The sequence below is a fragment of the Prorops nasuta genome, unplaced genomic scaffold, assembly GCF_024137725.1.
Source record: "Prorops nasuta isolate Cenicafe-Biocafe unplaced genomic scaffold, Cenicafe_Pnas_1.2 PNAS00017, whole genome shotgun sequence".
Lineage (NCBI taxonomy): Eukaryota > Metazoa > Arthropoda > Insecta > Hymenoptera > Bethylidae > Prorops > Prorops nasuta.
In genome coordinates, this window is record NW_027116814.1 from 1244806 (window position 1) to 1316894 (window position 72089).

General features: G+C 35.9%; 5 protein-coding genes across 5 annotated transcripts; 2 read left to right on the top strand and 3 right to left on the bottom strand.

Moving 5' to 3' along the window:
• Positions 1 to 39841: 39841 nt before the first annotated feature.
• Positions 39842 to 41216, top strand: LOC136779483 (putative nuclease HARBI1). The gene is made up of 3 exons (XM_066737107.1): positions 39842 to 40044; positions 40140 to 40426; positions 40636 to 41216. The coding sequence occupies exons 1-3, from the start codon at positions 39842 to 39844 to the stop codon at positions 41214 to 41216; spliced, it is 1071 nt and encodes a 356-aa protein (XP_066593204.1).
• A 3641-nt stretch (positions 41217 to 44857) lies between these two features.
• On the bottom strand, positions 44858 to 48535 carry LOC136779484 (uncharacterized). The gene has a single exon (XM_066737108.1). It carries the CDS (start codon positions 48533 to 48535, stop codon positions 44858 to 44860), a length of 3678 nt encoding a protein of 1225 aa, XP_066593205.1.
• A 168-nt stretch (positions 48536 to 48703) lies between these two features.
• LOC136779486 (uncharacterized) lies at positions 48704 to 49975 on the bottom strand. The gene has a single exon (XM_066737109.1). It carries the CDS (start codon positions 49973 to 49975, stop codon positions 48704 to 48706), a length of 1272 nt encoding a protein of 423 aa, XP_066593206.1.
• Positions 49976 to 54066: 4091 nt separating this feature from the next.
• On the top strand, positions 54067 to 54987 carry LOC136779487 (putative nuclease HARBI1). The gene is made up of 3 exons (XM_066737110.1): positions 54067 to 54089; positions 54150 to 54417; positions 54466 to 54987. The coding sequence occupies exons 1-3, from the start codon at positions 54067 to 54069 to the stop codon at positions 54985 to 54987; spliced, it is 813 nt and encodes a 270-aa protein (XP_066593207.1).
• An 8652-nt stretch (positions 54988 to 63639) lies between these two features.
• Positions 63640 to 64407, bottom strand: LOC136779488 (coiled-coil domain-containing protein 1-like). The gene has a single exon (XM_066737111.1). The coding sequence runs from the start codon at positions 64405 to 64407 to the stop codon at positions 63640 to 63642; it is 768 nt and encodes a 255-aa protein (XP_066593208.1).
• Positions 64408 to 72089: the final 7682 nt, after the last annotated feature.

Below are 72089 nucleotides of genomic sequence, written 5' to 3' on the forward strand. Positions count from 1 at the left end.
TTAGTTTATTCACTATCTCCTTGATTTCTTGATCTTCCTCTTGATGCTTCCTAATTTTCTCTAATAATCCACATCGCTCTTCTCGTATGCATAACACTGTCACTGGATTTCTGCTGAGAGCGTCGACATGTTTCATCGCGGATCCCGTACGATGTTCAATGGTATATTGATATTCTTCTAACTGCAAGGCCCAATGTGATACTCGTAAACACATGTTTTTCTTTTTTACGGTTGAAACAAATGCTTGGCAGTCTGTCACGATCTTGAAGGGAATACCCAAGAGATACACTCTAAATTTCTTGAGAGCTCTAATTATTGCCAGTACTTCAAGTTCGTAACTTGAATATCTTTGCTCCACTGGTGTCGTTTTCCAGCTCGCGTAGTATACGGGGTGCAACAGCCCGTCTTCTTCGCTCTTCTGGAGGAGGATGGCGCCCAACCCTTCGATGCATGCATCGGTATGAATTTCTGTTTCAGCATTTGGTTTATATAATTTAATTGTAGACTTTTTAATCAGTGCTGTCTTCAGTGTCTCGTAAGCCGCTTGTTGGGTCGCCCCAAACTCAAATTTCGTGTCCTTTTAATAGCTGCGAGAGCGGCCTGGCGATAATTGCAAACTTCGGGATAAATTTCCTGAAGTAGCTGGTCAGTCCAAGGAAGCTTTGGACTTTCTTCAATGTCGACGGCACGGGAAAATCCAACACTGCCTTAATCTTTGCTTCCGATGGTCTTATGCTCCCGGCTTCTATAACGTATCCTAGGTAGTCCACTTTGCTAACAAGGAAATCACACTTCTTCCAGTTGAAGTCCATCCCGTATTCCATCGCTCTCACCAACACAACTTTCAGTTTGGCCACGTTTTCTGTTTCCGTTCTACTAGGTATAATTAAGTCGTCTAAGTAGGCAAGGACTGTGCCTTCACTAATCAAGTCTCGGAACACTGCTCGCACATGCCGCTGAAATACAGAGGGCGAATTGCACAGTCCGAAAGGAACTTTCAAAAATTCGAATTGCCCGTCGGGCACCACGAACGACGTGTATTTGACGCTCTGCTCGTCGACTGCCACATGGAAAAATCCATTCCTCAGGTCCAGCGTTGTGAAGACGAGAGCATCCTGAAGTCGAGCCAGCTGATCCTCAATTAAAGGAAGTGGATATCTGTCACGTATTATTTTGCGATTAAGCATTCGGTAATCGACACATAGTCTAGGTTCTCCACTTTTCTTCTTCACCAGCACTACAGGGCTTGCGTACTCTGATGCACTTGGGCGGACTATTCCTTCTTTTGTCTACTCGGCTATTATATCGTTAACCACTTTTTTTTGGACTGCTGACAATCGTCGGGGCTGCTGAAAGACTGGTGTGTTGTCTTTTAATAAGATTCGCATTTTTACACCCGTGTCCCTCGTTTTCTCCGGCGAATAATCTTCCAAAATTCGTCTCAATTCCGTTTTTACCTTTCGATCACTGATGTGAGATATACAAACGTCATAATTATTTATCGCGTTAACGCTTACTATTCCCATCCATATCGAATCGGTAGTTGTTGGCACCGGTTCCTCTTCATCGGTCAACTCCAGTTCAATTCTACTCAAAAATGCTTCCCTTCGTTTCAGTCTGACCTCCGCATAGTCGGATAATTCACTACCTATGATCATATCGTGATTCATAAAGCGGTCTGGAATTACGTCGAAACTGAAATCGAATCGGATAGCATCGATCGTTACGCTGATCTCGAATCTTCCCAGGGTCTGCACCGTGAAATCCCCCACTACGCCAAATTGTCGCGGGATATTGTCCAGTTCTGGAGCACCCAATCGTTCATATAGGCTACGCCGTATTAGATGTAAATCACTTGCCGAATCTATCACTGCTACCACCGACTTTCCAAGGATTTCCACAGTCTTGTATGTCTTTTTGTCTCGGCCGTCTATCGCGTTGACAGTAAGTAGTTGCTCCCTCTGTCCCTCACTACGACACTCCGAAGCAATATGACCGAACCTGCAGCACTTAAAACACTTTTTCCCTTTTGCTTTAGAGGGGCACTCTTTACTGCGGTGATTTTTGTCGCCACAATTAAAACATCGGTCTGTTTTATCAATGATTTGTGTTGGAGCTTGCTTCTTCGATTTACCACTGTTTTGTCCGTGATTTGGCGATTGTCTTCGTTTGCAATTTTTTCTTTGCATTTCGTAAAGTCGGAAACGTTTTCTCAACTCTTTAACTGTTTCCGCTCCATACAGAACCGATTTGTTTACTTCCAAGTCTTCAATACCGTCAATGATGTATTGTATCCGAGCCTCAATTTCAATATCCGCGTGACTTGCTATTTCGAGCATTCGGTACACATATGCCTCGTATGATTCGTTGTTTTGTTTCCGAGCAATACTGAGTTTCTTGTGTACTTCATTGCTATTTATCGTCCTTGCGAACTCCTTGGTGATAGTCCGCTTAAATCCCGCCCACGTCTTAATGCTTCTCATTTCAAATCTCACGAACAGTTTCGCGGAGCCTATCATTAGTCTCTGAGCGTAAACAATTTTTTCTATTTCGTTCCAATCACATATGTCGGCAACGTTCTCGAAGTTTTGAAACCAGCTATATACGTTGTCACAACCGTCTCCACTAAATTTTTCCAGATTATCTTCCACGTCAGTAGAGTAGCTAGGATGGTTCTGGGACCGCGTGGCGAGGGGGTCGGGGTCCCGCGGGGGCAAGGGAAGTAGGGGAATTGCCCCCTCTCCTCGTGCGCGGTTGTGCGCATGCGCATCGTCCTCCCCCGACGTTAAACTCGTAGGGTACACACGTGACCTCCCCCCCTCTAATGTTAAGCAGTGGACGCCTGAGAGAGAGAGAGAGAGAGAGAGAGAGAGAGAGAGATTCCAGCAGAATAAACTCGTAGGGTACACACGTGGTCCCCCTTACGTTTATCCGTACAAGAGAGAGAGCCCCCCATCCCCCTTACGTTAAGCCATACAAGAGAGAGAGTAGTGCGATGATCGCTTTGGAGAAAGAGAGAGAGAGAGAGAGAGAGAGAGAGAATACTCGTAGAGAGCGATCCAGTGATCGCTCCCCCATATTTTTTTTTTTTTTTTTTTCGTAAGTTAGAAAAAAGGGAATCTTTTTTTTTTTTTTTTTTTTTTAATTATAATTTATTGAAGTATTAAAAAGGTTTTATTTACAATGCTTTTTTTTTTTTAGAAATTTTTTTTACATTCAATTGCATGATGTATATATTTATGACAAATGCTACACCACTCTGGTAGTGAACAATTGATGCGTAGGTGACCATATTTTGTACAATTTGTACACCAGTAATGTGGTGTGAGATCTATCTGAGGCTCCATTTGCGTAGCCTCAGTTCTTGTAGCAATGGACTCCGTTTGTGTGGCCATATTTTTCACCTGGGACATATTTGAGAAACATTTTGTTATTTTTTTTTTTTTTTGATATTGTAATAACTATTTTAACAAAGCAAATATACTTACAAAAATCACAAACTCTTCTTCTTCTTCTTCTTCTTCTTCCTCTTCTTCCACCATCTCCTCTTCTTCCACCATCTCCTCTTCTTCCTCCCTCTCCTCTAAAGCAATGGCTGGTAAAAAATAAAAGAAAAAAATTTTTTTTTTCGTAATTCTTCGTTTTGAATAATAATACAAAAAAAAAAAATTGGTCAAATAGTGGGATTGTTAACAGTTTTCAAATATATGTGTCGTAAAATTCTTTTATGATTCTATTTATTGAAATAAACAATCTGTATGGATGGGTAGGGTTTTTTTTCTTTAAAAGAAATTAAAATAAGTACTTACAGTTCATGTGCATATTATGATGAAGCATTGCTTCATATTCTTCAAAATAACGATTATGAGAATCGTTAATTCTTTTGATGTAATCAGACATCGATTCTGCTTGATTTTTATCCTCCTCCTCCTCTACTAGATTTATTGTCACTAAACAACGTTCACTTTCCATTTCTTTAATTTTCTACTTTACTATCCGCACTGATGAACGTTCGAGGACTGAATGCAGCCTCTGAAGAAATCCCGTCGAGAGAGAGAGAGAGAGAGTCTTTATCGTTTGTTTTCAATATGAAATTACATTAGAAGTCCATTCTTTCTTTCTTAAAGGATACACTATACCCTCCCCGTATATAGAGATATCCATAGATATTTTTCCCTATTGTGTTATACTGTGATAAACCTACAGGTCAATCACAATGGAAATTTATCGCAAATAAAAAAAAAAAAAATTACCCCTTCCATTATTTCTTTCTTAATTAAGAAGGATACACTATACCCTCTGAATAATCCCCGTATAGTGATATCCATAGATATTTTTTCCTATTGTGTTATACTGTGATAAACCTATAGATCAATCACAATGGAAATTCATCGCAAGTAAAAAAGAAAAAAAATAAACAAAAATTACCCCTTCCAAACATTGCATACGCTTAATATATGACAATATCGTTCATATAAAAAGTCAGTCTGTTAAACGAGAGCTGCATAGTCGTACCACGCGTGCTTAAACTATTAAGAAAAAATAAGTTTGTGTGTGTGTTTGAACGCATTAAAAAGAAACTTGTTTGTTACATAAAAAAGGTAAGGATATTTTTTTTTTCATTCGATTAGTACATGCATTATTTAATTGAGTTTTTAACTTTAATGAGACTAATCATTTTTTTTTTTTTTTTTTTTTTTTTTTTCATAGAGATAAAAATGAATTTCAATAAAATCAATGAATTGGGAAGCGTCATTCCAAAAAATTTTGTGAAATTAAATAGCTTGACGGAAAATCAAGAGTACGATATTTCCGAAGTGGACAAAATTATGACAAAATATGGAATGAAAATCATTGTAAAGCTGTCAACAACCGATTGGGTATTCTTGCCAGGGAGAATGGCAAAATTGGCGGAAGATACGGAGCAGTTGCAGCACCTACAAAAGGCTGCAGCATCCAATAATTTAATAATGTTATATAAAGGAGGAAAATATCACAACGTGGAATTTAAGTCTAAAGTTTGATAGGTATTTTGTATCAAAAAATAATGAATAAATTTGTTGTTTATTATATATTTATTTAATAAAAATTGTTTTCTTATTTTTTTTAACTTACATTTCTAACAATATTCGTAAGAGGATTATATTGTACAATTTTATCGTGTATGATTAAACAGTAGGCTGTAGTATTATCCGGAATGATTTCCATACACTCGATCTCGAGTTTAACGTCGACCGTGCCGGTTTTTATGGACTCGTTCTGATGCGAGCAGTCGATGACGAAGAGCGGCCCGTACGTCAAAAAGTCCGTATAGTCGAGCATGGGTCTCCCGAGTTTCTCACCAGCGTAATAGGAGGTGAAAAACTTTACATACATGTCGTAGAGGACGGAGTAGCGGGATTCCGTGAAATCAGTGTCGAGACGATCGTACGGATAGGATTCGGAATTCAGATAGAGTTTGACATCGAGGACTTTGCAATGATTAAATCTCAGCACATCCTCGTGCTGATTACTCTTCTTGTTCGTTCTGAACGCCAGAATGACGTATCGCGGCTTCTCCAATTGCGTGGACGCTTTCACGGACCACGTGTGTCGCTGCGACTTGGGCAGAAGGGGATACTCGTAAAGTTCCCAGGCGCGAAAAGCGAGTGACAGACTCTTGTCCTGCTCGACGATACCGAGAAATTGGAGTTTCGTAATTTCGTTCAGAGTCACATGGGGTATTCTCCATTGCACTCGTAGCAGCTTGATCGACGAATTGGTGATTTTCACCGATGAGTAAATGGCGTTTGTATCGTCGCGGGCGCGAATGAAAACGAGCTCGTGACGCGCGTTAACGACGATTCGCCGATAATCCTCGCAGAATCCCAGCAGCATTTTCAGGGGCACGCAAAAGCTGAAATTCTTAACAGCCTCCTTTTTGAGCCGGTCTCTGGCCGTAGCGACGAACCATCCGGAATGACGTAGACTGGCGCTCTCCTCGGTGCTCAGGGAAACGAGATTCTTCAGAGTGCTGGTAATACCGACGGTTCTGCATCGGTCGATCTCGATACCGTTCAATTCATAACGAATCTCGTCGAAGAGGAAGGCCGCGGAATTGCAGTCGAGCGTAACTGTATCGTCGTTGGTGGCGCTCGCGTCACGCGTACCCTCCACCAGCAGGCCCTCGACGTAGAGATAACTCTCGCACGGCAGGAGTATCAAATCTTGCTGCTGTATGGGAATGCGAATCTCGTCGCTGTTCGCCAACGAGGCGTTCGCATACGGATTGTAGGCATGCATCTCCATTTTCGTGATGCGATTGTCGTAGGTCAGCCGTGCGGTGACGTTCAAGGGATCTGCCATTGTTCCACTATGTACTACCTTCGCCCAATCTCTTCACGGTGAATCCCAATGATTGTAAAAATTCGATATTTCTTCTCGTTAGCAGGAAGCTCCTCTTGTCGCGATTTTCACTCCGAGCCGGTGTATTCGACTCCACGTAGGACGAACGACTAGCGAACGTTTCATCCAGTTTCACCGCTTTATAATCCTCGCTACTACTACTTTTGTAAATTAACATTTCTTAATGTGTAATCTTATGGTAATTTCTTCACGTCCAAAGTCTACGAGACGATCGTCCTGATCGAGGATACGTAACGTGAGACGGTCGATTACTCTGACGATGACCGGTAGATAAATGACGGTTTTCGGTGCCTCCGAGATTTTATAGCCCGGTGGTACGCTGGGAAAGAACTCGTGAATAATGTGTCGTGGTCTACCGTTGGTGTACGCACCACCCGCAATGTTGCACTCGATGCGTAGAATATTTGTTTTCACAATGTCCACGGTATCGTCGGATTCAGCCTGAACGTTCGGCTCGATCACGCGATTCGACGAGAAGCCCAGTAGCGAGCCAATGTTATTCGGTTTTCCAAAGTCAATCGAATATTTGCAGAATATTTCACTCTTCAGTGTATTGTTATTCGCTCGTAGAAGAATGACGCTGTCAATGTCGTCTTTAATTTCGTGTCTCGCAGAAATTTCAGACTGGAAAAATTCATTTATGGCACTCAACTCGTAACAGCCTCTGGGTATCGTCAGCACCTTATCGTTATCGTAGTAAAACTTATTATTCGTCTCGTCCACATTGGCTATCGAGTTGAACGTTTGCATGTCCACGAGACCGATCTCGTAGCGATCGTCTTGCAGATTGATGGGGGGAAAGAAATCTGAATTTAATACTGATTTACGATCCGATAATGTCACGGTGAAAGACATTTTTGTTTCAAAGTATCTGTTCTCGCAGGAATTTCACGCACAACTGACCGCAATTGCTTTTATCGTACGATTGATATCGATCATGATTGTAGTAGATTGTAACGTTAGGGCCAAAGTAACGCACACATTCTTTCGGCGGTTTCAAATTTCCGAAGGAATCAAAGTATAGGACGATGTCGTTACGCTTGACGTAGGCTACCCAGTGGGTACCAGGACCGCATTGATCGTCGAGATTCACGATCGCGCACTCGTTGCACCGCGGCCCGTCTAGCGGCAGAGATGTGCGCATAAAGACTCCACGGAAGTATGGTATGCGTCGGCAGATGCGTGTCAATTGTACGTTACTAGTAGGACCTGAATCCGGGAAAGCATCGCCACGACGAAATTTTCCCTCATTCATTTTCTTCCTCGACCGTTTTTTTGTCGTTTTTTTTTTGTTTTTTTTTTGTTTTTTTTTTGTTTTTTTTTTCCACGGATACCCTCTCCGACGACTCGCTTGTACGGTTTCAGATAAAGACCTCGACCTCTCTCGCGCGACGCTTCCATCGCGCGATTGTGACGTTGCATTTCCCGCAATCCTTCTCTCTCAGCTTTTGCACGGTTTACAGCACTCGCTATACCCGATGCCCCACCTGCAAGTGCTCCGACTGCACCTAGTAGTGGAAGTATAGGTATTATACCACCCCGTTTCCTCGGCACTCGAATTCTTCTCTTCCTCGTAATACCAATTTTTTTCTTGTTGTTCTTTTTTTTAGCCGCTACTGCTTTCTTCATCGCAACAATATTATGTAATCCCAAGCCAAGTTTACGCTTAGCATTCATCGATGTCCATACGGCTGCGGCGACCGCGCGTTCACCCAAGGTCGCGTCTCTTGCGGTAATACGTTCACGCGCTCTCCTCGCTAGCACTTTATCTGCCTGATGACGCTCCGGTAGATCCTCGTTGTGCCAATATGCTAAGTCGTGATCGAGGCAGGCCTCGTCCAGCGGATTTATACCACGATCGCCGCGCTCCAATCTTTCGCGAAGTCGAGTGCCGGGCCCGCAATAATTGTAACCGGGCACGTGCAGCTCAAATGGCAATTTTTTCAAGACTTTATTGAAGAACGATCCAGACATTTAAAGCAACTGCTTCTCTTGCTGACAAACGTAACAGTCTTTTATCCGTCTCGGTGGTCCGTCGTGGTGAGTGGTATCAGGTAGATTGTAGTGTTGCAAACAATATTGATATTGCTGCACATCCGAGTCCGCGCGAATGTGCCGAGGTAATCTTTCCCACACACTCGCGATACTGTCTGGAAAGTACTCGAGCAATACGATCTTCGGTATGTGTTCGAGCTGATGATTCGTCAAGTTCTGCAGGGAATCGACGACGACTAGCATGAACGACATCGTAATGGCAACTGACCGAATAGTTCCGTGAATCGCGAAATATAAATGAACGATACGGCTGTTCCCGAAGGTTAATAGCGAGGATGCATTTCGTGAAGCACGTGCCGACTATTCGCGTGACAAATTTGGATGCTCACAATGCTACCGCGCAAATAAGAAAACGTCACGGATCGCTATTACCATCTACGATACGCTGCATAGTTTGCGGTCCGTCGAATTGCGGTAAGACAAACGTGCTGCTGAGCCTCATAGAGAGTCCGCACGGTGTGAGATTCGAGAACCTGTACGTCTACTCGAAGTCGCTGCAGCAACCGAAGTATCGATATCTGGAGCAGCTTCTGCAGGAAACGGAGGAAATTGGTTACTTTCAATTTTCCAACAATTGCGAGGTTGTGAACGTCGCGGATGCAAAGCCGAATTCCATTTTCATATTCGACGATGTGGCCAACGACAAGCAGGACAATATAAGGGACTACTTTTGCATGGGTAGACATTCCAACATCGATTGTTTCTACCTCTGTCAGACTTATGCGAAAATACCGAAGCATCTGATACGAGATAACGCAAACTTGCTAATAATATTTAAGCAGGATGGAACTAATCTGAAGCATATTTTCAACGATCATGTCAACAGTGATATGTCGTATGAGAAATTTCTCACATTGTGTTCGACCTGTTGGAGTCGCGATTACGGTTTCTTGGTAATAGACAAGGATAGCCCTCTGAGGAACGGCCGTTATCGCAAAGGTTTCAACGAGTACGCCACGATCGAGTGAACAGGCCGGTAAGGTTTCGGCCTTGTGAATGTCATGCCGGTAAGGTTTCACGATCACGGCCTTGAGTGTCAGTTTGATACTGGAGCGCAGGCTGTTCGGATCGTCAGGTCGGTTAAAACCCGTGTCAGTTCGGGGAAAGCTGTTGTATACAGCATCGCAACAGTTCGGTTAAAAACCGTTCAATTCGGGGGATAGCTGTTTTATACAGCATCGCGATGGATGAAAAATCGCTTCTGAAGAGGATCGCCAAGACGAGCGAGGTCATTCGCGACAAGCATCGTGCCTTGAAATCGGAGAAGGCGATAATGGAGAGCAGTTTGAATGAGACATTCAAGCCGATAGTCGAACCATTGAAGAAACTCGTTTCGCAAACGGAGGATAACACAAATAGTTCATTTGTCAAATACAACGATAAATTGAAGAGGGGAGCCTACTTCACATCGACACCGCATAAACGAGCAAAGAATCTTAGTAGTAGTAATATTAGTGAAACTATTACGAATCCATTGGATTTCATGACCGACGACGACGACGACGACGACGAGTCTTCTATAACCGATCAACCATCGCCCGATTCAAAAAAAAGTTTGCTAGAAAAATTAAATGTTGATGAAAAACAGGAACCAGGCTTGTTTCAACATGTCTTTCAACATATTAAATTACATCCGATCCCTGGCAAGTATATTAAATTACTTCTGACTGATAGGGAGAACTTGATTGATCATGCTTTTGGACCTCGTTATGAAGATGATCAACTGACGCTTGGTAAATGTAAATTTGAAATAAGTCATGAGGGAGATATTATTCTCGATAAGAAGTTATACACCGGTACAAGAGGTACTTATGAACTAATTTTCATGAGAGAACCCAATCGAGCCATTATAGAACCCGACGATTTGGAACGATACAAGAGTATTCTCAATCAAACTAAAGCGCATAAACTGTTAAACGATAGTCTAAAACAAATCAAAGGTAATAGAGGTGCAAAATATACAGAAATTATGAAACCATTGCTATTGGGAAAACCTATTTTACCGCCTTATCGGTTACCATCAACATCACGCGCAAGAAAATCGTCAACTTCTGACGCGTCAACATCGGGCGCAAGTAAACCGTCTAGCGCAAGTAAACCGTCGGGCGCAAGTAAACCGTCAGGCGCAGCATCAACAGCATCGAAAAAAAGGGGTAAAGGACTAATGCGTGTCACCGAGGGACCAATCAACTACGTACATTGGAACGATCCGAATGAATTGATCGAACGTTTGAGACTTTTGATCGCGTCGGTGGCTGCCGGTAATACGAGTCATCACAACGAGATACAGTCGATAATCGAGGAGTTGCGCGAGGAGGATCTCATCGTATAAAGAAAGTTGCACGTTACACTCTTACCTCAGTGTAATATCAACGTCTTTCGGTAGTACGAGGTAAAAAAAAAAATTAAATGTCTGATTCCTGCTGTTGTGAAATTTGCATTTGTTTAACATACATCGTAGAATGTTTACTCTCGACATTACGAGCCATCAAAAAGAGGAATAATAGCGAGGAAAAAGAGACTGATTTTTGAAATACAAAGTAGTGCATTTGAAATGTCGATAAATAAATTTGGAATTGGACTGGATGGTGAGAGTAGGAAACACGAACCCAATTTAGAGCATTTACTGCTTGAATTCAAGCAATATCTGACAATGGCATTGAATACACATAATGAACAATTTGAGAAAAAGATGGACCAAATTTTTCAAACAATTTGCGAAAAATTGGATGATAAAGTGAGTAAAAGAGATCTGGAAAGAGCAATACTTAGCAACACTTTTCATTAGGAATTTCGAAAAAAAAAAAAAAAAAAAAAATGAGCAAAGAAAAGATACAGTTGGTGGAGGAGCTCCACGCACCGGCGAGGATAAATTTTCCACGCAGAAGAGTCATCGTGCGCGGCTTCGACGATCTCTGGCAGGCCGATCTTGTTGATATGCGCAATTACGTCGATGCGGGTCACCAGTACATTCTCACTGTAATCGATACCCTCTCGAAATACGCTTGGGCGGTGGCATTGAAGACCAAGAGCGGCGGAGAAGTGACGACGGCAATGACGAGAATCCTACTGAAGAACGGCGGTAGATGTCCGAAAAATTTACAGACCGACAACGGCAAGGAGTTTTACAACAGTGACTTTCGGGCGTTGATGAGGAAACGCGGGATAAATCACTACTCGACCTACAGCGTGATGAAAGCGTCGATAGTCGAGCGCTGGAATCGTACGTTGAAGACGGAAATGTGGAAACGATTTACGCTGAACGGCAATTACAAGTGGCGCGCTATGCTGCAAGAGTTGGTGGATGCGTACAATGCGCGAAAGCATCGTACCACGGGAATGCGTCCCGTGGATGTGAAACCCGAGCATGCAGATAAGCTACTCAAGACAGTATACAGTCACATCAAGGTCGCAGGTCGTGCCAAGTTCAAAGTCGGCGATTTCGTACGAATCAGTAAATACAAGCAGATGTTCGCCAAAGGCTACACGCCAAATTGGACGACCGAAATATTCGAGGTGGCGAAAGTGCAGAGTACCAATCCCGCTACGTATCTCCTCAAGGATTCCAGGGGCACGCAACTGTTGGGTGGATTTTACGAATACGAGCTTTCGAAAACCATCAATCCCGATGTGTATCTGGTGGAGAGAGTATTGCGCAGAAAGGGCGACAAAGTGTTCGTTAAGTGGCTGGGATTCGACAGTACGCACAATTCCTGGATAAATAAGAGCAATGTTTTATAAAAACTTTTATTAAGATGTATCAAAATATGGAATAAATAAAAACAATAAATAAATAAATAAAGCGAATAAATAAAAACAATAAATACATAAATAACTAAATAAAGCGAATAAAAAAAAAAAAAAAAAAAAAAAAAATTATTCTTTCAGACTATAATGTCCCCAGGGTAGAGTCGCCGCGGTGCCGGGTGTAACGAAACGCTTGTTGTCGTACGGACTGAGGGCAACCTTCCGCTGACTGATCGAGAAAACCTGGTGCAGCCTCGATCGAATCAAATTTTGACTGCGAGACTGTACGGTGAAATTGTCCAAACAATCCTTGTAGTCGTCAAATGTTATATTTCTATCGATAACGTAACCTTTGACACCTTTGGCTTTTTTGGTAATTTTCGCACAGTCCTGCACCTTGAAAGTATACATTTTTGCCCTCAGTCCTACGAAATCGGTCATGATAAGACCATTGTTCTCGTCCTTCATCAGACCAGGTATCTTTTTGTTGACGCGTGGCAAGTCATACCGATTATCGTCAGGATAATCGCTGGTGTCGAATCGCGCGAGATCGCGTTTCATGACCGAGTAAACGTCGTCGCACTCGACACTGTATATCAGACTGTCCGTGTCGGTATACATCGCTCTACATTTACTACCGAATGTAGGAAGCATATAGTCATAGTGGAATTCATACAAGCAAATTTTTGAAATATCTAAAATACTCATTCCCACGTAAATGGGTTTATCAAATTTCGCGGATAATTTCGATAATTGAATCGCGACCAAATTCTCGTTGAAAATCGCGAGACTGTGAAAATTCGGTTTGGAAATCAGGCTTTCCGCCCCGTATCTTCCCTCCCACTTGGTTGCGAGCCTCACGTCAACTCTATTCCTCACGTTCTCCATTGTTTTACCGAAAACCGCGTTGTTCATCAGCTTGAAGAGATTCTTCTCAAATTCATTGGTGGACGCGGTGCGCAAACGCGTGTTCAGCTCGATGTAATCGCGAAGCCAGGTGGACTGCTGAAACTTTAAACCGCGATGTATACGCTTCAGTAAGAGTCCATTACGCATACATTGTTGCAGAGCGCGATAATGTATTACGTAACGGGTCTTATCGTTTAAAGTGGCCAGCAGCTTCTCCTGGCTCGCGCCCGGCGGCTTCTCGCGCACCATGCAGAACGGTAGGTCCGCGTGTTTGTCGTGAAGCTCGCGCGGATACTCCAAATCGACCTCCAAAATATAACCCTCGGAATGATCCGAGGGTATAGCGGAGACATCGAGATTGGCAGCGTCCTCGATCCATTGGAATCCATGGGTGGGCAGCGGCTGACACATTGCCCACCCATACAGATTGTTTACGTCGTAATACATGAGATATTTCGACGGTTCCGCCGGATCGTAGTCCCGCATGTACCGATTGTTGGCCCTCTCGTAACGATGGGAGCACTGACTCAAACCACCGCGTATACCGCGCTCCACGAACAGTAACATATCCACGTCCGTGAAAAGCTCCAGCCTGATTCCCGTATGCTTCAACATTGCGTCCCAGGTGAAGCCCGGTAGCGTATAATAATGGGCTGGATCCAACTCATAATTTAGCATGCAACTATCGCGAAAACTTTCGAAAACATCGGCCAACAATAGGACATCGGTCTTCAGGTACAGGTCACTGTACTCCCCAAGTGTGCGCATGTGGAATTTGGTCCATACCTCTACGGCATGATTGTATGCTTCCTCGCTGATATCGCTGTCGGACAGTCTGTTGTGAAACGACTGCCGCGGTGGTAAAGCCGTCTCTTCCAATCTAGCCGCACTATCTACATAGTCGTAAGGAAAAATACCTTTCCTCGTAAGCAAGTCGAAGTGCTCGACGCTCAATTCCGAAAATTGTGACCTCAAATTTGTCAGCTGAGATTCCGCCAAGTACGAGCTCAATTTGTCCAAACTGGAGGCCATGAATTTGAACGAATCGATAAATCTCAGCCGTATATTATAATTTCGCAGATATTTGGTGAATGAAATGTATTTTTCCTTATGCACAGGCAGCAGATATACCGATCCCTCGTACAAATTAGCGATCGTCTCGAAAATGAAATGTGAATCATAGCCGGAAAAATTGTGGAAAATTACTGTAATGACATGCGAATCTTTGAAATTTAAATTACAATTATTGTGAGCCGGTCCTCTGTATCTGCCGGTCAGATGATCGTGATCGCGAATTCGTAGTTGATTCGGAAGAAACGGCTTTTTGCATATATGACAATTGGGATCATTATAGTGACGCGATCGTTCGCTAATACTAAGATTATGCATGGGCACGACAGTCCCCAGTTTCTCGCTCGCGATGCGCGCAATGACCTCGAGCTCGCGTACGAACCATTCGATGCAGTCGTCACCCCGATGAGCATCGTATTTCGAGAGTGACGCATCGCGAGCACTTTTTAAATAATAGCCTACACTCATAGGTTCATGCTTCTGATAAATATCACTACTGTTCGATTGTTCAACTTTTGATAATATGCACTCCAGATCCGCGTATACGACGAATGGCACTCGTTCCCCATTTTTGATGTTCTTGAAGGAAACCCAGCGATCCTCGGACTCTCTCGGTAACATCAAGCGGAGATTATCGTTGAGCTGCGCGCAATCCTGCTCATGCGACTCCAGCCTCTCCACTGTGCGAAAGTAGTGGAGACATCTAAAAAAAAAAAATAAATAAAACATATGCAGTTATACAAAAAAATAAAACATATGCAGTTATATTTGTATCATTATTAATACATACCGATCGCATACATAATGAGCATTTTCTCTCTTGGTGAATTGGCTTCGCACCAGTCTCGAGAGATTCCTTATGCACATAAAATGTGCAGCTCCCTATTCATCGTTGACGAGAAGAAGATTAGCATGCCTCGATCTCTTCTTCTTCGTCACCTGAAGAGGCACAATTTTTGCGTCGCTATTTTGCTCTTCATTCTCCAAGGTGAAGATGTTCACCGACACGTCGTTATCCACCTCGAATTTCGGGATCTGTTTTAGCGTAGTCGGAAAGGTTAGGCTACCGACGTCTAAAACCGTCCGAAAATGTGGATAAGAGGACGTACGATTTGGATGAGCCGTAGGTTTCGCTGGATAGAGTGCCGCCATCACGGACCACGCGAAACATGCATTATCACTGGTTTCTAAATTTATCAGAGCTTTCCTACTCGTGATAGCGGATGGCAGATTAATTTTACAACCCGCGTGCAACGGGTTAAAACGATTAATGTTAACTATTAAATAATGAATTTTGTGCAAAGTCCATCCACTATCACGCTCTTGAAATTCACTTAATTTTTTCATAATAACGTCTAAAATGTTTTTCCTATACCAATCACTAAAATTATCAGTCTTATACAATGTAGCATTAGTCGTACTAATGTTTTTATCATCACTCTGGTCCTTAGAGATGAATTGTCCGTTAAATACACAATTAACCTTAACACTATTTGCACTAACAAATACCTTATCTATACGCGTACGCACTAATACTTCCGCGTCTACTAAAAAATCCTTAGGCTCTATATAATTACTATTAACTACCATGCCGCTGCATATTCGACTTCGAAACGCCGAATCAAGCTCCTCCCAGGTAAGTCCTTGTACGTCATTGCTACAACCAGCACCCGATTTAATATAATTCAATTCCCTCTGCGCTCGTAGCAACAGACACTTTATACACGCGATTTCGGCAAAATTCTTCTGACGCGTTCCAACGGGTAAAGCTCGATCCGCGTTGCTCAATCGTCGAATATGCTCGCGACATTCCAGTACCCACGCATCGTACTCATTCGCACTATTAATTGTAAAAAATTTTCTTCGCAATTCCGTCGACATTTTGGTGTTTTTCTTAAAGAAATGACTATGTCATACGGTGAACAATAAATTAATAATTGCGAATGCGTCTCTCGCGAAGAGTAACGCTTATATATATCGAATAGAGAATGGAAGTAGGGGTATCTACACATCCCATTGTTTCGTCTGAGATGCATACTGACATTGATATACATTGTTTTTTTTTTTTTTTTTTTTTTTCAGAAGTCTTTTATTCCTTTATATATTGATCATATACAGATTTCATATAGTAGACATTTTGCAGTGAACATATACCATAATGATTCATACACTTGGGTAACGGTGGTTCGAAATTTTTACTCCATCCAAGACAAAATTTACCCCACTCACACTCCTTCGCATTGTATATATTTTCTAAGTTGCAAATTTTTCTCAACCAATCATATTTCTCCCGTCCTTTCACGAAAATCCAATCTTCATCGTACGACGTTACATACTTTCTTATTACATCTTTATGCTTGTAATAAGGTGAATGACCGTCGGTCCAATTGAATCCATGTCGATTAAAATAAAGCCAACTTTAAAAAATAAAAAAAATTATATACAAAACATTACATTTAAAAAAAAAATACTTACTCATTCTGTTCTCTCTCGAGATCGCTCAACCAAGCTTCTTGAAATGGTGGTGAAAATACATTGTGATACACTTCATTATCACGCAACACCGCAAATTCTTTAACTATAAAACTCTTGTCGGTCAATACAAAACCTTGAAAATCAACGAATGTCGGTGTCATTATCGTCAGTCGCTCGATGCAATACTGAACGATCTTTTTTTTTTTTGTTACATTTAAGAAAGTTTAATGTTTTTTTTTAGGAGGGGATATTTTCTAAGAATTTTTTTCCCATTGTTAGTTTCTTCGGAAAAAAATATCTTCCAGAGATTAAGACTCCTTATCGAATGTATTTTTTTCCCATTGTTAGTTTCTTCGGAAAAAAAAAAATATCTTCCAGAGATTAAGAAACAATGGACTCCTTATCGAATGTAACTTTATATTTTTAAAAAATCTTTCTCTCTCTACGGAGATATTTCTTCGGAGATGCTTCATTTCAGTTTTTATCTTCGTCGAGAATAGCGCAACAATGCATAGAATAACTCACATAATGGATATAGAAGGTTTCTTAGTTTATAAAAAAGAACTTAAATATAAAGATATAGCTATAATTGATTTAAAAAGTAATCAAATTTCTTACGCATCTTTTCGTTTGCGTGACAGTATGAAAAACCTTAGTGAAAAAGACAAAAAAACTGTGTGGTTTTTGCTAAATATGGTGCATGGTATAAAATACAGTGATACGGGATTCGAGAAATACGAGCAGGAGGATGTGGAAGATTTTATTAGAGGTTGCCTAACGTGCGAGAATCCCGTAGTAGCCTACAAGGGAGGGAACATTGAAAAAAATCTATTGAATAGGATGAATGTGGATAATATTAATTTAGAAGTGTATGGTTGCCCTAAGTTTAAGGATTTAATTGAATTATATGATTTTGAAAAAACACCGTGCAATTTACACGTTCGAGAGAAGAACTTGAACAATGAACGTATCCACTGCCCGTACGAGGAGGTGTCAGTTTTTGCCAAGTGGATACAATCAAAAATGTGACTCTTTAAAATTCATCGGAGGAATAAAGAGGGGAAAACAAGTCCTCGCAGCCTCATTCAATGTTACAACATCGTCGGTGACAGTAAGAAAAAATGAGCTGCGAAAAGTGTAAATTAATCATGATTCAAGAGGATATTGTTCCTCTTTCACCCACTCTTCCCAGAGAATTGACAGAGGAATACGTCAATCGAATTAACGATTTCTTCAATCGTTACTTCGAAGAGTATCAACGGAAACTGCACCATTATTTGCATAAAAACTGTAAGTATTTATTTAATATTTTTATATTTATTATTTGTTTGTATTTTTTTTTCTTCAAAAAATAAAGTGAAGAAAGACGAAGAGACTGAGGAAAAAGATATTGAGTCAAAGGAGACGAAGAAGGAAGAAGATAAAGAGGAGAAAAAAATAGAGGAGGAGGAAAAAGATATTGAGTCGAAGAAGGAAGAAGAAGAAGATAAAGAGGAGAAAAAAATAGAGGAGGAGGAAGAATGTAAGTATTAACTTTATCTTTTTTACCTTTTCATAATTATTACCTGTTTGTATTTTTAAATTAAAGTGAAGAAAGACGAAGAGACCGGGGAAGATATTGAGTCAAAGGAGATGAAGAAGGAAGAAGAAAAAAATAAAGTGAAGAAAGACGAAGAGACTGAGGAAAAAGATATTGAGTCAAAGGAGACGAAGAAGGAAGAAGATAAAGAGGAGAAAAAAATAGAGGAGGAGGAGGAAAAAGATATTGAGTCGAAGGAGACGAAGAAGGAAGAAGATAAAGAGGAGAAAAAAATAGAGGAGGAGGAAAAAGATATTGAGTCGAAGAAGGAAGAAGAAGAAGATAAAGAGGAGAAAAAAATAGAGGAGGAGGAAGAATGTAAGTATTAACTTTATCTTTTTTACCTTTTCATAATTATTACCTGTTTGTATTTTTAAATTAAAGTGAAGAAAGACGAAGAGACCGGGGAAGATATTGAGTCAAAGGAGATGAAGAAGGAAGAAGAAAAAAATAAAGTGAAGAAAGACGAAGAGACTGAGGAAAAAGATATTGAGTCAAAGGAGACGAAGAAGGAAGAAGATAAAGAGGAGAAAAAAATAGAGGAGGAGGAAAAAGATATTGAGTCGAAGAAGGAAGAAGAAGAAGATAAAGAGGAGAAAAAAATAGAGGAGGAGGAAGAATGTAAGTATTAACTTTATCTTTTTTACCTTTTCATAATTATTACCTGTTTGTATTTTTAAATTAAAGTGAAGAAAGACGAAGAGACCGGGGAAGATATTGAGTCAAAGGAGATGAAGAAGGAAGAAGAAAAAAATAAAGTGAAGAAAGACGAAGAGACTGAGGAAAAAGATATTGAGTCAAAGGAGACGAAGAAGGAAGAAGATAAAGAGGAGAAAAAAATAGAGGAGGAGGAGGAAAAAGATATTGAGTCGAAGCAGACGAAGAAGGAAGAAGAAGATAAAGAGGAGAAAAAAATAGAGGAGGAAGAATGTAAGTATTAACTTTATCTTTTTTACCTTTTCATAATTATTACCTGTTTGTATTTTTAAATTAAAGTGAAGAAAGACGAAGAGAAACAGACCGGGGAAGATATTGAGTCAAAGGAGATGAAGAAGGAAGAGGAGAAAAAAATAGAGGAGGAGGAAAAAGATAATGTGTCAAAGCAGACTAAGAAGGAAGATGAATCACCAAATTTCTTTTTCTTTTATTATTAATTTTTTATAGAATAGTTTAAAAATTATTGTAGAAATATTATTAAAAATATATATTAATTTTATTTAAAAAACTACAACGATTGTTCAACTAGCAAACCCCTGCTCCTCAACCTTGAATTCACGTGAAAAACGTTATCATCCAAAGTATGGACGAGGTAGTAGAAGAGGAGGAGGCTGTTAATAGCTATTGTGAAGTGGAGAAATCTAATACGTATTGATAGAGAAAATAATAATAATTATACATTTCGTATTGAGCTTACATCTCTACCATTCTCAGTCTACCGAGTTTGCTTGACGTGATAGTTTCAACAAGAAAAAAAAAAAAAAAAAAAATGGGTGCAATTAAATTGTACAGATTAACTACTGAACAAAATATTGTTTGTATTTTTTTTTCTTCAAAAAATAAAGTGAAGAAAGACGAAGAGACTGAGGAAAAAGATATTGAGTCAAAGGAGACGAAGAAGGAAGAAGATAAAGAGGAGAAAAAAATAGAGGAGGAGGAAAAAGATATTGAGTCGAAGAAGGAAGAAGAAGAAGATAAAGAGGAGAAAAAAATAGAGGAGGAGGAAGAATGTAAGTATTAACTTTATCTTTTTTACCTTTTCATAATTATTACCTGTTTGTATTTTTAAATTAAAGTGAAGAAAGACGAAGAGACCGGGGAAGATATTGAGTCAAAGGAGATGAAGAAGGAAGAAGAAAAAAATAAAGTGAAGAAAGACGAAGAGACTGAGGAAAAAGATATTGAGTCAAAGGAGACGAAGAAGGAAGAAGATAAAGAGGAGAAAAAAATAGAGGAGGAGGAGGAAAAAGATATTGAGTCGAAGCAGACGAAGAAGGAAGAAGAAGATAAAGAGGAGAAAAAAATAGAGGAGGAAGAATGTAAGTATTAACTTTATCTTTTTTACCTTTTCATAATTATTACCTGTTTGTATTTTTAAATTAAAGTGAAGAAAGACGAAGAGAAACAGACCGGGGAAGATATTGAGTCAAAGGAGATGAAGAAGGAAGAGGAGAAAAAAATAGAGGAGGAGGAAAAAGATAATGTGTCAAAGCAGACTAAGAAGGAAGATGAATCACCAAATTTCTTTTTCTTTTATTATTAATTTTTTATAGAATAGTTTAAAAATTATTGTAGAAATATTATTAAAAATATATATTAATTTTATTTAAAAAACTACAACGATTGTTCAACTAGCAAACCCCTGCTCCTCAACCTTGAATTCACGTGAAAAACGTTATCATCCAAAGTATGGACGAGGTAGTAGAAGAGGAGGAGGCTGTTAATAGCTATTGTGAAGTGGAGAAATCTAATACGTATTGATAGAGAAAATAATAATAATTATACATTTCGTATTGAGCTTACATCTCTACCATTCTCAGTCTACCGAGTTTGCTTGACGTGATAGTTTCAACAAGAAAAAAAAAAAAAAAAAAAATGGGTGCAATTAAATTGTACAGATTAACTACTGAACAAAATATTGTTTGTATTTTTTTTTCTTCAAAAAATAAAGTGAAGAAAGACGAAGAGACTGAGGAAAAAGATATTGAGTCAAAGGAGACGAAGAAGGAAGAAGATAAAGAGGAGAAAAAAATAGAGGAGGAGGAAAAAGATATTGAGTCGAAGAAGGAAGAAGAAGAAGATAAAGAGGAGAAAAAAATAGAGGAGGAGGAAGAATGTAAGTATTAACTTTATCTTTTTTACCTTTTCATAATTATTACCTGTTTGTATTTTTAAATTAAAGTGAAGAAAGACGAAGAGACCGGGGAAGATATTGAGTCAAAGGAGATGAAGAAGGAAGAAGAAAAAAATAAAGTGAAGAAAGACGAAGAGACTGAGGAAAAAGATATTGAGTCAAAGGAGACGAAGAAGGAAGAAGATAAAGAGGAGAAAAAAATAGAGGAGGAGGAGGAAAAAGATATTGAGTCGAAGCAGACGAAGAAGGAAGAAGAAGATAAAGAGGAGAAAAAAATAGAGGAGGAAGAATGTAAGTATTAACTTTATCTTTTTTACCTTTTCATAATTATTACCTGTTTGTATTTTTAAATTAAAGTGAAGAAAGACGAAGAGAAACAGACCGGGGAAGATATTGAGTCAAAGGAGATGAAGAAGGAAGAGGAGAAAAAAATAGAGGAGGAGGAAAAAGATAATGTGTCAAAGCAGACTAAGAAGGAAGATGAATCACCAAATTTCTTTTTCTTTTATTATTAATTTTTTATAGAATAGTTTAAAAATTATTGTAGAAATATTATTAAAAATATATATTAATTTTATTTAAAAAACTACAACGATTGTTCAACTAGCAAACCCCTGCTCCTCAACCTTGAATTCACGTGAAAAACGTTATCATCCAAAGTATGGACGAGGTAGTAGAAGAGGAGGAGGCTGTTAATAGCTATTGTGAAGTGGAGAAATCTAATACGTATTGATAGAGAAAATAATAATAATTATACATTTCGTATTGAGCTTACATCTCTACCATTCTCAGTCTACCGAGTTTGCTTGACGTGATAGTTTCAACAAGAAAAAAAAAAAAAAAAAAAATGGGTGCAATTAAATTGTACAGATTAACTACTGAAAAAAATATTGAACAAAATATTGAAAACATTCAGAATATGGATGAATTTGTGGAGGAAGAAGAAGAAGTAGATTTGGAAGGAGATTGGGGTGAAGTGAATAACAACGCGTTGACCGCGATTGTCAGAATGTTGAGGAAGAAGCTTCAGCGGCAAAAATCAACATCAAATATTGATGATGATGATGATGATGATGATGATGAGGCTAATCTATTAGATTATAGTAGTGAAATGGAGTGGGAGCCAGAAATTTGGGAGCAATAAATTTCTCCAGAAAATATAATACGGTTCGACGAGGATAATGACGTTCTCCAGCTACTGTCGAATTCATTTACGGAAACCTCCAACAATCGGTAAGAATCGATGAAAAAAAAAACTATCAAGTGCTTGGATAAGTAGTATAATTTTTCCTAATTTTTTTTTCTCGTAGATGATACCGCTCCTACTACTGCTACTCTCACTACCACTTCATTTTTATAATATTTTATTATTAAATTCAATTATAACTTTTTTTTATGTATGTTATTAAAAATATATTTATAAATTTTAATTAAAAAAACAAAAAAATATCGTTCATTTCACAACCTCAAAATTCTATTTCTCCTTCTCCTTCTATTATTATTATTATTATTAACGTTCGTCGTATCAGGTCTCTATTGAAATTCTCTTTGACTGCGTTCCGCTTCTCGGATAGGAGGCTAATATGTTTTGATAAAGAGTTAACTAATATGTATTGATAAAGAAAGGTATCTGACTAACTAAAATGTACGTGCGTAATCGGTCAGTTCATATTTCATTGGGAGATCGTTTTGCATCTGAGCGACTAGTGACGAAAAATCTTGAGATCATTTTAACGCTAGCAACGACAGTGACAATGTTCCGTGCTACATCTAAAAAACGAGACATTTTTAAGGATAATCCTGATTTTGATGCCTTGATTGAAGTGCTTGTGGGGATAATAAGTGAAATAGAGGAACAAATAGAGGAAGAGGACGAAGATTTGTTGAGGAATCCGGAGGATATTCCTGAATTTAGCGCCTTGGTTGAAGAACTTGTGGAGATAATGGGTGAAATGGAGGAAGCAGTGCAAGAGGAAGAAGATTTGATAGTAATTGTTGAAAAACTAGTGGAGCTCAGAAATCGAATACAAGAAGGGCTAGAGCAAGCGGAGCAAGAGCAGGAGGAGGAAGATGAGGAGGAGGAAAACGAAGAACAACATTAATTCAAATATGTTTTTGAAGAGAGAAATTTTGGAGGCTGCGCAATCTGAGACTTTCGTCACGGGGGAACACAAGTTACGAGCCTGAGGTACAACTTACTTCGTCACGGTGGAAGCAAGCAAATACATATATATCATCAGTCAATAATGTATTTCAATAAAGAGGGTTTTTTATGCCGAAAGGCTTTTTCCCTTCAATTTTTTTTTTTTTTTATTTAATTACCTCTCCATCAATCCATAACAATTTCCCTTTTTATTGAATAATAACAAAATGGGAATTATATCGCTCAAATACCTATAAAATTTTTATTAAGAAAAATATTTACATTTTAAAAATTCTTTATCCATAAGGTTTTTTTTTTTTTAAAAAATAACGGTACTCGCAAGCCAGCAACCATTTTCCAGTTATATTGCCTTGAGAGCCATTTTCACACCAATAGAACCCTTGAACACTGCTCCTAAATCTTTTCAAGTGTTTCAAATACGTCCCAACCACTTCTCTTTAGGTAAGGTCACGTAGGCTCCGCTCTTATTACAGAGCGGATGATAAGTATCTACGACGATGGACTATTCGCCTTAAAAGAAGTCGATCGCGAAACCTAATACGTATTGATAATTGAATATAAACTTCTCTCCGCATTGACAATGAGATGTAAACTTGATCTGAAGTGGAGAGAAGGCTAATATGTAAACTTGATCTGAAGTGGAGAGAAGGCTAATATGTATTGTTAAAGATGTATAAACTTCATCTGGAGTATAGAGAGAGAGAGAGAGAGAGAGAGAGAGAAAATTTGAACACGTAGAGGAGAGCATTCTTCAAATCAGTCTTCAGTGAACCATCATGAGTTCCACAAGGAAAGTTAGTTTACCGGACAAGAAAGTGACGCTGGAGGATCTAAAACATTCCTCCAAACCAGTGGCAATAGTGAGGCCAATTGTGAGGCAGCAGCAGCAGTCAGTGCGAAGAGGGTATCGCACGATACCCGAACAGCAGCAGCCACTGCGGCGGCCACATTCGCTGCCCATAGCCCTGCGGATGCTGCATGCAGCGGAGCAGCCTGCAGCGGAGCAGTCTGCAGCGGAGCAACCTGCAGCGGAGCAGTCTGCAGCGGAGCAACCTGCAGTCTCGCGTAGGCTGTAATTAATATTACGTTTACCTAATATGTAGCCTATGTGAGCTGCTAGGTTGTGTGTGTGTGACAGGCAGTCCCCACCAAATCGGTAAGAGTTAATACAAAAAAATAATAATAATAAATATTAATAATAAATATAAATAATTTTTCTTTTTAATTATAGATGCTGTTGCTGTTTTTATTGCGGTACCTATATATATATATTTCATATGTATTTCAATAAAGAGGGTTTTTTATGCCGAAAGGCTTTTTCCCTTAAATTTATGTTTTTTTTTTCTATTACATTACCTCTCCACCAATCCACTGTATCCCGTACTAGAAATATTGCAAAGAATCAGCTACAGAGGAACAAAGATGGAATCTCTCTCTCTCTCTCTCTCTCTCTCTCTCTTAGACGTACACTGCTTAACGTAAGAGGGGGGAGGTCGCATCATCGCACTACTCTCTCTCTCTCTTGTATGGCTTAACGTAAGGGGGATGGGGGGCTCTCTCTCTTGTACGGATAAACGTAAGGGGGACCACGTGTGTACCCTACGAGTTTATTCTGCTGGAATCTCTCTCTCTCTCTCTCTCTCTCTCTCTCTCTCTCTCAGGCGTCCACTGCTTAACATTAGAGGGGGGGAGGTCACGTGTGTACCCTACGAGTTTAACGTCGGGGGAGGACGATGCGCATGCGCACAACCGCGCACGAGGAGAGGGGGCAATTCCCCTACTTCCCTTGCCCCCGCGGGACCCCGACCCCCTCGCCACGCGGTCCCAGAACCATCCTAGCTACTCTACTCACGTCTTTAAATTTTAACGTAGAACACTTTTGTGAATGACCCGCGCTGTTTTCTCTATGATTTCTTCGCTGCCTCACTTGGCCGTAATCTATGCCCATCGTCTCATCCTCGCTCCGATCGTCATCAGTATTTTCGTCTTCGCTGTCCTCGTTATTCGTCTCGTCTTCGTCATAGTTCATGGCGTCCTGCAACCTTACTCGAAGCGTCGCCTTGTTGCCCGTCGTTCGGAGCCCTCTCTTTTTTAGGTGCTGTTTCAACTCTTTCGTCTTCATCTCCGTTATTGCCGTCTTCAAAATCGTGTCGTCGTCATCGATCTCTTCGTCAAAGGTTGATTCGTCGTCTCCCTCGTCGCGTGCTGCTGCTCTTCCTACTACTTTTAACTTCTTGGTGGCCGTTGTACCTTTCGGAGGAGTTCTTTTGGTTCTTGTAAGCAAATTGTCTGCTTCCTTCGATGAACCCGTTCGCGATTGCTCTACTAACCTTGTACGCAATCTATTTAACAATACTGCTTTGACTCCTGATGTCTGCAAACCTTCTTGCACAAGACGTGTTCTTAACTGTTCAACCGTCATTCTCTCTAGTTCACAAGGCGGTCTTTCCTCACTATCAACCATCTTGTTTCTTTTCGTCTCGTTAACGGTTTTACACTCGGAAAAACGATAGAATTTCTACTTGTGCAATATCTGGTTCTATCCCGGCTGAGCCCCCAATTGTAGGATGTCAATTTATTATAACGAATAAATTCAATACAAAGTCAGCTTAGTTTAATTACTACTTTCCGCGACGACGGCTTATCAGCGACTCCCTCCTTGTCTTCGCCATTCCTCCCTCTTCCCCTCCTTTGCCTCTCCTAGGTCGACAATGTAGGATACCACATCTATATACGCTATACTTTGTTTTTCATGTATTTTTGCTTTTACTTTCAAGTACTCACTCTGATTGGCAGAAATGTTCATTACATCACTGTCATAATCAGCCAGAGTACAAAGCGAATCGTCAGTTGTTGTTTCCAAGCAAGATCCTGCCATCTGATCTGGGATTTTGAATCAATTTCTCTCATTAGTTTTATATACTTTACAAAATGAAACCTATATATTTGAAATAATCTCTAACTCTAAAAAAAAATAATTTCATAAATTATTTATAATCAAAGGAAACAATATTCCATACTTCTATGATACAAAGAACGTACAACTACCCAGATAGCAACGTCTGAAACCTCAGGTTTAATCACGACGTGATATGCATATTTTCCCGCTTAATGCTTTATTTTTGTGATCAAATTATGTTACAACATAACATCTTAACATTACGGTCTAAAATGTCAATATGATCCTGAGCTCACATCGTGACATTTACTGACGAATCGTGAGGACATGCTATGTTCTACATTTCACGTCATATTGTAAGAAAATAATGAGCTCATGTTATGATAATAATATGAAAATTGCTGTCGACACACCATGAGTGAATTATGAGTACATTGAATGTAATTGTAGTAATACATTTAATATTTTCAAATAACGAGTATTCAAGAAGCAAGCTATATATCGGTATCAGCGCTAAAGCACGTACATTTTTTTTTAATTAATGTGACCGATAAAATTACAGCCAGTCGAAATATATAGACAAATGGAACTTTGCTACTAACTAACGTCAGGCAGTGTAATGTACAAGGTATCAGTGTCATTATTCAAACGACCAGCGTTCAAGACCCACCAGGGAAAAGGATTTTTCATCAGCAAATATACGGTCAAATCATTTGGACGTCAAAAATAAAAGTAAATTAGATTGAATGCAGAGCGAAAATGTTGTAACACCGGCGTTAAAAATTGAAGAATTATCCTACATGAGAATTCAACATTTTCTATCATTTAATGATACCTCATGACGTGAGTGCAATCTGAGGAACAAATGAGTCCTCATCAGTGTCTATTTTTGTCATTACGGAATCCTGCATTCTGAGGACAATATGACAACATTACGACAGGATTTTGCTATCTGGGCATTCAAAGTAACTCGAAACAATAAAAAAACTAGCCTCTGCAGAACCTCTCGTACACACACACATCACATTCTAATATATAATTCTAAGCACAGCTATAAAATTGATTAGAGTTTAAGTTGGTCACGTATGTGTATAAGACTCATGCAGAAAGCTCATGAAATCTCTAGTCAATAAATCAAACGCTGCAGCATATCAACCTTCGATAAAAACAAGTTTACTCCTGTATATTGAAATTTTTTTTTATATATTTTAGAATGTAAAAATTTAAACAAATGACAATATTGTGAAAACTTAAACTACTAAAGTCTCTTCTCTATACTCAATATTAATTTACACCTAATCCAAATTGTAGTATAATTATTATACATATATGTATATATATAAGTATCTATTCATCTGTAGGCTGGTTAATAAATGAGATGTGAGGCATGAAACACTCAAATTTAAACTACAAAAGCATTTGTTTCCTGATCAATTTGAAAATACAAAAAACCTTTTTAAACACAGTTTCTACGCGCAGTAGGCGCGTGCTGAGCCAATAATCTTTTAAAATAATTTAGTTGAACAAAACACCTCACACGATTCACAGACTTTCTCAATAAAATTCTATTCTTTATTATTCATTAATTGCAAGAGCTCAGAAGTCTTCATATAATATAATAAATAAAATAATAATTGAATATTTTAAAAAGAAAGGGGAGTTTAAACAAAATAGAAAATCATGAACCTTTCTATTGTTAAATAGATGGCGACACATAAAAATTCTTCGATAAAACATTACTTTCCATAGAACTTCATAAAGTACTGTGATGAGAGACTAAATTCATGCTTATGAAATACTTTTAATCTACACATATTTGAAACTAGGGTCTAAACAACTTTTTTTTTTCAAATCTACGAATAACAATTTGCTGAAGAGGATCTTTAGGTTTACTGACATGTTTTCTAAAATGGTGACAAAAATGCAAAAACCTAGCTGCTTTTTGATAAAAAAAATTCAGACGTTTTATCGTCTATGACCATAAAAAAATTAATTTTTTCATGTTTTCGTCGTCTCTAATGATCGACAAAGAGACGTCAATCCAGCCGTATTTTCGTCATCTTAAAGATTTAGGTGCTAGCCGGGAACGCTTTGCTTTTAACTGTCTAATCAAAAAGAGCGGAAATATTAAATTAAGTTAACCCGAAAATTAATTATGATATAATAGTAAAATTAATAATAAGTTTTATAATAATACAAAAATTGGACGCATTTAATTATGTGTGTAAACGCATTTAACTTATAAAATAATGAAAACCAGATGAATTACAAATTAATGTAGAAATCGTATATAGTTTATTATTTTTTGACATACAATTCTAATAAGTATTTAGAAAAATGGAGTTTATAGAACAATTGTAGAGAGAATATTATCAACGACATTTACTGCCAATCATTTTTATTATTTCATATAATAGTTTTCTGTATATTAATTGACTGACTTGCACAATATGAAAGTGAGTATAACGCGGCAACTAGTTTATCTAATGTTGCAGTCGTCGATTCGGAATAATTTGTAAAAATTATATCTTTTAAAAAATTTGTTAAAGTTGATGTAAACGTTTAAAAACATATTTCTTGTATAATGTTGCAAATATTATATTAAAATATATATCTATTGCATCTATAATAGAATGCTACAATATTTAATGAAATATTAGCTTAACTTTTTATGGAAATATTGAACAAAGGTACTTCCTCATTCAGGTGCAGTTTTACTGTAAAATTTATATTCCTAGTATACATACAATTTTCAATAAAAATTGTGAAACTACGTTTCTGAAACATAATCTTGCCACATCCATAACGGCAGATTTGACAAATTTTATTGTGACTTAATGAATTACTAAAAATTACTTGCAATTCCTGTCTATCTGGGATAAACTGCGGTAACCTAAGTTAAAGATTTTGAGTCTTTTAAAGGATCTAAACAAGTAGTTTTAAATATAACAAAATATAAATTGTAATAATTGAGTTTAAAAAAGTATTTGCTTACAACTTATACTATCTCAATAATAATTAAACCTGATTTTTTTCCAGGCTTTAATAACAATTTAGGGGAGACGACATTTCAAGATAAAGGTGTCACCGTTTCACCACATTTATCTGAAAATACACCGCGAAAAATGGTATTAAGGAAAGCTTTAACACATACAAAAAAAAATTTAGCAAAATAGATCAAAGTTATGGAGCAAAGGGATAAAAGAGCAAAAAAAAGGATTGCAAATATGAAGGATGTCTTGGATGCACTGAAGAAAAAAAATCTTATTAATAGTGAATATTTGGATTGTTTACAAGACCTAGGTAAGTTTAACGAGCAATTATTAATGCGACAAATGAACAAAATTAATAACAAATCGGTAAAAAAGCAATATGAACCCGAATTAAGAATGTTTGCATTAACGTTACATTTTTATTCACCGCGGGCATATAATTTTGTACGCAATAAATTTAACTCGTGTTTACCTCATCCAAAAAGTATAGGTAGATGGTATCAGTGTATAGGCGGCGAACCTGGTTTTAACGAGGAAGCTTTAAAAACAATAAAAGCATGTTCGATTTCTTCTAATTACCCTTTGCTTACTGCGCTTATATTTGATGAAGTTGCGATAAGGCAACATGTAGAATATGACGGCAATAAATTCTCCGGATATGTTGATTTAGGACCTAATATTGATTGTGGATATGGAACTGTAGCTAAAGAGGCATTAGTGTTTCTAGTAAATTGCATTAATGCCTCTTGGAAGATCCCAATAGGATATTTTTTAATAGCCGGGTTGAATGCTGATCAAAATGCTATTTTAGTTAAACAAGCACTTATAGCGTTGCATGAAAACAATATCGAAATAGTTTCCGTCACTTTTGATGGAGTATCAACAAATTTAAGTATGTTTTCATTACTAGGATGTAATTTAGACCAAAGAAATTTGCAAACTAGTTTTTTACATCCTGTAACAAATAGGAAAATAGCTGTTTTCTTAGACCCATGCCACGCATTGAAACTAATGCGAAATCTACTTGGAGAATATAAGAAAATAATAGATGACAACGGTGAAGTAATAGAATGGGAATATTTAATAGAATTGGATAATTTGCAGAATAAAGAAGGTTTGCATTTGGCAAACAAGCTTAAAAGTGCTCACGTGCAATATCATAAACAGAAAATGAAAGTAAAGCTTGCATCACAATTATTTAGCAATAGTATAGCAGATGCAATAGAATTTTGTAAAAATGATTTAAAATTACCACAATTTAAAGAATCCACTGCAACAATACGTTTCATAAGAGTAATGAATGATCTGTTTGACATATTAAACTCAATAATTATAAGGCAGTATGGTTGTAAAAAACCATTTAATAAAAGCAATTGTGATATAATAATACCTAAGGTAGAAGAAACTTTTACTTATTTAAAAAATTTACGTGAACCGCAAGGTCAATTATTAATACATTCGAGAAGAAAGTGTGGGCCTCTAGGCTTTATGATATGCATTAAAAGCTTATTATCATTATATAATGAGCTAGTTGATAATTTAGATATATTGTAGTATATACCTACTTATAAATTGAGCCAAGATCATTTAGAATTGTTATTTAATACAATTAGATCACAAGGAGGTTATAATAATAATCCCACAGCAAGACAATTTAAATCAGCTTATAAGAAGATTTTAATTCACACAGAGGTTCGAGAAAACTCAAGGGGAAACTGTATTCCATTGGAAATGATATCTATTCTGCATGTATCAGGAGATTCAGCTTCCATTATTAACCGATCAACTCCAAGGTCTCGAATGATAGAGGTCACTGATGAAGAACAAAATTACGAAGATGACCCTATTTTATTTGATTCTACAACTTTGTCTGAATACTGTAAACGAGTTGTACCCTACATTACAGGATTTGTTGTAAGACACTTAAGAAAAAAAATTCATTGTGATACATGTACCAAAGTATTGATTGATAATACAGCAGATGAACGATGTTCATTAATTACTATGAAAACGCATGGCGGATTAATTTACCCTTCACTCGATGTCATTACTATATGTTCCAAAACTGAGTCCATAGTAAAAACTGCTTTACGTGAAAGCGGAGGAAAACACTTATTAAAGAAATTTAGTGAAAACTACCTTTTGCATCTAGTTTTGGAATCAATGATAAATGTAAATGTTTTTCAAAGTTTGAACGATCATTCGCACGACCATGCAAACAGTTTTAGAGAGTCATAGCTTTCATTTAATAAGAGCTGTTGCTAATAAATACATTAAGATACGACTACATTATATAGGTCGTAAAATTAATGATAGAATTAGTATTAGACAAGAATCTAATAAGCTTGTCTTATTTAAAGGGCAGTAGAGACTAATACTTGTATGTTATTTTCTGTGCAATATTTCTAGTCTGCAATAGACTTTCAGTCTGCAATAGACCCTAAGTCTGTAATAGACTCAGTCTGTAATAGACTTTCAGTCTGCAATAAACTCTCAGTCTGTAATAGACATTCAGTCCGCAATAGACCTTCAGTCTGTAATAGACTCTCAATCTGTAATAGACTTTCAGTCTGCAATATACTTTCAGTCTCCAATAGACTCTCAGTCTGTAATAGACTTTCAGTCTGCAAGAGACTCTCAGTCTGTAATAGACTCTCAGTCTGTAATAGACTTCATGTCTGTTATAGACACCAAGTCTGCTATAGACTCCATGTCTGTTATAGACATCAAGTCTGTTATAGACACCAAGTCTGCTATAGACTCCATGTCTGTTATAGACACCAAGTCTGCTATAGACTCCATGTCTGTTATAGACACCAAGTCTGTTATAGACTTCATGTCTGTTATAGACACCATGTCTGAAAAAGACAAATAAACATGATGGAAGCGATCACCACCTTCCCGTGGTTTCCGTCGAGCAACAATTTATTTTTTGCAACAATTATTTGGGGTAAAAAGTAAATTGGCCAAGAGTGATCAATCATTTCAATTGTTCCGTTGAGAAACATATCGATGATTGGGACGAGATATAAAACTTCCAGGGTGTCAGGAAGGGATTGCGTGTTCAAGCTGCTCGCTGAATGGAATGTGATGTGCCATTCTATAAAAGTTGTCATGGCTGTCCTCTGGGAATTATTATTCCCAAATGGGACGACTTCATTTTCCACAACAATTGGATAGATGCCGGCAACTAATTACTTTAGACAAACAATTTTCTAGGTAAGCTAGCATGATTGATTATCACGAAAAAGATGATATTTTAACAAATATATTGTGTTTTCAAAGTTTACTGGTAGGCTTTGTCCGGCACCATGCAAAGGTGCGTGCGTCTTTCGAATTTCTGAGAAAAATATCGAGTGTGCTATCATTGACCATCCTTTTGAGCAAAGTTAGATTGCTCCTAATATATCTCAAACTAGAACTGGTCGTCGTGTAACTCTAATGGGTTCTGGATCAACTGATGTGACTACAACATATATATAAGTTTAACAAAGCAGAACACACGGTAATCGTTCATGAGAGGAATTATCACATCGGCGGTTTATTGTAATAAAATAAAAGGAGAAAATGGAGATAGTACAAAACCAAATGCCGGTAAGTAAATGAGATGATTCATATTCCTTCAAATATTTATTTTCATTGAAGATTTCAGATTGTTAAATAATCAATGTGATTTTAGGCTTACTCGCAGTGCCATAGTTTAGTGCTTTATAGTCACTACGCAAGTCTATTGTAGAAAACGGTAATACTTATCCTTTGACTCAAAAACATTTTGTACAACTCGATTGAAAATCCAAGGAGGATGGTTCATATATATACTGACTGTCGCAGTTGGATCATAGATTGTGCTTTTCACTCCTGCATGCTTAGATTTGGTACAGGCAAATATGAAAGCATTGAAAGATTCGCAAAGTAACAATAGGCCTATTCTACAAAAAACGTCGTGCCTTGCTCAGCTACAATTTGTGGATGAGATTCATTGAATGAAATTATGTAAAATTGAATTAACAACTGCCGATGGTTTGCCTCCGCTACCTTTGTAAGTATCCTGAGCCAGAGATAGTATTTTGGTGGTTGGTATGGTTTCGAAAATGCACGTTTATTCTCAATGGAAACAATCAAAAAATCGATTGGTTCTACTTTCATTTGCAGCGTCAGGAGTCCGACGAGTTTTAAGCGAGTAGAAATTAAACGAGACAAGGATCTGAGAACTGTGGCACAGGAAACATCACAGCAAAGATTCGCCAATGTGTTTTCCATGCCACACTTGTCAAGAGTTAGTAGCATAAACATAACAATATTGTGCTTAACCAGTGTGTTCTCGTAAACAATTCCAAAAGAAATCAACACCAGTGATGTGGCTGCCACTTTAACATTTGATAGATTGAAAGACCAGGATGTGTAGTATGGAACAAGCAAGGCACATTAACAACTTTGGAAATATAAATGGAGCTAATGAGCTCATTTTTATGTGTTTGAGTGCACGCTGAATACCATCGAAGATGCTTCCAAGAATACCAGGCTACAATTCAACAGACAAGGGCGTTCCTGTTCTGAACACTGGATAACCTACATTCACACCACTGATTCCCTTGTAAACCTATAAGAAAATAAGTATTTAGGTAGGTTAACAATTTTTAACAGAAATTGACTCATAATAACCAAAAATATATTATTTCCTGAATGTGATAGCCATATCATCTAAACGAATAATCCCTCCTACTACTTCAGAGTAACCTACTCGTACCAGCTTGTATATATTTGAACCAGACATCTTCTCTGCTGTAACAACCACAATTAAAAACGAAACATTACTGTAATATAGTAGACTATAAGAAATAAATGTATTAATAAAAGAATAAAAATAATTAACCAGGTCTAGAAACAGTATAGGTATATCCAAACTTGTTTTGTCTCTCCTAATTTTCAATTTTTGGTAAACTATGGCCTGTTATTGCGAAATCTTAACTGAAAATAAACATAAAATATATAAAATTTAATTCTTTATGAAAATGATTTTTAACTGTTTTGGAAAAATTATACAGGGTCTTTTCCTAACAGCGGAGCATAGGAGATTCGTGTTAGTTGACTATAGCATTCGGAATGATGGAATCTGAGAGCGTTGATTGGTCAATATTGCGTAGTACCAACATATAATAGGCCGTTACCAATAGTTGGATACAAAAAATAAGATTCATCCACCATTGTGATGTGGAGAAATGTTTACATGCTAATCGTAGCAGAAAGATGTGTAAAATGGAAAAATGTCAAATGTTGTCGTTACTAAAGTAAAAATTGAATACTTTGAAGGAAAATGAAGAATATTCATACTTTCCATTAATTATTTTCAATTTTTACTTTAGTAACCTTACCATTTGACATTTCTCCATTTTACATCTCTTTCTGCTAGGATTAGCATTTAAACATTTCTCCACACCAATATGGCGGATGGATCTCATTTTTTGTACCCAACTATTGGTAACGGCCTATTATCTGTTGGTACTACGTAATATTGACCAATCAGCGCTCTCAGATTCCATCATTCCGAGTGCTATAGTCAACTAACACGAATCTCCTATGCTCCGCTGTTAGTAAAAGACCCTGTATACTCCCTTTGTTTCTTTTGATGCATTTTTAAAATAGCTTTAACCCAGTTTGCTATATTTTATAATTATTGTAAATTTTCACAATTATTATCATTGTCAATATTTTAATATAGAAATAAAAAGGAATTTTGCTTAATCACAACGAATAAGTGTTATATTTCATATTTATTATTTTAAATTATAACTAGTTTAATTCTTCATACATAATATCCGTTATAATTATGAAATGTTTTTATTTATCACAAGTTTGCTGAATCACACAATGTCCATTATAATTATGTGAGTTATTTTTAATTATCACCGGTCTATACTTAATGACAAATTATATCAATTATAATTAGGAACTAGTTTTAGTTATCACAGTTTTTTAAACATAATATAACCGATCATGTGACAAGAATTAGTTCATTGCCAATCACTAAACTCAAAATAGTCTCGATTGCTACTTATATAGCAATATTGCAAAAATCTCTTATTTCATTCATTGTAACGTGAACAAATTAGCAAAAATCCTTCTTCTTGATTCACCTTAATTTAAATAAATTTTTTTCTTTTTTATTAAAAGAATCATGAACCTGAAAAATAGAAAATGAAATGTTATTAATCAGGTAAATTATATGTGTTACTAATATATTTAAAGTTATATACTCACAAAATCAAAAATATATCCATATTTTATTATTTTAATTATGTATTGTTATAATATTTGGCGTTCTCTTTCCTGCAATATAACGCTTTCCTCTCCAAGTGGCCCTGGCCCTGCCTCTCCCTCTGCCTCTCCACAACGCTGAAAGAAACAGCAATAATAAATTGTTAAATATATTACACTTAATATAAAATAATATTAAAAAAATTACCAGCTTTGAATACTCCTTGAGCTTGCATTTCTTTGTCAATTGCAGATTTTTTATTTGCACATTTTTCATTTGTATTTTCTTTATTATTATTCACTTCTCTTTCAGTTTCTAATTCCTTTATTTTGTCATCTTGCTTTTTAATCTTTTCTTCCATTTCAGCATTTTGTTCCGATAAACTTTTTACTATTCCCCACAATTTTTTCATATCTACATCTAAAATATAAATATTTAATTTTTATTAACGTTATTTAAAAATTAATTATACATATTACTTACCTTCAATTTCGATTTCGTTTTCCATCTCAATCTGCAGAATTACAATAAGTACATATGCTCCAACCTCTAATCTGGATGAAGACAAAGAATAAAAGAAAGAAACGAACCAAAGTGGAACAAAACTAACCAAAGGAACGATAGAACGTTACCACGGCCATCCGTGATTTTAACTGATAAATCTACATCATGGAGGTACGAAGTACCTGGAGGGAGCATATGGCTTGTTTCGTCCTATAAATGTGAAGCCGAGGGATGGGGGTAAAATGGCTGGCCGCCATCTATGATTGTTGATAAATATAGCACATAATAACATATATATATGTTATATTTTGGACTCCACAATCCCGTGACTGAAGACAAAATTAATATCACGGAACTTTGTGGTTCATGGTCCGGTATGTTTCTGGTAATCCATTGTTCATTACGTGCTTTATTACTTTGTTACTCTCAAGCTGCTAAATCCTACAATTTTAAAGAAATATGATTGAGCTAGCAGGTAAAAGTAAGTGAAGTATATTTTTCCATTTTTATTTTTAAAAATTAAATATGAAATACTGTACATTGTTACATTTGAATGTTTCAAATTGCAGATCAGAAAATGAAATAATTATAAATAATTAACAATTGGCGGCAACTGGGATGCACATACACTGGAATCAAAGTAGGAAAAAGGTTTGGAAGTTTAAATTGTTTCATCGTTCCGTTTTTCTCCCGCGGTTTAGTTCTGTCTATTTCGAAGATATTTTAACAAATACGATGTCGCTGATGTCGCACGTTAATGAATGGTTTTGTCTTCGGTCACGGGATTGTTGAGTCCACAATGGAATGGTTTGGTTTGGTTCACGGGATTGTGGAATCTAGAATATAACATATATATATGATATATATACGTTATTATGTGCTATATATATCAACAATCATAGATGGCGGCCAGCCCTTTTTCCCCCACCACCTTGCTTCACTCTCGCGGGCATATACTGCTCGCTTGAGACCGCCATATTGGCTGTAGATATCCGGTACGTTAGACTATCATTCCCCTCACCCCTTTGTCACAATTTCCGTAGGCAAATGTTCCCTCCAGGTACTTCGTACCTCCATGTTTTATACGGTATCAACTTATACATTGGATATTATAAAGGCAGAAATACGAAATGTGTAGAAAGTGTTAAAAATGCAGCTAAAATAAATAGACCCTATATGATTTCTTCTCGTAGCTCATTATTCTGAGCAATAATGATTGGAAACTGCCTCTTAGTTTGACGGAGTGTTATTGCTTTCAACTATTCTAAAGCAATGTAGAAGATTTAGTAAATTAATTGTCCAAATCTGATTAATATTAATACAAATTATTCATTATATATTAGCTCATGGATATTAAATGCACAATGTACATATATATCCACGCATGCAGGTCTATGCATGTGATAAATTTATATCTCTTAAGAGTTTGATAAATATAATCAAAATGAGATTCTTTGTCTAAAAGTATTACCGTTACCCTTATTTGCATTACTTATGATGAATTTTTTATAGATCTATGTGATTCCTTTGAAGCGTACAACTTACAAATAACCAATGTCAAAACTCAACTTTTTGATGTAGAGATCTGGGATATATAAATCAATTTGAGTATATTGATATAACCAATTACATTGGCAACTTCATCCATATTTTTGTACCGTATCTTGTTATTGAAACATACAATCTCACATGGATCTTCTAGTATCATGATTTAAAAAACAATCTGAAATAATTTTGATTTTAAACATAATTGCAAAACCTATAATGTAAGTTATATCGCTTCCTTTATTAATTATTATATATGCACTGTAATCTCATGAAAGTAAGAGTAGTTTTTATACAATTGCTACATACTATTTCATAAACTTAGTTTGTTTTACTTATTAACCAGGACTAGGAAGTAAGCTTTTAATTTATTTAAAATTATATTTTCGCTATTACTCATCTTTATAGATTTCATGGGTGATTGTGCTTAAGCCTGAAAATACTTTGCACAATTCAGTTACACTTCTCAAAATAATGTAAAGAATGATATTATTCTTGCACCAATTGTTATAAAACAGTCACTAATAGAAGAAATGTATTTAGTTTCATTTTTAACACTAAATTCGGTTTGTGTTTCTGTATATTAAGATTTAGAAATTTATGCAATTATTAAGATGGTTAAATAACTATTCAGAAAAACTGCAGGGTGTCAAGATATACTGAGATGGGGTTCCTGGTAACAGAGTTTACCGGTGGGATAGAGGATATAAGAAGAAAATTTAAAAGTGAAATATAGAAAATGGAGTAATGGAAATGAACTGAGGAGATGAAAAGGATTTAGGATAAAAAAATAAACAGCAAAGAGAAATGGTACAAAATAATGAAAAAAAGGTATTCAAGAATTGGAAATAAAAAAGGAGAAGGAAAACGGGAGCAACGATCGAAGAGTACGCAGCACTTGGAAATAAGCAGAAAGAAGGAGCAAGAATCTAAACTGGCAAAACGAAAGTTAAAAAAAGATTAAAAGGATGGAAACTGTACCAAAAACGAGATAGGTGTGTATAATATTTTAAGTAACTCCAAAACTGCGAGTACTTTAATACATATATCTCGTAAAAACTTGAATTATAGCGTACATTATTAAAATGTTTTAGAAAAATCTAGGAAGATAAGCTATGAAAATTGCTAATACAAAATGGGAATTTCCGTTTAAAAAATTATTGATCTTCATATACATATAGTTAAATCTAGAAGCGTTTACAAGATACATTATATTTAATATTTGCAACAATTTTGGAGATGTTTGAACTTGTGTATCTTTATATGTATGCCGATAATAAAGCGATCAAAATTTCTACGAGTATTACTATTTACAGTTGAAAGTTTTATAAGCATATTTAAAATTATAGAATGTAAAGTATATATTAAAAAGAAAATACAAGATCGATGGTGTCTAACGAAGGTCTGTAAAAATTGTGTATTATTTCAATGAGTATTGGTGGTTTAGAGATGTTCGTAATACGATTTTAAAACGCAGACTACAGGAAAATTTTATTTATTTGGAGTGTGCTTCAGAGGCGATTTGGACAGAAGTAAAATATACTGTTTTTAAAAATGTTCTTAATATAAAACAATATGCATAAAATTAATCTCGGTTACTACTGCAAAAAAATCAATAAAATGCAATAAATGCGCTCGTTTTAATTATTAACATTAAAACTAAGAGAAAACAACGGAAGCGCGTCTGCTTATTTAGTTATATTTGTAACCTTTGTTCTTCTCCATTAACGACGATGGATAAAAAGAAAATGCCTTATATTCTGTATCCTGATGAATACATTTATTATAAAAAGTACTACTACAAAAGAAAAGACGGTATTGCTGTAATGCAAATATTAAAATTTTTGTAGCATATATTTTATGTGTCTATATATAATGTTAACCAAAATATATAATATAAAATACGTATATTTTTTTTCTAAATTATTTTAATTAATTATCACCAATTTTTATGTTGTAAGTACATTACTCAAAATGATTTATAATAGATACTTGAAATGTCAAGACAAAAATTGCAATGGAACAGGCCAACTGATTAATTCAAAATTTAAAAATACAAAACCGCATAATCATGATAAACCAGTGGATTTTAAAGATACATCTAAATTCAGACATAAATTGCTAATGGCGACGAAAATGAAAATGGGCGCTCCGAAAAATATATATGATTGGCCGTTTCAACCAAACTCTTTAACCGAGGTTTAACCCTAGGGACTCTAGGGACTCTAACCTAACTAAGGTTTAAGACACTTTTTCATTTCAACCAAAATTTAAACGCTGGATAAAATAAACTAAACCGGGATTAATTTAAACGGTCAATTTTTACCGTTTATGAGTTTAACTAGCGTTTAATTTAAAAACTAGGAAAAGTATCAAATATTTGATAAAATGGAGCATGATATTTTGTCATCTTCTGATGATGAGGAATTATTAGAACAAATAATAAGAAGACCTAGAAAATATAAAAACCGTGTCAATTATTTAGAATGCCTTGATGATGTTGATTTCAAAATGAGATTTCGATTAAACAAGGATACAGTTTTAATGGTTTTAAGTCTTATAAATGACGATTTACAATTTTCATCAAATAAGTATATAATTATATTCATAATAATTCCTGTAATACGTATTATTATTTTCTTAACCTTAATAGTTGATAAACAAATTCATATTTTTAATTTAATAGGAATCATGCAACACCACCACTTATACAATTGCTTCTTACGTTAAGAATGTACTCAACAGGCTCTTTCCTGATAACAATGGGTGATTTTTCAGGAGTGAGCACTAGCAATGCCCATTATATTATTCATCGCGTAAGTAAAGCAATTGCAAAATTGAGACCACTTTATATGAAATTACCTGTAACGAATGAATCAATACAGCAACAACAATTAAAGTTCCATCATATTGCTGGTTTTCCTCGTGTGATTGGCTGTATAGATTGTGCACATATAAAAATACAGTCTATAGGTAAGTAAAGTTAAAGGGAATTTAATACCAAATTTTAAAAACTGGAATATTGTTAGTTCACATCAACAAACACTGTATTAAACATACCATATGAAGGTCGCTTCATGTTAGTCTAACGATATATATGATAATATAGTATTTTCTGGTTTAGTATCATAAAAATATAAATTATTTTATAGTATCATAAGTAATTTTCATTTCTCATTCAGGTGGTGATAATGCAGAATTGTTCCGCAATAGGAAGGGATATTTCTCATTGAACGTACAAGCTGTAAGCAATGAAAATCTGCAAATAACTGACATCGTGGCTAGATGGCCTGGTTCTGTACACGACAGCACAATATTCAGTAACAGTCGATTAAAAGTAAATTTTGAAAGTGGAATGTATAAAAATGGGGTATTACTAGGAGACAGTGGTTACGCTAACAAACCATACTTACTAACTCCACTATTAAACCCCCAAACTCCTGCTGAAAGACTTTATAATGAGTCGTATATAAAAACAAGAAATGTAGTTGAGAGAATGTTTGGGATTTGGAAAAGGCGTTTTCCTATACTCGCATTAGGTATGCGTTATAAATTAGAAAATATTATGCCAATTATTGTGGCTACAGCGGTATTGAATAACATAGCCCGACAACAATTAGACTTGGAGCCAGATGACGATCCAGATTTAAATTTAAATTGGCAATACTTAATAGAAACCGGCAATGTAGAAATTGAAAATAACGATAATAACTTTAACAATTCAGTACGCATACAATTAATAAATGAATATTTTCAAAGGTAATCAAGAGACACGGTAGTGTCTCGACGGCAAGTACATATAAAAGTAGATAATGACATGTCTATACCGCCGAGCACTACCGTTAACTTATACAGTAGGTTTGGCCGCCTCAATTTTCAAACCGATTTATTTCCGTGAATGATCCACTGTCATGATTTAAGTAAAGCTTTCCTTAAACTAGTTTGGAACAAGCTTTCATTTAAGACCATGAGCATTAAAAACGGTTCATGCAATCCAGAGATCTCATACTGAGTTAGCTATATATATATCGAAAATTGAGATTCTTCTCCTTCATAATCTTCTTCTTCTTCTTCTCCAGCCAGAGTGTATGTCTCAGGCTGAAGTTGGCTGCTTAACGTAGGCTTAGTGACGTCAGTAGACGTAAACGTAAATATAGTTGCACACAATCGTAAACAGTGTGTCTGTGTGTATCTCCTAGATATATGTTTTACTTCGTTTATTACGGTAAATCAGGTTAAGCTGCAAGATTGACAGTATTGTTATGTACATAGAATAAACATACATAACTCATTGCTACAATAAGCATTATATAATTAATATAATTAATATTATTTTCATTTGAAGACATAATTAATAAATCTAAATTATCATAGTTATACTAAAATACCAATAGCCTCATTGTAATAAAGGAGAAATACTCCTAATAGCGACAAATTCCTGAGTGTAATACGAAGCGCCAGACGCAGCTCGTTCACACTGTCGCCAAGGCTAAGTCCCGACACGTGGCAAATGCACTTCGACGGCAGTCGAATGTTCTAGAACAATGACGCATTTGACCATTGGGACCCGCAAATGTTACCATATAAGGTAATGTTTGACGCTGCACTTTGAGGGTAAGAGCCCCAAACGTGCAGCCCCAAAAATCAGTTCGAGTCAAAAGCTAGAAGGAACAAGTCGAGTCTCCTAGGACCTTCAGTCCTCTTATCTCTAAATTTTATCCAGGCAATCCTTTGTCTCTTAAAACTATAATTATCTAGCTCATAGCTCTGGTTATCAACTTGTATAAAGAAGAGACATTGTAAATAAAAAATCAATAAACCTTATTATACAAAAGAGTTTCAAGTTTGTCGTGAATCAGCGATTGAACCACAACAGTATTAACCTTAAAAAAATTTGAACCTAATTATGAAATAAATAAATGAAAAAACATGATTAGGCTGTTCTTATTTAAATTTGATGAGGTTATACTCACTAAAAGGATTTTTAATTACATAAAGTAATCAACAGATTAGATAAGTATAAAAATGAATTTTATGATATAATATGTAATATATTTTCTGGTACTTTGTGTGATTTTATTGCAGATTAAATAGTGATGTGTTTATTATCTGACTGCTAAGGGTCGAGCTGTGTGGAGTGAAAGATTAAAATATAATATACACCGTGTCTCTTCATTGCTAAGGATGAAACTACGTGGATTGAGTTGCTGAGGATAGAGCTGACTGGATGAAGTAAGATTAATATTTATATATTTTTAACACTGCCAAGAAGAAATATACTGTCAACATTTATGTGCATCGGTGATGTTGGGTTATTACCCGTAGAAATAAATAATTAAATTTATTTACTGGATAGAATTGTTTTTCTTATAATGTGACTTTGTTGAGGTGGCTTGTGTGTTCGTTCTGGTGTCTATTTTTCGACTGACTTCTTTTTGGACTGGCCTACTACAGTCTCTTCGATCGTCGCCCGAGCCTTTCCGAATTCAATCGAAGACGATCGATCCCGATCATCCCCATTGGCTATGGCTCGTAGAGCGCGCGATATAAGAGATGGCTCATGGTCTTTTCTTGTTGTGTCAAATGGATATTATATTGTCGTGCACGACTGTGTATTATTAATATTATTATGTCTGTATGTTGAAATTTAGTATGTACATATATCGTACTTGTAGTTATCTTCTGTTTTATAAAAAATTTGTGATACATGCAACATATTCCCCCCATTGAGAGAGAAACGATCAATCACTGCCTTTTTGCCTCATATTCAAGTCATGAAATTATATATTGCGTATTTATTTGAAACATACAACGATAATCGATACAAGGTCGAATATTAAATTTATAAACAACAATTAAAGTAATCTTAAGTTAAATGAACATAGAGTATTTGTTGGTTGATTTAAAAATTACACTTCAAATAATCTTAACAGTACGGTGATCTTCATAAATATATACAGATATAGTGTGACGCTACTGGCTATCCTTGGGGATAGTATAGAAGGGGAGGGAGGAGTGATCCCTCACCGATCGCGTTCGCGTCCCAATAGGCGACTTCCTACTAGACCCGGGCGCCTTCGATGTACTTTTGATAATACCCGAATATTTATTTATACAGAGGGGGTTCTAACCCTCGTACGCGGCTATCGGGAATGGGGTGCTAATATAATAACTCGCTAATTTCGGTAAAACTCTCTTTATTATAATATCAATAATCAATACAAGATCCGTTTCGCGTTACACGGTAGTGGGGAGTTACGCTGGGTCCTACGTGTGGACGCGGCCTAAGTGGTGCGAACGCGGCTGAAGTCCCGATGACGTACTAGCTAGCCTCGCGCTCGAGCCACTAGTTGGCGTTTGCGGCGGCCCCACCGAGTCGCGCGGTACTCGCGCGCCACCGGCGGATCCCTAGGCTAACTACTACTCGACGCTACGCGGATAAGTCCCTCCTTCCGCGCGTGCGCGTCCCGCGACGGTTACCCGCACTCGCTCCGTTCCCGCGCTTAAACACCACAACGACCCGGATTGTTTACTATCAGACGCCTAAGGTCGCGAGTCCTCACGATAACTATACAAAGTCCGCGGCCTTGAAATGACTGAAGGGAACGTCCCTGTCAACGGTCAAACTCACGCGGAGTCGATGTAATCGCGAACACTTTTACTAAATCGCGCTTTCACACACACTGACGCGATGTACAGGTCCGACGGAATGACCACTCCGCTAAGTTGCCCGCTTACCCTTGACAGGTGAGCCGGGCCAGCGGTTCCCTATAAAACCGTTCGGTGCTACGAGCCCTAAAGCCCTAGCACACCCCGGGACGTCACAGGACTATAATACAAGACGAATAATCACCCTTACTTCAGCTTTCTAGGGCTGGCTCTCTTCTTTCCCGCTTTTCTCTCTCTCTCTCTATCGCCCCCCCTCTCGGCTCTCTCTCTCTCTCCTTTTCTCTCTCTCTCTCCCTTTCTCGCTCTCGCCCTTGGTGGCTGGCCCGAAGGGCTTGGGTGTCCCGTTGTCCAATATGGGCTCGCGGCTCCCTGGCAATCGCTGCACCTTTCCTTTTTCTAGCTTTGGCGTGGCGGCTGTCAGTGGGGTCGCACTATATCGGCGGCGGGGCACTCTTTAACACTATGTGTCACCTTTGACATCTAAACTACATGTGTTGGGGCAGTCCGCGGAAGCAGGTAAGGCCCTGCGCCTGTCCCGCCGCTGCCCCGCTACACCCATCGCGCGGCACTAGGGAGCCGACAAGTTATCGATCCTAGATCAATACTTATCGGTTGATAACTCCCTAGTTCGTACGCGACCCGCCTATCTAGCGCTTGAGATTAGCAAAGCGCTAGATGGCAGCTATAGTAACGTTGCGAGAACGCAACGTTACAATAGATAATAATTTTTTTTTTTTAAAGATTTGGTAATACACAGATAGTGTTCGATGTTCGTTTTAAAGACCCAGAATTGGTCTTGAGCGTAACAGTGCGTACTACCCCGTCAAGGCCTGGATGAACTGCTTCCACTCTTCCTAACGCCCATCGTGAACAAGGTAAAACTTTATCCTTGATGAGTGCAAGGGACCCAATCGTTATGTTTGGTTGCGAGGTCTTCCATTTTCCACGTGCCTGTAGCTCGTTCAAGTATTCGAGCCTCCAACGAGACCAAAAATTTTGTCTCATTTTGGTTACATGCTGCCAAGTGGATAACCTGTTCTCTGGAACAGAAGACAAGTCTCCCTCTGGCAAGGTCGTGATCGGTTTACCGATTAAATAATGAGCCGGAGTTATGGGTTGCAAGTCGTTTGGATCTGTTGAAATAGCTGCAATTGGTCTAGAATTTAAGATGCCTTCTACCTCAGTAGCGAACGTGTTCAATTCCTCAAAAGTAATCATTGTTTCACCGATGACCCTTTTAAAATGGTGTTTAAAAACCTTCACCGTTGCTTCCCAAAGCCCTCCGAAATGAGGAGCTAAGGGCGGTATAAAATGCCATGTTATATGACGTTCGATTGCGAATTTATTGACTATAATTTTGTGATTATCAGAATTGAATAACATATGCAACTCTTTCAGTTGATTGTTCGCTCCTACAAAATTTTTACCGTTGTCGGAATGAATATGGTCTGGTATACCTCGCCGCGATATGAAACGTCTCAAGGCTGCGATGAAGCCCTCAGTAATCAAATCGCTGACAATTTCTAAATGCACGGCTTTAATAACCAAACACACGAATACACATACATAACATTTAATCTTATTGCGGTTACGAAATTTTTTTTCTTTTATATAAAATGGTCCACAATAGTCTATCCCGGTATGGGAAAAGGGTACCGTCTGATTAACTCTGTAGCTTGGTAGATTCCCCATCTTGTAAGCTGATACATCAGATCGAAATCTGAAACATCGCACACAATTTTTGATGATTTTTCTGATTTGGTTTCTACTGTCTGCCAACCAAAATTTCTGACGGATGTTATAAAGCGTGGCCTGAATGCCGGTGTGATAATTTGACACATGCGTTTCACGACTTATACAATCCGTCAAATGATGCCTATTTGGTAGAAGGATGGGGTGTTTTTGCGAGAAGTTAAGATTTGATTGCGTTAACCTGCCTCCGACTCTAATTAGACCATCTTTATCCAAGAAAGGATCCAAATTTAATAACTTTCCTCTATAGGCTACCGACCCTTTCAGCGCTTGAATATCAATTTTAAACCGATCAATTTGCAGTAATTTTAATACACGAACTTCTGCTATACGCAACTCGTTTATAATTAAAGGACCTTTTATTTTAGTCGGCGAAGTCCATCTTAAACAATAGGCTACAATTCGAATCAACATGTTGTAAGACGAGTACTTAGTAAGAATATTCGTATCAGTGAGCGTAACATGTAAACAACTGTTTTTTTTTACCTCGGGTATTTCCTTCAGATCTATTTGAAGGTTTGGCCAATGATCTTCGCTCTGCAGTAACCACGAAGGACCAGAAAACCATAATTGATTTTCTACGAATTCCCTTGGAAGCTGCCCCCTTGATATGGCGTCTGCAGGGTTATCATTTGTACGTACGTGTCTCCATATATTTTTATCAGTGAGATCTTGTATAACAGCCACGCGATTGGATACGAAGGTTTGTAAAAGATGTGGTGCGGTTCTGATCCATTGCAATGCGATCGTAGAATCACTCCACAGAACGACTTTATTTATTGACTCAATACTTAATGCTCTAATAACCTCTTGATATAATTTAGCTAAAAGCGCGGCGCCGCATAATTCTAATCGAGGGATGGTTAGCGGCTTTATAGGAGCGACTCGTGATTTTGAGTTTACCAAATGACAGATCGTCTTTCCTCTTTTATTTTGTGACCGTATGTAAATGCACGCCCCGAAACCATTATTACTTGCGTCACAGAAACCGTGTAATTGTATGTTTATGCAGTAATTTACTATTATGTTTCGTTGTATCGCTATTTCTTCTAACAAATTCCATTGACTAGTAAATTTCTGCCATTTAGTATAGACTTCCGGCGGAATTGTCTCGTCCCAATGAATTCCTGTTTTCCATAACTCCTGCATTAATTTTTTCGCATAGAGTACGACTGGACCTATTAGTCCTAAGGGATCGAAAATTTTCGCGATTTCAGATAAGACGGATCTTTTTGTCAGCCTCTCCTCCTGTAAAATTTGATGAGGATTATAACAAATTCTATCGTCAGTAGTTCTCCACATTAAACCTAGCGTTTTTAATGAAGGTTCGGTTTTTAATGTGAATTCTGTATTATTTATGCTTGAAGCTAAGTCGCTTACTATTTGCTTATCATTGGAAGCCCACTGACGTATTTCAAACCCGCCTAATTTTAGTAAAGCTATTATTTCGTCTCGTATTTTCCTTGCTTCGTCTATTGAGTTGGTTCCGGTTAGTAGGTCATCTACATACATGTGTGTTTTCAAAATTGTCGCCGCTTTCGGATACGAATGGATTTCATCATCCGCCAGTTGATGTAGGGTTCGGATCGCTAAAAACGGTGATGCTGCTACACCGAATGTTAACGTATTCAGTTCGAACTGTTTGATTTCATTATCTTGTCGCCATAGTATCCTTTGGTATTTTCTATCATCTTGGTGGACCCATACCTGCCGATACATTTTTTCGATATCGGCAGTGATGACATAAGCATACGTTCGAAATTTCATTAGATGAACCGTGAGCGGTTCTTGAATGGTTGGCCCTACTAACAACACGTCATTCAGTGATTTGTTTGTGTGTGTTTTCGCTGATGCGTCGAATACAACTCTGACTTTCGTGGTTTGACTAGTCTGTTTTAGGACGGCATGATGCGGCATATAATATTCGGGACCTTCTACTGGCGCAGCTAGCGTCATATGACCTAGGCTAATATATTCTTTAATTACTCGCGTATATTCCTTTTCCAATATCTCGTTTTGTTTGAATTTACGCTCTAGTAGCAACAAACGCTTAAATGCTATCGCGCGAGAGTCTTGACCAATTTCATTTTCTTCTTGAAAGGGCAATCTGACTGTATATCTACCATCATTTGCTCGTGATATGTTTTTCGTATAATGATTTTCGCAAGTTGCTTCTTCGATCGATCGGGTTCGACGCTCTGGCAATTCGTTCATAACCCAAAATTGACTTATTGAATGTTCTAAACTCGTCAATTTACAAATGTGTTTAGCTTTGGCTTTAATATCCAGACTGCCCGCAACTAGCCAACCCAATCGCGTTTTCTGTAAATAAAAGTCGTCATTGTTCATCGATAAATTGATTTGCCCCACAGAGAAAAGCGACAAAGTTGTACCCGCACCGATTAATACATCTATCGCTCGTGGACGATAGAATTCTGGGTCGGCCAATTTTAATTTCGGGGGAATCTTAATACAATTGCGTGGAAAGAACTCTGCCGGCACTGTATCCGCGATTGTAGGTAAAATGAAACAAATCATTTCTTTCCAGAAGTGACTATGTATTGCGCCTATTGTTATTCTCGTTATGCCTTTAGTATTTGTCGTCTGGTTGTCAATTGTGCCAATTGATACAATGTTTGCTGTTATTGGTAAATTTAACATTTTAGCTGTTGATTCGGTAATGAAATTTGCAGTCGCCCCGGTATCTAATAAAGCGCGGCATCTCTTCGAACTTCCCTTATGATCTTTGACGTAAATTATGGCAGTTGTTAATAATTGTGGTCCGAGAGGACATAATGCCGATAAGCTAAGTTCTGACGAATCATTTAGTCAACTAGATGAGGCCGTGTTGTTTTGAGTTTCCTTTATAATTTCTTGTTTTGTTTCTTGCGGCCTGTTGTTTACATGAATCAATGTATTATGTCGTTTGCTACAAATCACGCAACCCGAGGATCTGCATGGTTTTCCCTTATGTGATCGTAGACAATTAAAACAAACTTTTGCAGTTTTTATCGCCTTAATTCGTTTTGGTACAGTCAGCTGTCTAAATGCTTCACATTTGAACCAAGGATGTGCTGCTTTGCGACAAACCGAACAGTCGGGCGTAACGGATAAGACGAAGCCTTTGTTTATAGTGTTGTGCCGCTTCTTCTTAGTCGGCGCTACTTCAGAAGGGGTATCAATTTCAGCCGGCCTAATCCGCTCTTGCCTAGACGCGCAAACCGCCGATTTATATAGAAATTCAAATAGATTTTCTAAAGATGGCATTTCATCTCGTTTTAACGTCGATTCCCATTCTTTTAGTGTTACTTTTGGCAATCTGGTTTCGATTATATGAATCGCGATTTCTGGGGATACAACCACACCTAATGCGTTTAACGAGGCAATGTGTTGTTGCATATCATCCGCAAGTTTTGAAAACCCGGCTGACGTTCCTTCTTTAAGCGCTGGTAATTCAAACATCAAAGATATATGCTGTGATACTAAAATTCGCTTTACCTCGTATAATCTTGTTAATACTTCCCACGCCTTTTTATAACTATTTGGGTGAACTGTGAAAACTTCTAATTTTTTCGCGGCTTCCCCTATGACGACTGACTTTAAATAATGAAACTTGTCGAGATCTGTAAGATCTGACCGTACATCAATTATGTTTAAAAACATGTTCTTAAATGTTAGCCAATTTTCGTATCTACCGTCAAAATTTTGTAGTGTTATTTTTGGTAGTTTCAATTTTTGATTTTGGCCTTCGTTACGTGGTACTACCGTGGGTGCATTATCACTTCGTATTTCGTCCGTTCCTGAAGCTGTACTAGTATTCGCGATATCTCTTACGCCATGTAATTTTTGTACTTTGCTAGCAATATTATAAAAACGTTCTTGTATAGTCTGAAACTCTTTAGTATGATTTTCATTTAGATCTAATACAAGTAGCTCATCCATCGCTTCTTCGAGTGCATTGTACAATTCTGATAATCTTTTAACTCTTAAATTAATGACTACCGGATCTACGTCCTCCTTTTCTAGCATATTGCATACTATTGTCAACTGAGATTTGAACGTCGTTCTTTTTTGTATTATCAGTTTGACTCTATCCACCATGTTGCTGGTTTGTTAAACTTAATTGATCCAAACGACTTACCGACTCTGTTGATCACTCTTTTGTTCCTTGGGGGTTGTTCCTTGTCCTTTGTAGTATGCCCTTCTTTTCTTTTTGTTCTGAATTTCTTCCAGACCTCACAGGAGGCACCACTTTTTATGTTGGGTTATTACCCGTAGAAATAAATAATTAAATTTATTTACTGGATAGAATTGTTTTTCTTATAATGTGACTTTGTTGAGGTGGCTTGTGTGTTCGTTCTGGTGTCTATTTTTCGACTGACTTCTTTTTGGACTGGCCTACTACAGTCTCTTCGATCGTCGCCCAAGCCTTTCCGAATTCAATCGAAGACGATCGATCCCGATCATCCCCATTGGCTATGGCTCGTAGAGCGCGCGATATAAGAGATGGCTCATGGTCTTTTCTTGTTGTGTCAAATGGATATTACATTGTCGTGCACGACTGTGTATTGTTAATATTATTATGTCTGTATGTTGAAATTTAGTATGTACATATATCGTACTTGTAGTTATCTTCTGTTTTATAAAAAATTTGTGATACATGCAACAGGTGATTATCCAGAGTATATATAAATTGCAAGAAATTGTTAAGGTATTTGAAAACCATATGCTAAACTTCCAAGTATTGAAATCATTAACAAAATACATATTTAACTGTCTTTTCTTTAAATTGATGTGGATTTCAACTGTCCGATAGGTTATCATACTGGGGGTGAATAGAGTTGACTGGATGAAGTAAGATTAATATTTATATATTTTCAACACTGTGCCAAGGAGAAGTATACTTTCAACATTTATGTGCATCAGTGATTATCAGGATTACAAGAAATTGTTAAGGTATTTGAAAATCATATGTTAAACTTCCAGGTATTAAAAACATTAACAAAATATATGTTTAACTGTTTCTTTTCTTTAAACTGATATGGATTTCAATTGTCCGATAGGTTATATCATACTGAGGATGAAACTATGTGGATTGTGTCATTGTTGAGGATAGAGCTAACTGGATGAAGTAAGATTCATTTTCAATACTGTGCCAAGGAGAAGTATACTTTCAACATTTACGTGCATCGGTGATTATCAAGAGCATATTAATTGCAAGAAATTGTTAAAGTATTTGAAAACCATATGCTCAACTTCCAGGTAATGAAATCATTAACAAAATACATTTTTAGTTCTTTCTTCTCTTTAAACTGATGTGGATTTCACCTGTCCGATAGGTTATACCTTTGTCAAGAATTAGCAACATAAATGTGACAGTAATTGGTGCTGAAAAGAAATGTGGTATGCAAAACGACAATGTCAGCTTTAATTATATGCTGGATTGTAGTTTATTTAAAGCTTTGCGAATTGCTTGTCAGTCATGCACCTGTATCATCTCAAGCAGCTGATGGAGTTACTGAAGTTTCAAAATGTCAGATGTTGATAAAAAGTCAAATGTTGATTAACAAATGGAATGATTCATGTTTCTTTAAAATATTTTTTTTTTGAAGAATTGAGATTTTTAAATGATGAATTTGATTTTAGGTTTACTCAGATATTATCATTTAGTATCTTACAGTCACTGTGCAAGTGTATTATAGCAAATATAGTAATACTTGTGCTTTGACTTAAATACATTTATTACAATTGAATTAAAAATCCAAGGAGGAAGGTTCGAACACATACTGACTATTGGAGTTGAATCAACAATTGGGCTTTTCACTCCTGCATTCTGGTACTAGAAACAGGCAAAGATGCAAGCATTGAAAGATTGGCAAAGTAAGAATAAGCCAATATTCAAAAAAACGTCATCCATTGCTCAGCCATAATTTAAGGATGAGACTCATTGGATGAAATTCTGTAAAATTGAGTTAATCACTGTTGATTGTTTTCCTCTGTTACCTATGCTAGTATTCTAGGCCAAAGGCAGTATACTGGTCATTGGTATGGATGAAAAAATGCACGTTTATTCTCAATTGAAACTCAGTCCAAAAATTAATGGTTTCCACTCCATTTTGCAGCTCCAGAAATCCGACCAGTTTCAACAGTGTATAGAAATTAGCGAAACGAACATTTGAGGACTCTGGCACAGGAAATGTTATAAGGACGACTCGCCAATGTATCTCCTATATCACCTTTGTCAAGAATTAGCAGCATAAATGTGATAGTAGTTGGTGCTAAAAAGAAACGTGGCATGCAAAACGACATTATCATCTTTGAATATATGCTTGATTGTAGCTTATTCAAAGCTTTACGAATTGCTTGTCCAGTCTTGCCCCAATATCAACTCAAGTAGTTGATGAAACTAGTGAAGTCTTGCAAGGTCAGATGGTGGTAAAAGTCAAATGTTGATAAACAGAAAATGTAAATTAATTAAAACATACATTTTACTTAATTATTTTTATATGTTGAAAGTATGTTTATTGATTATGAAAAATTTAATCAAACTTTTATCATAGTGAAACTGAAAACATTAAACAAGTAGCCGGGGCATTAATTATGAAGTTCATTTATGCAGAATGTATTACAAATATCAATAAATTCAATGTATTGACTGTGATATTTTTTCAATGTTAATATATATTATTTTATTAGTTAAGCGCTGCTGTTTCAAAAAATGAGAAGTGTGGAAATTTTCTTTAAATTCTGTAGAAAAATTAAAAGAATTATTTAATTTTTTAAATGTTATACTCTTACAAAACGTTATGAAATCCCACAAAAAACAGATTTCGCCTGTAAAAAAATGCGGCAAGTACATAAACCATCTAGCATAAATAATATAGTAAAATTATCCAATTAAAAAAAGTAGTGAAATCCAAATATTTGGCAAGTGTATTTTTTCACCTTAGCAAAAGTGAAATTTTTGAAAAAAAAGTTACTTGCCGGGCCCGTAATGTCCATGCACAGTGAGAAATAGAATCGTCTGTGGTTCGGCTAACTTAATTCTGTATTTTAACATGAAATTTGCTGTACTACGCTATAGCTGAATCTCACACACGATTCAATTTCCCACTGTGCATGGACATTACGGGCCCGGCAAGTAACTTTGGGTGCGTTCCACTTGCTATTCACAACGTTCACAATGTGCACTTATCCGTTTCACTTGAAATGTATTGAACATCATATAAGTAAACAACTTCAGATCTCAAATTTTATCTATGCGATTGTCTCATCTCTTTGGTTTAGTAGTATAGGTGAAACTAGTATAACTAATATTTAAATGATTCATTTAAATCTTTTTCTCATTAATTTTTGAAACAGCGTTTTATAAAACATATATAGTGGATATTGAAAATCATAATTATGACGCATATTGGGATCTGACATAGTTGAAGCGCTCCAAGCGGTAAAAAATGAAAGCAGAGGAAGCCCGGGTTTTACATTGATTCTTATGGATATTTTTCAATAAATTGCAATTTATTATTGAAAACCTTAAAACTTTTGAATTTGGGAGAAAAGTTTGTACAGATATTCTCCATCGAAATCATTATAACCCTCCTGTAATTTCAATAGACATTTAGACACTTAGGCACTTCTGCGCCATATTGAATTTTCTATATATCTATATATATTGACTCCGCCCACGTGTCAGATCCCAATAGCTCTAATATTAAGATTATTGCCTGAAGAACAGTCCGATAGTGATTCGAGCAGTTCCGATGAGGAATGGGAAGTAAATTTAATAAGACAAAAACGCGTCTTACGCGTTCGTATAAAAAATTATTATACGCAGGTTGTTTGTAATTATACCAACAGAGATTTTAAAAGTCATTTTAGGTGAGTTAAATTACATATGTTATAAATTATATTGCTTATTAAGAATTCATTTTTGATCTAAAGTATTATGCAAAACTATTAATGTTATTCTATAATAAATAAACTTTATGAAAGAGCATAAGGCATAAGTTTCAAAGAAGTTTTTTTGCATTGCTGTTTAATTGTTTTTATTTATTAAATCATATCATGTTTATACATTGGAACGTGTGACTTTCGAAGAAGTTTTGCATGTAATTGAACCAGATCTTTCACGTAAAACTCCAGGATATAGATCAATTCCTGCAAGAATACAATTTCTCATTGCCTTATGGAAAATGGCAACGATGGATAGTTACAGGTAAAATTTTCTGTGTATTACTGAAAATAATACTTCTTGATAATCTGATTGTTTTTTAAGATCAATTGGAGATCGTTTCAATGTGGGAAAAGCTACTACTTTTAGGGCAGTTAAAAGAGTCTCGCGTGCACTATTTAATATTGCTCCGTACATAATTCGTTGGCCCTCAAGTGCTGAAGCACAAACTGTAAAAGAAAAATTTCAGCAAGCTTCTGGATTTCCAGGAGTAATAGGTGCTATAGATGGCACACATATTAAAATTGATGCTCCAAATAAAAATCCTGCCGATATCATCAATAGAAAAGGATATCACTCTATTCAGCTGCAAGTAAGTTACGAAAAATAGCTTCTCATGTCTTACATTGGTTTTAATTAGGTGGTATGTAATCACAGGGCTTTATTTACACATTGCTTTGCTGGATATCCAGGATCGCTCCATGATCAAAGAGTGTTTAAGAAATCTGAGGTGTTTGATTACTTACAGGATGCAACTAAATTTCCTACCAATACTCACTTAGTAGGAGATGCGGCATACGAGCTTCATCAACATTTATTAGTGCCATTTAAAGACAACGGGCATTTAACGGATGCACAAATAAAATACAATTTTCAATTATCTTCTACAAGAATAGTTGTAGAAAGATCATTTGCTTTATTAAAGGGGAAAATGCGAAGCTTATTACATTGTCTGCCAATGACTAGGGTTGAACTGATACCAGAATATATTATAGCATGTTGTACCATACATAACATTTCCTTATTACATAAAAATGAACTATCTTTAATCATAAGATCAGAAACACAAAATACTCATTCAACACAAAATTCAAATGTAGGACAAGATTATTATTCAAATGGCTCAGAAAAAAGAAATGCAATAATGAACTCATTAAGGTAAATGGGATCGGAACTACTTTTTGTAATAATTACTTATATTTATATTACTGTAATTATTTGGAAATTAAAAATACAATATACACTAAAATTAGTAAAAATATTATTCATTGCACTTCATTCTTCCATGTAAAATATATTCGAATATTAGCATTTAACATTTTTCTATTAAAAAAAGAAGAAAAAATGCATATCACATAGAGAAAATACAATGCACACCTGATATAGCTAGTAAAAATAGATTAGCATTTATTGCTGGTTGTGAACTGCTTAATCATCGAAAACTAAAAATCTTTCTTAATTCTAAATAATACTATATATATATATATATATATTTGAAGCACAGCATTAAGCTTTTTAACAAAAAAAATGTAATATCACAGTTTTTAGAAAATATGGGTATTGTGTTTCCATCAAGAAACTGAGAATTTTACTTTTTCAAATGTTCCATTAGTAAGTTCACTAATTTTTTGTCCAATTCTATTCTTTCATCATGACGTTTTTGCTTTTTGGCTTCATGCTCCTCTTTTTGCTTTAATTTTTTTGCTAATAGCTGCACAGTTGTCAACCTTTTAACTTTTAGTGACCCTACAGTGAAATTAATTATTACAATAATTGACTTAAAGTTTGGATTAAATTATATATTACATTATTTATTGCTTATTTCTGAAATGATTTAAAAAAATACTTACTGGCAATTTCAGAATCTTTATCCTCTGAATAAAAGGCATCATCAGTTGTATCAGAATCACTTAAATTAATGGATTTTAAAGGTGATTTCAATGAGGGTGAATTATTTTTTACCGTCAGTCCAGTACTAGATGCAACTGCTACCGGATTACACCAAGCTCGTTTAGAAAATATTTCGTCCATGATCTTAAAAAATAAATTTGTAATAGATATTCAATAATATGTACAAAATATTAAATTGTGTTAAACAGAAACTTTAACAAAATAGCCAACCTTAAAATGTTTCCATTTCTGTCGGTTATTTCCAGATTTACCATTATGATCCTTGACACTTTTGTATGTCTGTTTTAGTGTTCTTAATTTGGATGCACATTGCATTGGTGTTAAATTGTATCCATTGTCTTTTAATCCTTGGGATATGATATACCAACATTTCTTGTATGTTAGTTTTCCTTTCAGTAACTTTGGTTCTAGCTCTTCAAATTTCCTCAATAAAAATTGGACACATGAGTCTGGCCATCTATACACAACTCCTAAATATAAACATGTTAATTATAGTATAAAAGAACATCAGTATTAAATTAATTAATTTAGTTAAAAATACAATATAAAAGTTTTAATTGCCTTTATCGTCACTCAAATTTGATGAAATATTTGGCATAAAGTTTTCATCTTCCTCATCGGTATTTGTATCTTCCAGATTGTTATTACTGAAGTTTTTAATATTATCTACTAACCAAAAAATTTATGTATATTACCCCCATTAACAATATTCTCTATACAATATGAAAATGATTTATTAATTTAAAAACCAATTTTATACGAATAAAATTTACTTTGTTGGTAATTATTTAGCTCTAAAGTATCTTTATTTGATGCTTCAGCAGTATCTTCTTTGTCTTCAAAGCGTCGCAACGAATCTAATAAATTTGTCCTAAATGTTATGTCTGAAAAAATGTTACTGCTATTACAATTTTTCAAAAAATGATTTTATTTTTTTAATTTATCTGAAGTTTTACCTATATCAGCACGATCTGCTTCTTCCGGGTCTAGCAGAACTTTATATACTTTACCATTCTTGTAATCATTTAGTATCACTTCTCTTAAATTACCAGAATCCATAGTATGAGAAAATTTATAAATTTCATTCTTCTTTTTATGTTTAAATTGAGGTAGAGTTTACCTTTTCTTAATTTCACACACAACGTTTAACAATTTTTCTCATTGCATATCCGAAATAACAATAAACTTTATATAGATAGGGCTATCCCATACATAAATGTAACGACCCGAAGTTGCTCATTTATAATGATCACAAAAATATTCCATACATTCCAAGTGAAACGGATAGGTGAGCATTGTGAACGTTGTGAATAGCAAGTGGAACGCACCGTTGTTCCTTTTTTTTTTCAAAAATTTAACTTTTGCTAAGGTGAAAAAATACACTTGCCTAATATTTGGATTTCACTACTTTTTTTAATTGGATAATTCTACTATAATATTTATGCTAAATGGTTTATGTACTTGCCGCCTTTTTTTACAGGCGAAGTCTGTTTTTTGTGGGATAATGTAATTATTCAGATCATACTATTGAATTTATTAAATGCAATTATTTTTATGTTTTTAGGTTACTGTGATATTTTATAATGCTTTAAAATTTCAACTACAATTATAGTGTATAGTATTACTAAGGAAAAATTAGTGGCACATGTAAGTATTATAAGAAAAAATATATATATATATATATTATATATTATAAAGAATTATATGAATTATTATCAGTCTTAATCGAGTTTTTTTATTACCTTTTATTACATTTACAAAATCTTTTAAAAATATAAGTAATAAAAATAACCATCTTCATCATTTAAAAACAAAGTAACTTTGATGAAAATTAAAATTATACATTTATAAATCAAAAAGAATATGTAAATTCTACTGCGTAAATGTTTACTGGGTAACAAGACAATTACATTAGTTAGTAATATCACAAATTGGTAATAATAAATGTGAATACTGGAATTGAAAACTCACTGAATTCAATTTACCTTGAAATCATCATTTTATCTATTACTTAATAATAATGAGTAGTACTATATCTCATATTAATTATATCACAAGTGTTTATAAAGCTCTTTGATGAAACAACATGCTACAAGCACTAGCATTTAAAAAATTTAAAGAAAACAAAAATTTAAAGTAACAAAACTAAGATAAAAAATAAATTTTTTATATAATGTTCCTTAAGTTCATTTTTGCATACTTTTCAAAACTTGACCTTTAATACTGAGCTCAATTTTTAATATTTCAAGTTTATACTTTTCTTGTTCCAGTTTAGTACGTAAGATATCCAGTTCTGTTTCTTGTTTAAGTTGCAAGTCACACACACACAGTTTTCATTAATTCTACTAATTCAGTTTTAGATTCAATTAAAATTTCAAACTGTTTTATTTTATTTTCAGACTTCATGTATCTCTTATTATTGTACAGCTTTACTCTTTCATGGTACAATGGTGTACTCAATCTTTTCTTTAAAATATCTGTTGCTGACCCCTTATTATTTTTTACCTTCTTTGGTTTGACAACTTCCTGTGAAAATGTATGGTAATAGTCTTGAACAATATTAAATTATTTCATATAATTTAATATAAACTTTATAATTATCATTACCCAAATTAGAATACCTGATATTGTACATCGTATTCTTCATAATTGTTGCTTGAATCCATATCCTGCAAAATTAAATTATTTGTTACATTATATGACTATATTTTCATATGCATGTTATAAATTATAGACTTTATAAATATTTTATTACAATGACTTACACTTATTTCAAAAACAATAGGATCTTCGTCATTGTCTACTAATAGGTCTTCCACAGTTTCCATAGGAGGGGTAAACGTAGAATTACAAGGATCGTCCTGTATATCTGTGTGTATAGTATTAAAATATTTATGAAATCGTGAAAGATCCTAAATTTATAACTAATTATATATTAGGGAATTAGATTTATAGGTACTGTATGTACTTACTAATTTCATCACTATCAAATTCATTATCCAATCCATTAATATGAGATTTTAAAATACAAGCAACTTTATCCAATGTTGGATTTGAATTCTCCTTATTTTCACGTGGGTCACCACCTAATAACGTAATAATAAGTACTGTAATTATTTGAAGCGATAAGAGAATTTATCATTTATTTCAAAAGTATAAAAATAACTAACCTGTTTTGTACAGATTTGCTCTGTCCGTAGCTGCATGCTTTCTGGTTTTTTTTTTAATTTTCCCAACATTGTTTTAAATTTTTCATATCTCATGCCGTTGAAGAAGATGCATTAAATAAATTGGTAATTTTAATCCAGCACTCTTCTTTCGTTTTCCCACTAACCGCGTCTGTACGATTATTTTCTATAATAGCTTTATATTTCTCTATTATTTCTATTAATAATATTTTTCACTTTCCGAGAAATTGCTTACTCTTTTTCTTTTTTCCTCTGCAGACATTTTTCTTTTAATTTACGATACGTACGATAGTGAGTAGAATGTTTAAGTATGGGTGCGTTCAACCGACACCTAGCGCAACTAAGCGGCTAAATCAAGCTAGCATCGCTAAGCAAACGATTTGTCCAACCGACATTTAGCGCAACCATAAAGGCTGAGTCTAGTTAGCATAGTTGAGCAGCTGGTACGTCCAACCGACATTCAGCGAAATTAAATCGTCTAACTGAAGTTAGCTTTGCTGAGTAGCTGATACGTCCAGCCGATATTTAGCGCAACTAAAGAGGCTGCGAGTCTACATACGTTATCCCTATGACAATGCTTTATTTAAAATTTAAATCGTGGTTTAAAATGTGCGAAGCTGAAGAAATACAGAATTACGAATTAAAGGGAATTGTTTATAAAGTTATTGCTCCGCTTGACATTCATAAGCGAATACAAGCAGGTAATTTTATGTTGAGAATAGAAGGATGCTTTTGCAATTAAAATTATGCTTATACAATTATATTACAAAATTTCTTTAAATCAGTTTTGTAGTAATATTCGATACATTGTCCAGTATATAATATTCTTAGCGCATAAAAGTTACAAAATATTGATTCTTGGAGATATGAATATTTTGAATAAAATCTTTCAGTTAAATACTTTTTTTAGATTTCAATTTCGCTGAATCCTATATTAATAATATGGTAGATAGAACAAATGTCTCAACAGAAAAGAACAAACGTTTTCATGTAGAAGAAAATGAAGGTCTAGATTTATTACATGAAACAATGTCCCAAAACCAAGATGATAGGTTTCAATCGGCATTTCAAACAGCTTCCCATAATAATGACGAAGACTGTAAAATGTTGGAATGCTTAAATGAATACGTGGAAGAAGGTTCTGACTTATTTAAAGAGGATGAAAGAAAAAGTAAATACGAAATTTATTTAACTAATAATATTCTTTAATTTCCGATATTCTAGCTTTCTTTTATCCCCAGATGTTTGGAACTCAAAAAGTATCAAGTTTTTGCTCACTCATTATAAACATAGAATCGACAAATTTAGAAATCCAAAAATTAAAAATGTTAATTTATGGAGAGAAATAGCTGATGAGTTCAAGTCTATAGGATATAATTTCAAATCAGATGCTCTTGATAAGAAGATTAGAAATATGAAGATTACATTTAAAAAAATTAAATCGTCTAAAAAGAAAACAGGAGAAGGCAGATATAGTTGGCAGTGGTATGATGATATGGACGAAATATTTAGTACTGATAAATCAATTAATTTCGATGCCAGTATTGCCTCCATGAGCAGCAATAAGAGAAATTCTTCGGAAATATTGGATTTTTCAATTAGAACGTTTTCTTCATATAAATTTAAATTTCCTGTTTCTAATAATTATTATTGAAAACTGCTTTATACATAATATCTCCTTTCTTTTATTATTAAATGACGATGTTTTTAACAGCAGTGAAGAGATTGATGAGGATGACCCTTTACCTTCCCCATCGCAAGAAAATGACATCCTAAACAAAGCAGAAAATATTACAAGCAAAAGAAAATATGAAAACGGGAAGAATTTACATTTACATAGGGAGAAAGCACTGAAAGTAGAATCAGAAAAATTAGACGTATTAAAAAGTATTGAAAATAAACTTAAAAAACAGCTTGAAACGCAGGATGAAAGGTTAGAAAGTTTATTAAAGATTCAGGAACGAAAAAATGCATTAATAGAGAAGAAAAATAAGCTTTTAGAAGAAAAAAATAAAATGTTATTAAACCTATTACAAAGTAAACAGTAAACCATTCTAAAACATTTTATTGTTACCTACTATTGCTTTTATGTCAGCGTTTTTAATTTCATTCATTATATATTCTATAACTTAAGGAGAGCAGTAACATAAAATTGTACCTATACTTTTAGGTTTTAAAGCATTATGTATAATATCATGATTAAAGATTATATAGTTGCTATTTGAATTGTATTTTTAGGTATACTTCTTCAATTTCTTGTATTCTTCCTTATATAGATTGCAAGATAGTCACATTAGTAATCTTCTAATTTGAGTGCTAACTTAAACTTCGACTATATTTATTTTTAATTTCTTAAAAGAAATAATTTATAGAACGCACATCCTGTTGTGAAGACATTAACACATTAAATTTGATTCACATCTAATTATTTCAGTTTTTACTACTTTCTCTTTTAGTGAACAAAATTCGATAATAGAGTGAGTTATAATAAACAAAATATATTTGGAAGACCTGAAGTATTTAATACAAGTGTAATAACAGCAGTTTTTGTATACTATTTACAGTATTCTCATTATACTAAAAGTAATAAAGCAATTTGCAGCTTTTGAAATAAATTGAAGAAACAAACTGCAATTGATAGCTTAATTACTGAATGAATACTGTAAAGGGTTTGTTTAATATTTATATTAATCATATTTTTGAACAGGAAAATGAATTGCTGTAGAGTCCATGTATCAGCGAACAAATTATACATTTAAGGAATCGCAACAAATGTCTTGGAATAGCGCTTAAAAATATTTCGTATTTTAATAAAAATTTGTCACAGTTAGATTACTTTTACCAACTAATTCGAGATTACAGTTGTATAATGTGTGCTACGTTAACTGTATGATAGTAGTCCGACTAGAGCTTCTAGCCGAGTTTGGTACTAGGAGTCACCCAGGGTCAATTCGACGAAGTAGTTTTAAGGCCCATTGTCATAAGCCTTGTTTAAGCTGGATTAAATTAATTATGCTATATTCTACATGACATAAAATATAGCATAATTAACTGAATCCAGCTTAATGAAAACTTGTAACACGGCCGTATTCATTGTCGTTCCTTAAAGAGCTCTTTAGATTAAGGACTCCTTATTCCCTAGACAAGGAATGAGCCAATCACAATGAGAGATTTTAATATGGCCATTGCTATTCCCATTGTGATTGGTTCATTCCTTGCCTAGGAAATAAGGAGTCATTAATTGAAAGAGCTCCTTAAGGAACGACTATAAATACGGCCATACTTAAGTCGGACTTAAATTGGTATAGTTCCTGTTACATTAAATATATCACAAAGTCAAATGTGAACTAAAGTGGTATAGTTCATGTTACATAAACTATACCAATTAAGTCAGACTCGAGTTAAGCCTACGTAGTACTTGCTCGAATTGAACCTTAATCGTAGATCGTAGCAATATGCATGATTCATAAATTCCTTATTTTTAAATATTTAGAAAAATATAATATATTAATATTAATTATTGCATAATATTCTCATTAGTTTTTCTCTCTTCACTCGAGCATTTTCAAATTCTATGAGTTCATGGTTAGTGAAACTGCTACTTGAGTTCTGAATATCTAATGCTACATTCATTTCATTTCTTAAAATAAGAAAATTATGAAGGGTGCACGCTGCTGCGATAATATTATTAGCCATTCGAACGCTATTCACTTCTACAAATTTTAGCCTTCGCCACTTTCCTTTTAGGAAAGCAAATGCTCGCTCTATAATGGAGCGACTTGACGCATGCCTTACATTATAATTTATTTGTTCACTTGACAAATGACCATTGTCCTTAGTAGACATGCTAGGCCGGTTCTGGCCCCCCCCCCCCCCCACTCCTGTCCACTCGGCTGAGCCTGGTTGCGAGGTAGTGGGGGGAGCCAAGAAGTGCTAAGCGGTGGTGGTGGGGGAAATCGGAGGCTCCACGTGAGCTCGCAGCAAGTATGGGCGAGAGGGTTGCGGGGGTGCGGGAGGATACTTGCAGCATTTTGACATCACACCCCCACTCCTCTGACGTCAGGTCTCAGTTAGTAAAAGCAATTTCCTAGATGGTAAAACAGATTCTCCCTGCGTTTTTTTTTGCTCGCGTAACCTTGAATCTTTGCAGCATGCTACTACCCCGTTGAACCCCCTTTACCCTAAATGTAGCTGAGTATGTTACTTTTTTCCATAGCTCAGCAATTTTTGAACTAATATATAATAGCATGCACAAACACAATTTTATAAATCAACAAAACAAAAATAAACCTTATTATATATGTTTTTATTGTAATAACAGTTAATTATAAAATGGTATTATTGAAATATACATTGATTAAAATGTTGATAATATAAATGTACAATGTTACATTTTTTTAAGTTATATATTTTCAGAAGATAATAGTTCAACAATTACATCTCGTTTTTCTTGACCCAATCTTCTCCTTTCAGTGCTTGAAGCCACGGTAATAAAGCTGCTGGTTCACACATATAACATGCTTTTTTTTAAAAAGACTACTCTATTTTAAAATGATATTTTTAATTCGAAACTTCGTAACTATGAGATAGTAATTCCTGCTATAAGACCTTTTTAAAGCGTTCTTGACAGATGTCAGTGTTAACTGAAAAGTACATACAATCATCATATGCATTCAATATTACTACGTAAAGGCTAGAATGCTATAAATATACACCTATTCGTTTACTTCATCTTCAGTTATCATGACATTCTCGCTGTCGATTATTCCAGTAACTTTATTATTTTCAAAAATCGAGAAATTGTCCTCAATATCATCACTATTATCACTGTCAATTATTTCAATTACAGTATCAGCATCATCAGAATCATCTACATTGAATACTTCGTTTACTTCATCTTCAATTATCATGTCATTCTCGCTGTCGATTATTCCAGTAACTTTATTATTTTCATAAATCGAAAAATTGTCCTCAATATCATCACTATTATCACTGTTAATTATTTGAATTACAGTATTAGCATCATCAAAATCATCTGCGGTCAATACTTCAGTTACTTTATCTTCAACCATTGTCTCGTTCTCACCGTTGATCATTTCAATAACATCAATACATTCCTCGCTACAATCATCACTATTATCACTATTATCACTGTCAATTATTTCAATTACAGTATTAGCATCATTAGAATCATCTACATTGAATACTTCGTTTACTTCATCTTCAATTATCATGTCATTCTCTCTGTTGATTATTCCAGTAACTTTATTATTTGCAAAAATCGAAAAATTGTGCTCAATATCATCACTATTATCACTGTCAATTATTTGAATTACAGTATTAACATCATCAGAATCATCTGCGGTCAATACTTCAGTTACTTCATCTTCAATCATTGTCTCGTTCTCACCGTCGATTATTTCAATAACATCAATATATTCCTCGCTACAATCATCACTTATAATTTCCTCACAACGTTGCATATTTGTATTAATTTGAAATAGTAATTCAAATAATAAGTTCATATCCCTTTCAATTTCATTTAATATATTGTCACTACAATTGTATATAACTTTAATATTAACCATTGAAATAGTTTTTCTTCAAAATGTCTCCTTTACTTTAAACTGTTAAAACAGAGGATGAAACAAAAATCTAATGAACTGTTTAGAGCTACTCAAGTATTTAAAACATTTCCACCACCAACTACCTTAATAAAAGACACCCTTTCAACAGAAACGTTGGAGGTGTGTGTACTTATCATTCATATTTTATTTCGTTTGATGGAATTACACCCTACTTTAGATAAGCAAACACATATCATCATCTTGCTAAGCGATGAAACCAAAATCATCGTGAGAATCAACGTAATAGAGTTTCAAGGCAGAAACGTTTAAGGTATAACACATACACATGCTTTTAATAAAAGAAGAAGAATAATTTTATTAATAAGCCTATGTCGTTTAATTCTTAAATATGATATATATTAGAAAGATTTGTATGAACGATGTATGTTTCGGATGTGCAAATACTTTTGATGCTTCAGATATACAATCATACGCATGCTTTTAATAGAAGAATGATTTTATTAATAAGCCTAGGTCGTTTAATTCTTAAATATAATACATATTAGAAAGATTTGTATGAACGATGTATGTTTTGGATGTACAAATACTTTTGATGCATCAAATTTCAGCGAGAGAGAAGCGTGCTTCAGATATACAAATATCTTTGTCGTATTAAATATCAGCACGTGATGAAAATTAAGTACCTCTTAGACGCTCCACGCTGGACCTTACCGTATAACGATATGTCATACGTGTGGGGGGTGAAATTGAGATCTTCAGCGAGATCATATTTTTTTACGAAATTTTAATATATATTTTATCCAGATGATAGATCTTTACAAATATGTTGATCGCTAACACATTGAAGATCATCAAAATGTGCTTGAATGATTCATGCATATTCTTTTAATAGAATCATAATTTGATTAATCAGCAGTATATCATCTTACTAATCAGTGTTAATGACATGTTAAAAATCTGCACACGTTTTCAACAAAAAATTATTTACCCCTTCCATCAATGAATTTTACCCCCTCCATCAACAATTTTTTCTATATAAATGGATTCGAATAATACTGAACCAGCTTCAATCTGTTCAAACTTTAGCTAGTGCATCGACCGCACAACCAGCAAGAATCTTCCGATCAGTACTTTAGTTAGTGCATCAACCACAACCAGTAAGAAAACTCAGATCAGTTTATACCTCAGTCTCAATTGCTAAAGAAAGGTAGGAATATATTATTCAAATATTGTTTTAATTTTTCAATAATAATAATAATAATAGTTTTCTCTAATATAGGGTCTACATAAAATGGCATTTTTAACTGGAGTTAATGCATTCGCTTTCATCCCTGAGAAGACATTTGTTAAATTAAACAGTCTCGAGGAAAATAAAGAATATGAAATAATTGAAATGATGAAAATAAAGACTAAATATGGAATGAGGATAATAGCGAAACTATCAACGGAGGATTGGTTTTATCTCCCTGCCCGGATGGTTGCCTTACTCGAATCGCAGGATCAGTTTACGGAGCTGATAAATGCAGCATCACAAAATATTTTAATCATGAAATACTTAGGCGGGAATTATAATAATTTAGAATTTAAGATTAAACAATAAGTGTTTTGCATAATAAATGAGTGAATAAAATGCTTTATATATATTTATTAAAAAGTGCTTTATTTTTTTCTAACCTTACATATCTAACTTACATTTCTAACAATATTCGTAAGCGGATTATAGTCTATAATTTTATCATGTATAATTAAACAATAGGCTGTAGTATTACTCGGAATATTTTTCCAACACTCGATTTCAATCTTAACATCGACCGTGCCGGTTTTCACTGACTCGTTCTGATGTGAACAATCAATTACAAAGAGCGGACCGTATTGCAAGAAGTTTAGGTAATCGAGCATTGGTTTCGACAGTTTTTCACCAGCATAATATGAGTGGAAAAATTTTACATACATATCATAGAGTACGGAGTAGCGAGATTTCGTGAAATCAGTATCGAGACGATCGTACGGATAAAATTCAGAATTTAAATAGACTTTAACATCACGTACATCGCAATCGCTAAATTTAAGTACATTCGAATATTGATCGTTCTTCTTATTCTTTCTAAACGCCAGTATCACGTATCGAGGCTTCTCCAATTGTGTAGCTGCTTTAACAGCCCATGTATGTCGCTGTGTTTGTGGTAAAAGGGGATATTCGTAGAGCTCCCAGGAACGAAAAGCCATGGTGAGATTTTTATTCTGCTCGATAATGCGTAGAAATTGTAGTTTGGTAAATTCATTTAAAGTTACGTGAGGCATTCTCCATTGCACTCGATGCAGTTCAATCCCAGAATCGGTAAACTGATTCGAAGAAAATATTGAATTTATATCATTACGCGCTCGTATCAGAACGAGCTCATGGCGTGCATTGATAACGACACGTTTGTAATCTTCGCAGAATCCCAACAGCATATGCAGGGGTACGCAAAAGCTGAATGTGTCAGCAACATTTTCACGCTCTTGAGTGGCAACGAACCAGCCAGAATGACGTAGACTCATACTCTCTTCACTGCTTAAAGATACGAGATTCTTCATACTGGTGGTGATACCAACGTTTTTGCACCGATCAATCTCAATACCGTTCAATTCATAACGAATTTCATCAAACAGAAATGCCATGGAATTAGCGTCGAGCATAACTTTATCCGTCAAAGGTGTAGTAGCAGCACGAGTACCTTCAATCAGCTTCCCCTCTATGTAGAGGTAACTACCACTGGGCAAAAGAATCAAATCTTGCTGTTGTATTGGGATACGAATTTCATCGCTATTTCCCAATGATGCATTCGCATACGGATTGTAAGCATGTATTTCCAATTTAGTGATGCGGTTGTCGTACGCAGGCTGTGCGGTAACGTTCAATGGATCCATTATTTCTTTTCTTCACAGTCAGACCCAATGAGTGTAAAAAATTTATATTTTTTCTTGTCAAAACTTTTTTGTCACCGATCACGTTTTTCCCTATTTCACTCTGAACTGATGTATTCAGCTCTGATGCAGCTAATTGACTGATTGGTTCATCGAGTAATGTTGGTTTATAATCGTCGGTATTCTTATAAATCAACATCTTCTAATGTGTAATCGTATGGTGATTTCCTCCTTTCCAAAATTTACAGGACGATTGTCTTGATCGAGAATACGTAATGTGAGACGATCGATTACCCTTGCAATGACTGGCAAGTAAATGACGTTCTTCGGTGTTTCCGAGATTTTATAGCCTGGTGGAACGCTTGGGAAAAATTCGTGGATGACATGTCGTGGTCTACCGTTCGTATATGCACCAGCGGTAATGTTACATTCGATACGTAGAATATTTACTTTTAAAATGTTCACAGGCTCGTCTGATTCAGCCCAAGTGTTTGGTAGGATTACGCGGTCTGACGAAAATCCTAGCAGAGAACCAATATTATTAATTTTTGTAAAATCAATAGAATATTTACACATTATTTCACTTTTCAGTGTGTTATTGTTGGCGCGCAGAATAATAACATTATCATCATAAGGTAACTCCATCCGCATACGCAAGTATTCATTTATCGCACTCAACTCATAACAGCCTGTAGGTATGGTTATTAGTTTATTTTTACCAAAGTAAAAATTATTATTCGTCTCATCTACATTGGCGATCGAGTAGAAACTTTGAAAATCTACGAGCCCCAGTTCATAGTGACCGTCGTCTAGATTAATCGGAGGGAAAAAATTTGATTCCAACACATGACCGTGTCCTGATAGCGTAAATGTTAAAGACATTTTGTCTGTTCTCTTAGAAATTTAACACACAACTGACCACAAATGCTCGTATCATACGACTGATATTGGTCATGATTGTAATAAATTGTACTAAGCGGACCGAAGTACCGAACAAGTTCAGTCGGTGGTTTCAGATTACCGAAAGAATCGAAATACTTTACAAGATTATTGCATTTAACGTAGGCAACCCAGTGAGTGCCTGGACCATTAGAATCGTCAAGGTTAACGATTGCACATTCATTAGACCATGGACCGTTTCGTGGTAGACTTGTACGCATAAAGACTCCACGGAAATTTGGCATATCATGACATACGTGAGATAATTGAATATTACTTGTAGCACCAGATCTTGGTAGACCGTGTACAGTTACTTTTTTGTTCGCTTCTTTGACATTGATTTTTTTGCTACGCCTCCTCCGCTTCGTTTGTACGGTGCGAGATACAGCCCCCGTCCGTCTCTTGCAGTTGCTTCTATCATACGATTGTGACGCTGCATTTCTTCCAACTGTTTTTTCGCAGCTTTGGCATCGTTTACAGCTTTCGCTATACCTGATGCTCCACCTGCTAGTGCTCCCACCGCACCTAGCAGTGGGAGCAGAGGCAACAAGCCGCCCCGTTTTTTAGGCACTCGAATTTTACGTTTTTTTACAGCACTATTTCCAGTTTTTCTCACTGCTGCTTTCCTCACCATATCTGTTTGTAATCCTAAACCAAGTTTACGCTTTGCGTTCATAGACGCCCAGACAGCTGTTGCTGCAGCACGCTCACCCAAGGTTGCGTCACCAGCTGTGATACGTCTACGTGCACGTTTTGCGAGCACTTTATCAGCTTGATGACGCTGCGATAGGTCTTTGTATTGCGAATATGCGATATCGTGTTCCAGACAGGCTTCGTCCAGCTGGTTCACACCTCGATCACCGCGTGCTAATCGTTCTTGAAGTCGAGTTCCTGGTCCACAGTAATTGTATCCCGGTAAATGAAGCTCAATCGGTAGTTTGTTTATTGTTTTATTGAGAAATGATCCACATCCAACGCACGACATGTATAACAATCTTTTATCAACGGTGGTAGTCCATCCGCATGAGTAGTATTAGGTAGATTGAAATGTTGTAAACAATAGCGATATTTTTGAACCTCAGGATCTGCACGAATATGCTTGGGTAATTTATTCCAATATCTGTCAATACTGTGTGAAAAGTATTTTAAAAGTACAATTTTCGGTACGTATTCCAATTGATCACTGCTTAACTCCTCCAAACTTGTAACATCCAACACAAATGCAGGCATAATGAAAACTGATTCAATTCTCTGATTTCATGCCTATAAATAGCTCTAGCAATTAAGATTTAACCTCACAGTCGTTCGAGAATGCATTTCGTAAAGCAACCATTAAGTATCAATATCTCTAATACCGATTATCACATTGCCACCGTTAGTGATATGAAACGTCATGGAACTTTGCTACCGTCAACTATACGCTGTATAGTTTGCGGACCCTCAAATTGTGGGAAAACAAACGTATTGCTAAGTCTTATTGAGAGTCCTCACGGTGTAAGATTTGACAACCTGTACGTTTACTCGAAATCGTTACAGCAACCGAAGTACCGTTACTTGGAACAGCTATTGACAGATATGGAGGAAATTGGTTATCATCAATTTTCAAATAATAGTGAGGTTATAAGTGTGACAGATGCATTACCAAATTCAATCTTTATATTTGATGATGTGGCAAGCGATAAGCAGGACAATATAAGAGACTACTTTTCAATGGGTCGGCACTCGAGCATCGATTGCTTCTATCTTTGTCAGACCTATGCCAAGATCCCAAAACATCTGATTCGTGACAATGCAAATATGATAATCATTTTTAAGCAGGATGGGACTAACTTGAAGCATGTTTACAAAGATCATGTAAACACTGATATGACATTTGAAAAATTTTGCGAATTGTGTTCAAAGTGTTGGCAGGAAGATTATGGATTTTTAGTAATTGATAAGGACAGTGGTATGCAAAATGGTCGATATCGGAAGGGTTTCGATGAATATGCAACCATCGAATAGCATAAAGCATCATATCAGTGCTGAAAAGTGTTAGTCTAACGTAGAGCATTGAACAGTGTAAATACATTATTAAGCAAATCAGTTATAGAGATAAACGGGTTAATTGAATCGCTAAACAGGTTGGTCGAACCGCTAAACCGGTCGATTAAACCGCTGAACTGGTCGATTGAACAGCTGAACCGGTTGGTCGAACCGCTGAACCGGTCATTTGAACCGCTGAACCGGTCGGTCGAACCGCTGAACCGGTCAGACGAACCGCTGAACCGGTCGGTCGAACCGCTGAACCGGTCATTTGAACCGCTGAACCGGTCGATCGAACAGCTGAACAGGTCGGTTGAACCGCTGAACCGGTCGGTCGAACCGCTGAACCGGTCAGGTGAACCGCTGAACCGGTCATTTGAACCGGTCATTTGAACCGCTGAACCGGTCGGTCGAACAGCTGAACAGGTCGGTTGAACCGCTGAACAGGTCGGTTGAACCGCTGAACCGGTCGGTTGAACCGCTAAACAGGTCGGTTGAACCGCTAAACAGGTCGGTTGAACCGCTGAACCGGTCGGTTGAACTGCTAAACTAGTTGATTGAACAGCTATAAAGATCGATAGAACTAGTACATTGACTCGTTAAACCATAAAAATGGATGAAAAGTCACTACTTAAGAAGATTGCTGAAACGAGTGAGGTGATTCGTGAAAAACACCGTGCACTGAAATTGGAAAGATCAATGGTGGAAAGTAGATTGAATGAAACTTTTAAACCAATAGTTGATCCACTGAAAAAACTAGTTATGCAAACAGATAATAACAATGAAGAATCTTATGACTTAAACATTGATACAAATCATGATAAGAAGCGGAAGCGTTATCATACTTCAACCCCTAATGAGTATATTATCAAGAAAAAAAAGAAATTACATAACAATGACGGCACTCTTACAAATAAATCATTGATGATCTATGATGATGATGATAATGATGAAAAATCTACTTTTGATAAATCAGTATTACCAATTAAATCAATGCCAGAATCTACATCATTACATTCAGAGCCTGGACAAGAATCTGCTTCTTTACATTCAGAGCCTGGACAAGAGTCTGCATCATCACATTCAACATCAAGACAGGAAACCTTAGGATTGCTCAAAAAACAAATAAATCATTCCATAGATTGGAGATCATTTCCACGTATTGCACGTCATTATATGCAGTTGCTCCTTTTCGATAATAAAGATCAAATCGATCACGGTTTCGGAGTTACATTAGATGAAAGGAACCAATATGTGATGGGAAGATGTACATTTGATATTAGTCATGAAGGTGATATTTTAATTGATAAAAAGCGCTATATTGGTACGAGAGGTCTTTTTGAATTAATCTTCATGAAAGAGCCTGATAGAAAGCTCTACACCATTGATGACAAGATCATATATAAGCAAATCCTTGAACAAACTAAATCATATAAAAGAGCAAATGATAGTTACCAACAGGTTCAAGGGAATAAGGGTCCAAAGTATAAGAAAATTATTCAACCACTAATTTACAATAAAGTGCCATCACAACGAGTGATAGCTGGTAGTGGATTTATGCATGTTACTGATGAGCCTGCAAACTATATACATTGGAACGATCCTAATGAATTAGTTGATCGATTGCGACTTTTAATTGCATCAACCACCGCAGGTCATACAAACCACCATAATGAAATACAGTCAATAATAGAAGAGTTGCGTGA

Coding starts and splice junctions, on each gene's coding strand:
- LOC136779483 (XM_066737107.1), top strand. CDS start 39,842: ATGGAGCATGATATTTTGTCATCTTCTGATGATGAGGAATTATTAGAA. Junction 40,045..40,139: donor TTACAATTTTCATCAAATAA/GTATATAATTAT, acceptor TTAATTTAATAG/GAATCATGCAACACCACCAC. Junction 40,427..40,635: donor TATAAAAATACAGTCTATAG/GTAAGTAAAGTT, acceptor TTTCTCATTCAG/GTGGTGATAATGCAGAATTG.
- LOC136779484 (XM_066737108.1), bottom strand. CDS start 48,535: ATGTTAAATTTACCAATAACAGCAAACATTGTATCAATTGGCACAATT.
- LOC136779486 (XM_066737109.1), bottom strand. CDS start 49,975: ATGGTGGATAGAGTCAAACTGATAATACAAAAAAGAACGACGTTCAAA.
- LOC136779487 (XM_066737110.1), top strand. CDS start 54,067: ATGGCAACGATGGATAGTTACAG. Junction 54,090..54,149: donor GCAACGATGGATAGTTACAG/GTAAAATTTTCT, acceptor TTGTTTTTTAAG/ATCAATTGGAGATCGTTTCA. Junction 54,418..54,465: donor ATCACTCTATTCAGCTGCAA/GTAAGTTACGAA, acceptor GGTTTTAATTAG/GTGGTATGTAATCACAGGGC.
- LOC136779488 (XM_066737111.1), bottom strand. CDS start 64,407: ATGCAACGTTGTGAGGAAATTATAAGTGATGATTGTAGCGAGGAATAT.